Source organism: Leptodactylus fuscus, chromosome 1 (genome assembly GCF_031893055.1).
Source record: "Leptodactylus fuscus isolate aLepFus1 chromosome 1, aLepFus1.hap2, whole genome shotgun sequence".
NCBI classification, from domain to species: domain Eukaryota; kingdom Metazoa; phylum Chordata; class Amphibia; order Anura; family Leptodactylidae; genus Leptodactylus; species Leptodactylus fuscus.
In genome coordinates, this window is record NC_134265.1 from 141,227,511 (window position 1) to 141,293,585 (window position 66,075).

Sequence of the window (66,075 nt, forward strand, 5' to 3'; positions counted from 1 at the left end):
ATGGTACAACTCCACTTAAATCTGGCCACTGTTGGTAGACCTTCTGATAGTCTAGATACTTCCATCATATCTCACGTATGATGAATGTGCCTAGACTGGAGCACATCCAGGTGGGCACTATTCTAGCCAGACTGGATGTTTGCCCTTGAGCCTCTAGCGTCCAGCTCACATCTTTTGGACTGCTTTTTACCAGCTCAGGTAAATGGCAATAGGTACAGTCTGTGTCCATTACATCACAGTCCAGCAGCTAGTGCTTATCACTGTGAGTAGTTATTTCTTAATTCCTTATTAGGGTCCATTCATACAGAGTTTTTTGGCGAGGAAAAAACAGCAGCTTCAGGAATTAGGGAATGTTTTTTTTCTTCCAGCACAGTGTATGGACCTTGAAAAAAAAAAAAAACGCTAGCAGTTTTTCCACGCGGTTTTTGCCAATCCTACATGAATTTTCCGCCTCCCCTTGACTGCGCTGGTTTTTGCAGGCAGAATCCACCTGAAGGAAACTTTTTTCCACTAGCGGGGAAAAAAAAAAAAAAAAACGCACAGACCCCATAGAACTCTATGGAGAGGTGTTTTTTCAACGTGGATTCTGACACCGATTCAGCGCCAAAATCCTCGCCAAAAAACTGTGTGAACGGACTCTTGGATTCAGCGCCCAAAAAAATTGTGTACTGACCCTGCCTCAAAAAAAAAGCCTCCCAATAGAACTATTGGGAGGCTTTTTTTGGAGGCTGATTTGAGGCAGATTCAGCACAAAGAAACTCTGTGTGCACTGACCCTTACAAATACCATGAACCTATCTGGCCTCTGGTCCTGAGGTAGAGCAGAAGCTTCTGAGCCATATCCTACTTACCATCAGATGAGAAGCTGACCACGTCTCTTACCTTATCCACAAACATCACTCAGACTACACCATTTCATTCCCCCCCCCCACCCCATTTAGATATTTCAGAGTAAGGCTATGTTCACACAGAGTTTTTTTTCGCAGGTGGATTTTGACGCAGAATCCGCCTCAAATTTGGCCTGCAAAAAAACGCCTCCCATTCATTTAAATGGAAATTACTCTGTTTTTTGTCTGCTAGGGATTTAATTTAGCTAGTGGAACAAAAATGCGACATGCCCTATCTTCACGTGGATCACGTGGCTGCGTAATGTACCCTCCTCTTAGGCCCATTCATCCGGATATCCTAACTAGGTCCTCAAGGAACATCAGCATGGCTCAGCACCAAGATATGAGAGGTGTTACAGAAGTTTTCGGGGTTGGGGGTCGAGGGGAAATACTATAGATAGACCCAGATATTGGGACCTAGGATATTCCACTGGCATCACATAGAGAAGGGGAATGACGGTCTACTAGATTTAACTATACATATGAAAATCAATATCATGAAATGGAATACCACTGCCAGTAGATTTTGTATATCGAATGTGTATGAAACATATGAACTAAAAGGGTAGAGCCCTATATTAAAAACACCGCCTATATACATAGACTGTATTAAATCAGGTCAGAAAGACAACAGTGAATTATACTGTTCTGTGACATTGGTCAAAGAGTAGTCTCATCTTGGGTTACTTCTGCTTTAAAAGCGTAAAAGGGATCCCATCATTAAAAAAACAATTTTTTCTGCCTACCACATAGGAATAGCCTTAAAGACTATTCTTATCCTACCTTTAGATGTCTTCTCCGCGTCGTCCTTCTTTTAGAAATCCTGTTATTTGTCGGTATGCAAATGAGTTCTCTTGCAGTACTGGGGGCGGGCCCCAGCACTCAAACAGCACTGGGGGGCATCGCCAATACCGAGAGAACACTCTCCAGCGCCTGCGGCCACAAGTAAAATGGCCGCTTACACAGTAAGTAAGCGGCCATTTTCTTGTGGCCTGTGGGCTTTTGCAGTCGGTTGTGCCCGAGGCCTACAAGTTTGACCGCCTGCGACGGAAGAAGAACCGTGAACAGGACGTTTCTGAAGAAGATGGAGGCGGCGCTGGAGAGTTCTCTCTCAGTATTGGCGAAGCCCCCAGTGCTGTTTGAGCGCTGGGGCCTGCCTCCAGTGCTGTGAGAAAACTCATTTACATACAGACAAAAACCAGGATTTCTACAGAACGGCAGCGCGGAGAAGACATCTAAAGGTATGAGAAGAATAGCCTTTAAGGCTATTACTACGTGGTAGGCAGAAAAAAAACAAAAAAAAAAAACAACAGAAAACAGTGTTTTAATGATAGGATCCCTTTAAATCAGCAGATGCCATATATGACTGTGTACCACCACAGGCGGCTACCACTCAGTCTCAAAACACTTGGCCATAATTGTTTACACCCTATCCTCCATCAAAAAAAAAAAAAAAAAAAAAGTCACAAAAATCACCTTGCAACTTTAATTTCTTGCTTCAAAACTGCAGTGCAAATGGCATAAGATCTATTTTACACTTTTGGTATCAGCTTTTGTTCCATGAGTTACCATATATTCAGGTCCTATATCTTCTACATATTCGTACACTTTAACCTGGAAAACTATTGGTAATAGAACATTATGCCTCTATATGCCTTTAAACCCTACAGTCAAGTTTACTGTATAAATCTCATCCTCCATCTTCCAAACATGAAAGTGCAGTACTGTCACCAATGGCAAAGATCCTGTAGACAACCACCCTCTCCCATCCCCCACACAAATGTTTATTTTGACTTTGGTATAGTGCCATCATAAGATGCGGAACAAGTCAAACGTTTCACAAACTAAGTCAGAGCTGGGAAGTCTTCAGGATCATCTGGGTTCAAGTAAAATTCATGTACCTAAAGAAGAGGTACAAATATAAAAAAAAAAAAAGAACAAAAAATATATATGCCTTTGTACAAACATTTATAAATACAAACTGGGTTACTTATGAGGCATGCAGAAAAAAACATACAAAATTTGCAGCATGTGAATTCACCGCAAAAAAAAAAGAAAAAGAAATTGAATATCATGGGGTTGGATGGAGGTCTAGAGCCTGAAGGCACCAGGTTGCATCAATACTAGTTTTAAGTCACCACATCGTATCAACCTGGCTCAGATGTTTGATTCAAGTGACCCTAACCTAACTAAAATGCCTTCAACTTAAGAACTGATACCCCACTTGCCAAGAGATCACTCAAGGCAATTATGCAAATGAGCTCTTTGAAGCAATGAGGGTTATGCCGTTTACCTCTTTAGCACAACAAACTTATTAAGAGCTCATTTATATATCGGCAAGAAGTCATTTCTATACAATGGCGGCACCAATTCTCAAGGGCAAAACACCATTTGATTCAGCTGACCTTTAGCCTACCTATTAGTGTTCTGGTGACAGACTCCATTTAAAGCTATGCAACTTCGCTTCTAGTGATCAATAGCAAGTTACTTTTTATGCAACACAGTTTGTTCAGTCACCAAATTTGAGCCATTTAGTGACTAGACTAAATTAAAACTTGCTGCACAGGCCAATTGCCTTGTCACACCTTTTATACGTACATTATGGACTACATGGCGAAATCCGTCTTCTCTTCTGGGATTTCCACGTCCTCCACCTCTTCCACCACGTCCTGGACGAGGGAGGCTTCCAAAATTAATATCCAGCTGAGAAGTGATATCATTCACAGGCTTGCGAAAGCCATAATGAGAGTCTTCATTCTCCATTGAATTCTTTAAAAAAATATATAATTCATCATCATCATCATCATCATCATCATCATCATCATCATCATCATCATCATCATCATCATCAATGCCAGTCAAGTTGAAAAGAAAACATCTACACTGTAGACCATTACTCAGTGTTTTGCATTTATTATGGAGCTCCCCAAATCTCAAAACCAGCAGCAGCTAGGATTTTACATTTGGAACTTTTAGTACTCTACAATGCAAGCTGCTCATATTGACAAGTGGCAGACATTGCACTGAAAACCTGCAGCAAAGTACATAATGAAGAATCACATTGCCATGTGCAAGAAGTCTTCCTGCAATTACGTGGTTCTATTTATTTACTAGAACAAGTTTGCCACAGATTACATAATGTAAATCTTATGAAAAACTTGGATAATCCAAGTAGGTGTTCTGTTGTGAAGCCAAACTACAGCAAATATTGACGGGGCCTTCAAATCTATAGAATTAATAGTTGAGCTTTAGTCCAGCTCTAATTGGTATGGGATATAAAACTTTCTTCAAAATTATGGCCAATTCTTGATTTCAAATCTTAGTTTTCAAGGTTTTACTTAAAGTAGTTAAAGTTCAGAGAGCTAGCACAGGGAGAAGTCAGACTTTTATTGGAGTTGACTTCATGTTACCACCCAGCCACTGACTTCATAACATGAAACTATTGATCATATACAGTCATGGCCAAAAGTTTTGAGAATGACACAAATCTTCTATTTTCACATGATCTGCTGCCCTCTGGTTTTTATGTGTGTTTGTCAGATGTTTTTAATCACATACAGAAATATAATTGCAATCATATTATGAGTAACAAAAGCTTATATTGACAGTTAGAATGAGTTAATGCAGCAAGTCAATATTTGCAGTGTTGACCCTTCTTCAGGACCTCTGTAATTCTCCCTGGCATGCTCTCAATCAACTTCTGGACCAAATCCTGACTGATAGCAGTCCATTCTTGCACAATCATTTTGCATCTTGCATTTTGTCAGAATTTGTAGGTTTTTGTTTGTCCACCCGTCTCTTGATGATTGACCAAAAGTTCTCAATGGGATTAAGATCTGGGGAGTTTCCAGGCCATGGACCCAAAATCTCTATGTTTTTTTTCCCCTGAACCATTTAGTTATCACCTTTGCTTTATGGCAAGGTGCTCCATCATGCTGGAAAAGGCATTGTTGATCACCAAACTGCTCTTGGACGGTTGAGAGAAGTTGATCTTGGAGGACATTCTGGTACCATTCTTTATTCATGGCTGTGTTTTTAGGCAAGACTGTGAGAGAGCCGATTCCCTTGGCTGAGAAGCAACCCCACACATGAATGGTTTCAGGATGCTTTACAGTTGGCATGAGACAAGACTGGTGGTAGCGCTCACCTCGTCTTCTCCGAATAAGCTGTTTTCCAGATGTCCCAAACAATCGAAAAGGGGATTCATCAGAGAAAATGACTTTACCCCAGTCCTCAGCAGTCCACTCCCTGTACCTTTTGCAGAATATCAGTCTGTCCCTGATGTTTTTTCTGGAGAGAAGTGGCTTCTTTGCTGCCCTCCTTGAGACCAGGCCTTGCTCCAAGAGTCTCCGCCTCACAGTGCTGGCAGATGCACTCACACCTGCCTGCTGCCATTCCTGAGCAAGCTCTGCACTGTTGGTAGCCCGATCCCGCAGCTGAAACACTCGAGACGGTCCTGGCGCTTGCTGGTCTTTCTTGGGCGCCCTGGAGCCTTTTTGCCAACAATGGAACCTCTCTCCTTGAAGTTCTTGATGATGCGATAGATTGTTGACTGAGGTGCAATCTTTCTAGCTGCGATAGTCTTCCCTGTTAGGCCATTTTTGTGCAGTGCAATGATGACTGCACGTGTTTCTTTAGAGATAACCATGGTTAACAGAAGAGAAACAATGAAGCCAAGCACCAGCCTCCTTTTAAAATGTCCAGTGGTGTCACTCTTACTTAATCATGACAGATTGATCTCCAGCCCTGTCCTCATCAACACCCACACCTGTGTTAATGGAGCAATCACTGAAACGATGTTAGCTGGTCCTTTTAAGGCAGGGCTGCAATGATGTTGAAATGTGTTTTGGGGGATAAAGTTCATTTTCTAGGCAAATATTGACTTTGCAAGTAATTGCTGTTAAGCTGATCATTCTTTATAACATTCTGGAGTATATGCAAATTGCCATTAGGAAAACTGAAGCAGTAGACTTTGTAAAAATTAATATTTGTATCACTCAAAACTTTTGGCAATGACTGTATATTCCATGCAGGCTTTGTCCTTCCTTCAGCAAAACCATCAGACTCTGGGGCAGGCTTAACAGAGATCATGATTCTGGCGAAAATTAGAATCACAATTTTTCTAAATGGAAAATTGAATTCATTGGATCGATTGCACAGCCCTAATACCAGCACACAGTTAAATGTAACACTATAGCAGCCAAAAAAAAAAAACCTTACGTTTGCAAATTTTGACCTATGGATAACAATGGCTTTCGAAGGCACAGAAGACTCTGGTTTGCGTAGATTGAATTCAATCTTTGGTCTGCTTTGGTCCTGCATAGACTTCCATTCATCCAATGACATCTCTCTAGTAAGGTCCTCAATCTCCTCATACTCTCTGGATGGGGAAGAAAAAAAAAAAAAAAAAAAAAAAAAAAAACTCAATCCAGCAAGCACTGAAGAATGAATGTTACAGAGTCAGAATACAATCACACCAGCCAGTCTGAAGTATTACCCATCAAAGACTATATCCAGTAATCAGTTTTTAAGGGGTATATAGCAGAATAGCAATTTAACAAAAAAGGTAGAGAGTAGCTTTAGTTATTAACTATGGTTGCACAAACAGCCAAAATAATGATTTACTCATGGTGTTTAATGCAGTCAAACTCCAAGCCTGTAGGACAAATCCAGCACTTCATGTCATTGTCTGTGGACCACAAGTTCTGGACACAGAAGGACTGTCTCTCCACTATTTCAAGGAAGATACAGTGGCAGCATTCCGCTCTAGATTAGGCCCGAAGAATGGGCCTAATCGGGAAGGAGCCTCATGCTGCTGACACCGTGGCTGTCAGCTGTGGAATCCGTGGCAAGATCAGTCGCTTGCAGAAACTTACGACCCAAACTGGCATCAGCAGAGGTCACAGAATGGGTCTGGTGTAACTTAGTAAAAGTGGATGGAGACCCAAGTGGGAGCCTTACAGACCTGGGAAGCAGAAGCCTGATGTAACACGGCCCAGGGAGCTCCAACAGCTCTAGAAGAGAGAGTTGTCATACGAAAGTGCTCTTCAATCTCAGACCCAAGCCATCAAAAGAGATGGAAGCAAGATGGCCCTTATGAGGGCTCACAGCCTTAACAAGCAAAGCATTCAAACAACGGAAAGGATCAGTGAGGGAATAATAGACACAAAATGCCCAGACAACATCCAGGCAGGGAAGAGAACGCTCACGTGGTTGCTTGTGGTCCAGGCAGAAAGTATAAGACTAAGTCCTTGATGTGGAAGGAGGAAACCACCTTAGGCAAAAAAAGACTATGGTGGATGAATGACAACCTTAATCTTGTGGAAGACCAGAATCTATCAAATGCTCAAAGGGGTAGTTCAAAGCACTTCAAGGAGGTGGTTAAGATCCCACATTTCCAAGAGTGGATGTTAGGAGGGAGTGGGAAGGGGGAAAGCACAGTGCGCCACTCCCTGTAGATAGTCCTTTAAGGGAAGAAAACGAAGACCTCGATCCCGAATGGAATGGAGAAGATTGAATGAGAATCGTTACCCAACTGCAGACATAAGCCTTCCACGTGCAATAGTAGATCTTAGCTGACCGGGAGCTCTCAATGCTCCCGGCATGGAGTATGGTTTGAATATCAGGCTCCAAAAACCCACAGAGTCTCAAACCTCAGATTCAAAAGCCATGCCATTGAACACAGCTGAGGTGGAACAGCAGTCCTAGAGACAGAAGGTCGACCTGCAGATGAACGTGCCAAGGAGAGTCCACTAGCAGAAACATGAGATGTACTAGGCCCAGCCACCAGCATAGATAGAACCCCCTTGGTCAAAGATTCTTGAGGACCCAAGGGAGAAGAGGAAATAAAAGGCCGTAAACATGACTGCATAAGCGGCAATGACTAGAGGATCCAGGGACCTGGCAATGTAGCCTGTGGTTCAGATGGGAGGCGAAGAGATAGTTGTCTGGTGTGCCCTGGCGGGACCACAGCTGAAGAAAGATCTGCTGATGAAGCGACCACTCACCCGGAGCGATATTTTTTTTTTTTTGAATGTAGATTGTGAGCCCCACATAGAGCTCACAATGTACATTTTTTCCCTATCAGTATGTCTTTTTTTTTTGGAGTATGGGATGGAAATCCATGCAGACACGGGGAGAACATACAAACTCCTTGCAGATGGTTTTTTTGCCCTTGGCAGGATTCGAACCGAGGACTCCAGCGCTGCAAGGCTGCAGTGCTAACCACTGAGCCACCGTGTGGCCCCTGCCGGAGCGATATTTTGACTCAAGTAGTCTGCCGCCCCATTGTCCACACCTGGAACAAGGCACCCCTCCCAAGGAAGAAATCAGGAGACTTCTAGTAAAGATGCATAGCTCCTGGTATCCCAGGTTGTCCAGAATCGCCAAGTCCAGAAAATGAAAGTGTAAATCAGCGAAAAGGATGGCCCATTAATCCCTGGACCCACATGCAGAACTGAAGAGAACAAGGAGAATTCCTCCGAAGTAGGTGCATCAGACCTTAGGATCTTGGCTTCCGGGAGGAGAATCATCCTGTGGTGCATGTCGAGGAGCATATCCAGATTCTATGCACTTAGAAGGCAGGAGACAAGACCTTTCCTGATTGATGAGCCAGACAAACTAGCAAAGAAGGACCAATGAATCCACAGGCTGGTCAGATTGTCTGACTTGAGGGGGTCTTCACCAAGACGTCATCCAAGAATGGAATCACGGTGACAACTCTGGAGCGGAGGATAGCCATGAGAGAGACGCCATCACCTGGGTAAATACCCAGAGGGCAGAGACCAGCCTGAAGGGGAGAGAGACAAACTGGAAATGTCGAGAATCTGGTGCAAAACAAAGAAAACCATGGATGGCACATCACATTGAGGATGTGAAGATAGGCATTGCGGATGTCAAGGGACGAAAATTTGCCCATCTTCAGGGATGCCACCACAGACTGCAGAGACTCAGTAGGAATCTGCATACATGGACGAACACGTAGAACCCATTTCAGGTCCAGGATGGGACGAGGGGGAGCTTCTTTTTTTTTTGGAACGAACGCTAACTCCCTGCAGCTGGAGAGTGGAGAAAACCTGGTTACTATTATCTAAAATTTATAGTACAGCTGTAGGCAGTCCCAGTGATTCCTCGCACCACCCCAAAACAAGGACCTATAATTTTTTTTTCCCCTGGAGAGGCTGTGGAGAGCTGTCTCAGTAAGACGTGGCCATGTAAGAGACTCGGGAAGTTCTGATGTGGAGGAAGAGAGGGGCTAAAGTAAATTGAAGTAAATCTCACTCACATTATCTTCTAATCTCACCTAACTGGCAAATTTAGGCGTCACAGAGTCACCTCCTCGGTAGACCTCACACATGGAGTGAGGTCACTGGATTCCGTGCGCTGATGCGGTGAGTAGAGTGGGGACTTGGTATTAAATAAATAAAAAAAAAAAAACACCAGAGACCTGAGTCTGGTCGTGTGCCTCATACGGACATTAGGCTTAAATAGATTCATGTACAGTGACACTGGCACTGGAGGCTGGAGGCAGAGCCAACAGAGTTTCATTTTCTTAGGGGGAGTTCACTACGGCCGCAAACTAGCGCAGCGCATACGATCCCCGCTCCCATTGAAATCAATGGGAGCATGTACGGCCCGCAAAGGGTCCCGCAGCGTCGACGTGCCACATCACGCGGCACGTAACTCCGTGTGAACTCCCCCGTAGTGTGTCTCCTAGTGGTCAGCTCTATACCCATGGTGCTGTGTCCCCCAGTGACACAATGTTATTCTCCTATGCAAATGAGTACACCATAATCACTCCCATAACTCTCCTCCAGCGCTACTTTTTTCACACCCCCTGCATGCGCAGTCGACCCTACCACTTGCAGTTTAGGCAGAGTCGACTGCACTTGTTCCGTCAATCACTTTTCTTCAGTATGCTGGTGTAAGAAAGTAAGGAAAATGGCTGACTTATGTACCGGGAGACCCAGTACAAGCTACTTATCCACTGGTATCATACCCCAGCCTTGCTCCACTCCCTTAATCCTAACATCTCTCTAATGTACTCTATCATATTTTTTGGGACTGTCCAGGGATCTGTCCCTTCTGGCTGGAGGTCAAGTCCCTTACGGACGCTCTATTTATTCAAGGTGTCCCTTTAGACCCCCTCATCTATCTCCTCAATCTCCCCCCTGCTCATCTGGGTAAGCACACCTCTAAATTGTTTCTTTATCTCTGTACCGCAGCCAAAACTCTCATCGCTTTCCGATGGAAGTGTGTCTCTCCTCCCTCTGGCTCTGATCTTGTAGCCAGAGTTAAGGATGTCCGTAGCATGGAGAACTTGACAGCCACACTTAACCATACTGTTGAGGTGTTCCACGCCTCTTGGGACGCATACTGTATTTTGAATGGTCTCTGACTCCTTCCCTTCTTCCCCCACCCCCTCATTTCCACTCTCAGGATTTTGTGATGTGTATACATTCCCAGTCTATTTGATGGTATATGCATTGCTTCACGTTCATGTTTTTTTAAGTTTTCAATTCTTGTGTTGTATTGTATTTTACAAAAATCCTTTCAATAAAAATTACAGTTCAAAAAAAAAAAAAAGAAAATGGCTGACAGCGCACGCGCCAGCGGCTTTGCCCGAACCCGAAGTGGCAGTGCCAACTGCGCATGCTGTGTCGGCCATTTTTCTTTTATAGGTGAACAGAAAAAGATTCAGAGAACTTGAAAAAGCAGCTCTGGAGGCAGGTTGCGGGGATAATGGTATATTTAGAGCACAGGAGGGGGTGTTCCTTGTGCTTCGGGAGAATCATTTGCATATGAGAATAAAAGGGTTCTCCCCAATGAAAGACCCCCTTTAATGCTTTAATGTCCCCTTGCGGTCATCTGTCACAGTATAAGAGCCAACACATGCAGCACCATCTAATCTGCATTCGGGGGGGAAAGACACACACACGAAGAAAGCTACTACACATGAGTAAATGCAGACAACTGCAGATTTTTTTTATTACTTCATAATGGGACATGTTAATAGGAGGAACATTTGTATTAAGTTATGAAGTGTAGTTTTAGAATTGAAGGCATAGAATGAACTTACTGGGCATCTTGCTGCTCTTCCACTACATCAACGGTTTCTGTGACTTCTACATTTTCCAAAGGAGTCAGGGCAACCTCACTAGGAAAAAAAAATAAAAAATAGTCGTACTAGAAGGTAGAAGTTTTAGATGTTCTGGAGATGAACTGATAAAGAACACTGGTTTCTCATATGAGGCCAGCAATGTTCATCAGCATAGTTTTTTTGTTTTGTTTTGTTTTTTTTACACCCCCACTAATATGGCATAAAACATTTATACAGCAACATTTATACTGTGAGATGTAACATGAATTGTTCAAAAGTATACCAAATGCAGACTTCTATCTTTCAGTACAAAATTGTTTCAGATGATTGAAAACGCTATAAAACCTCATTCACATAACTATATTTTGCGGATCCATAACTGTCCACAATTGAAGATCTGCACAGTATTAAGGTTAAATTGCTATGTTGGTACTTTGCGATAAATTAGTGTGTTTTAGGTTGCAGTTTGGTCACTCAGTATCTAAAAGGTTTGCCATCACTGTCTTAGTGATTAGTCACTGATCTCCTAAACCATTTACCTATGGTGTAGTGGCTTTAGCTGCCAAGGGTTCAGAAAACAAAAAGGATTATAGCTCAATATACAAATCACAGATAGCAGGAAGACAAACTTAGAAAACCCAGAGATACATCAATACACACTTTGTAATCAGTCCATTTGGCTGTATAATGCTGTACCTGAAATCTTTAATTGCGCCCCAGTTGTGAGGTCCACCACCACCCCTCTTGTCTTCTGCTCTTATTCTACTACAGACAGAGAACACTGGTTTTACACCAAATGAAAACTAGATGTGGAAAAATGTTTACACAAGCCATCACAAGTTTTAGGGCTAGTTCACATGGGGGAAGTTGGCAGGGGATTTTGACACAGAATCCGCCTCAAAATCCACTGCTAAAAATGGCTCCCATTGACTTCAATGGGAGCCGCTCACATTTTTTTCTGCTACTAGCTAGCGGAAAAGAGAAGCGAGCTGCCCTATCTTGCCGCGGAATCTGCAGCTGAATCAGCCACAGCGTGAGGCTATGGCCCATTCATTTGGACCTAATCTGGAGTGAAAAGCCGTGATGAGATGCCAGTGCACACTGCACCGGTATCCCGTGGTAGCTAGCCGCGACGGAATGTTCACACGTGGACTTCATGTAACTCCGTGTGAACTAGCCCTTAGGCTGCTGTAGTAACACTTGATCATTGCTACATTTTTATAACTTGTATGTTCTGCAGCAAATTATTCACTTAAGTCATAAAAGTGATGTCTCCAAGATCTACAAACAGTCCCTACTGAACTATAAACACGTGAACATAAAGCTTTGCTTTCCGATTGTAGTCTCCAATGTTTATAAAAGGTTTGGTGTGATGAGAGCAGAAAGCGTAAGGGGGCGTTCACACTACCGTCTGTGTCCGACAGGTAGTGTCCGCTCCTAGTGTCCGCTCAAAACCTGGCACGGACATTTGGAGCGGACACTAGCTGTGTCCGTGACACCTGTCATTTATTTAAATGAGCATCGGGTGCGTTCTTTTGCACTCCGTGCCCTTCCTTCACTGTCCGCAAGTAAAGATGTCCGACTTTTCAAGCGGACAGAAAAACACTACATGTCGGGTTTTTCTGTCCGCTTGAAAAGTCGGACATCTTTACAAGCGAACAGTGAAGGAAGGGCACGGAGTGCAAAATAACGCACCCGATGCTCATTTAAATAAATGACAGGTGTCACAGACACAGCTAGTGTCCGCTCCTAATGTCCGTGCCAGATTTTGAGCAGACACTAGGAGCGGACACTACCTGTCGGACACCGACGGTCGTGTGAACGCTCCCTAAGAGCGACTGTGTGCGTGCGATTCAGCTGACTGTTCTTTATTCAACAGTGACTAGAGACACTAATTTTCAAAAAGGGAGTTTGTCACCAGAAGACTTGTTATTTTGTGGTGCTATATACAAAAAGAACCCGGAAAGTTAGTAGAAAATACAGGACAAGTGGTTTTTACAAGATATACATATTTGACTTTTAAAGAGTGCAACAAAACCCCCAGCAAAACCACATGCCGTTTTCCCTGTATCTCACCTGCAATATGTAAAGCGCCCCTGTACACATCAGCCAACCTGAACAAGCAGAGCTGCTGTCTAGTGCATGGAAACATGAGAAAGCTCTTCTCTAAACCTGGATTACCACTTTGAAGTTCACCATGATAGCCTTTTTTGCTTCTAGAGAACCTACTCGAGTATAAGCCGAATTTTTCAGCCCAGTTTTTGTGCCGAAACCCCCCCTCGGCTTATACTCGAGTCAGCAAAAAAAAAAAAAAAAAAAATTTTAAGGAAGGGGGGAGGGGGTCTATGACCAGCCACAATATTAATGTATAGAATCTCCCATAAAACAGTGCAAAAAAAAATTAAATAAATAAAAGTTCTAAATCACTCCTTTCCCTAAAATACATACAAAAGTAGAAGATGACTGAAACACATACACATTAGGTATCTGTGTGTCTGAAAGTGCCCGGTCTACTGAATATAGGGGATCTGCAGTGCTCCTGTTCTGTCATGAAGGGGTTAATAGGAGCACTGCAGATACCCAATATTCAGCCAGGCTGAATTCCAAGTGGGGGGAAAAAAAAAAACAAAGCTCAGTCCTCAAGCTCAGGGAAGGGGCAGACAGACAACCAAAACACCCCCTCCCCTTTCCCAGCAACTACTGCACCCAAAAACTCCGGCCATTTGAATTTTTGAAATTTTCCAGTAGCTGCTGAATTTCCCCCCCTCGGCTTATACTCGAGTCAATAAGTTTTCCCAGTTTTTTGTGGTAAATTTAGGGGCCTCCGCTTATATTCGGGTCAGCTTATACTCTAGTATATACGGTACTTACGCTTTGTCACTGCCACTGTGTCTTTCAAACTCCCGCTTGCCTCTTTGATTTTCATAATCCATATTTCTTGGAGAGCCACCTCTTCCTCTAGTTCGCATTCCTCCTCTCTGGTTAGCAATCCAGCTTCTCACTTGTGCTTCCTTATCAACACTTGAAATAAAGAAAATATTAGATCCCAACTTTTCTTTCAGGAGTAACTTTTTGCTTCAGTGTTTAACCCATTAGACATGTCCACGCTGTGCGATACTTTGGGACACCAATTTAACCAAGTGATTTTGAGACAGTTTTCGCCCAAAATAAAACCAAAGAGATGGTAAACTCTATGGTGAGATCATCTTTTAATCAAATTTATTTTGTACGTTAGAAATCTTACAGAGCGTAACAGCAGTTTTCCAAATTTACAATAGCAAAAAAAAATATAAAAAATTCTTATGCCAAACCACACAAATCTAACGCAAACAGTATTCAGTAAGTTTTCCAAGAATTTCACAGGAATTAAAGCAAAAGACAGGTGTAATTTAGACATTTCATTTCTTAATGCATTTAGCCCCAAAATGTACACATTCACAAGGGGTAAAAGGGAAAAAAAAATAAAAAGTAGTAAATTACTGTATGAGCACAAGGGGGGTGCTTGAAAAGGAAAGATTGCCATTTTGCTTTTGTAAGGCAAATTTTGCTGGAATAGTTTTCATGTGTCAGGGCTCATTTCAAGATCAACTAAAGTACTAATACACTTGATGCAAAATGTAAAACTATGCATCAGTGACTATTAGGTCATGGCCTGATAATCACTCAAAAAAGTCAGCTCCCCAATTGCTACACTCTAGGGCTTCATGTCAGGAAAATCAGCAAACAATCTTTTGCATGGAAAAACAAGAAGGCTCAAATAAAAGAATCATGCGCATTTGAGGCCTAATATGGTTATTTACACTGCATTAATGAGCAAAGAATTAAGGGGTATAGAGGTCATAGAAATGTCTAAAGATAGATTTATGCCATTTCAGTGCCCAATATGTTGTGCCCACTTTGCATCAAACTGCTAATGAAACATTTAAGGAAAAATTCTTAGTTTGAATTTAGATTCCAGAAATTACCGTATTTTTCAGACTATAAGACGCACTTTTTTTCCCCCCAAATTTGGGGGGAAAAGAAGGGTGCGTCTTATAGTCTGAATGTGGCGCCTGGCACCCGCCGTAATAGAGAGGCGGATGTCGGCAAGGGATAGATGCAGGTGCCGGGGCCTGAGACATCGCTGCGCTCCTCTGCCCTGCATGAAGCTGGCAGCGGCGATGCTATTCCGCTCCTCCGTCCCCCCTGCCGCTGGCTTCATGCAGGGCAGAGGAGCGCAGCGATGTCTCAGGCCCCGGCACCTGTGCCAGCGTCTATCCCTCGCCGGCATCCGCCTCTCTAGTACAGCGGATGCCGGGTCAGTATCGGTGGCCCCTTCTCCCCCGGGGCCGGTCCCCACCGGCCCCGTACCTGTGAAGTTGCAGGCCGGCTCCTGCGCGGCGATATCGCAGGAGCCGACCTGCTATATATTAGTATTGCGGCTGGGACTAGGACCAGCCGTAATACTAATAGACAGAATGTCCCATAGACGGCAATACAGTTGTATTGCCGTCTATGGGACTTGCAATCAAGTGACCGCAGGTTCAAGCCCCTGGGGGGGGGGAATAAAATAGTATAAAAAAAAAAAAAAAAAACACTTTAAAAATATGAAATAAATAAAAGTTCTAAATCACCTCCTGTCCCTAGAATATATATATATATATATATATATATATATATATATATATATATATATATATATATATATATATATAGAAAATCATCATAAACCACCGGGTTTTTTTTCAATACAAGGTGATCTAAGCAATAGATAGTCCCCAAAATGGTATAACTATAAAGTACTTCTGGCCCCGCAAAAAAAAAAAAAACACTATGCGTCCCCGTACAGCTGCAGGGTCACCTGTCAATGTGGCCTTGCAGCTGTTGCAAAACTACAACTCCCATATATTAAATATTTTACCATTTTTTGCTTCCAAATTATTTTCCCTATTTTCCTCCTCTAAAACCTGGGTGCATCTTATAGTCCGAAAAATACGGTAAATTATCAGCTCTGCATTTACTTCGCACTGATATTTTTCCAGAAATATGCAATTTCAGAGCCCAGTATGTGGTACCCATCTTGTGTCTGCAGAAAAACCAGTAAACTATTAAGTTGATGATACCCAGAACAACATATTGCATGCTTAAAATTACTAATGTCTGGGAAAATTTCAAATTTCTCATTCAGCTGTACATTTATTTATGGTAAATTAATCCAACACTTGGAGGGCAAGTGAGGTGCCATGTTAAATATATTTCAGGGGCTCTACAAAAGTGGTGCACAAAAGAAAAAAAAAAAAAAAAAAAAAAAAAAAAAAAAAGGGGGGGAGCAGGGTGCACCCATTCACTTTTGTATCCTGTTGTGTTTGTGTTCCAAGAGCAGTTTATACCCACATCTGACCAAAAAAATAAATATATCATAATAATCAATCATCATCATCATCATCATCATCATCATCATCTTTTGATTTTCTGGCAGAATTCGAGTCATTAATAAATTTTGGATTCTATGACATCCTGCCTCTAGTATTTCCCTTGCTTTGTTCTTGAAAGCTGTTCCTGACTCTCTTTGAATGTTACGGTGTAGGGAATATGGGCTTGAATTACGGGTCTGTGTAAAATGTATTGAAAATGAGGGCGGTGGAGGGTCACTGCAAACAGTTATATCTCAGACCTTATAAAAATGCAGACTTTTGGAATCATATGAAAGAGGAAATTTGCTTCATATGGCACTGCATCTGCAGGGATATCGAAGATATTTCCAGAGATGCCACTGGTTGAAAACAGTTGGTATTAAGATATTTATATACAGCTGCATAAAAATAGAATTAGTACTTACCAGTAATTCGGTTTCTAGTTAGCCCTCCATGACAGCACCACAGAAGGTTGTATCTCCACCCACTATTAAGGACAGGAAAAGCACACAAGAAGTTAGAGAGCCCCTCCCCTTCCTCCATCTTCAGTGTATTCAAAATGACCACCATAGTATATCCTACACTAAATATAGTCTAGATCAAGGGAGGGCAATCAGGGAGTTGTCAAGAAGGGCTAACTAGAAACCGAATTGCCAGTAAGTACTAATTCTATTTTCACAAATGCACTCCATGACAGCACCACAGGAGGAATGCCAGATAACTATTTTGAGGTAGGGACTATCGCCTGCAGCACCTTCCTTCCAAAAGAGCGGTCTGACACGAGAGAAAAGCCCAATCTGTAATGTTTAGTAAATATATGGACTGAAGACCAAAGAAGCTGCTCTACAAATTTGATCTAAGAAGCAATCAGTCCTTTCAGCCCAAGAGACTGACATTTTTCTGCTAGAATAAGCTTTAGGCTGAGGCCGCATGTTGAGAAAATGCAGGGTTTTTTGTTGCAGATTTTGTTGAGGTTTTTTGAACCAAAGCCAAGAATGGCTTCTATAGGAATGAGCAATATATAGGAAGTTCTTATGTTTCCATCTTCTACTCCGTGCATTCTTGGCTTTGGCTCAAAAAACTGCAACACAAAAAAAAAAAAAAAAAAAAAAAAATCAAAAAAAAAAATCAATCTTAGGCCCCACACTGCGGAAATGCAGCTTTTTTTGTTGCGTTTTTTGAGCCAAAGCCAAGAATAGCTACAAATGGAATTGGAAATATATAGGAAGTACTTCTGCTCAATCTAGTCCTGGTTTTGGCTCAAAAAACCGCAACAAAATCTGCAACAAAAAAAGCTGCGTTTCCGCAATGTGGGGACTCAGCCTTAATGGGGTTTTTGGGGGACATCAACCATGATATGGATTGAATAAAAATGCAATTTGTTAGGGCCACAAAATTGAATATAAACATGCTCATCCCTTCTCCAGTCAGAAGAGGTTTCAAGATGTGAACTATCCTTTCCTACATCTAACATATGAAATGATTCTTCCCTCCTATTAGACGGATGTTAAAAAAAAAAAAAAAAAAAAAAAAAAAGTTAGAAATCTAGACTGAATAGTATTCTGTCCTGACCCTAAGGTTTTAGGACAGATTCTCTAGTAGAGAGGGCCTAGATTTCATTAACTACTGGCAGATGTCATGGCAACAGAAAGCAGATTTCCAGGACACTTCCATATTAGCAATTTTCTAAAAAGGGCATAGAGTTTGGCCTTTAGGGACTATGTTGAGATTCCACTATCAAAGTAGAATCTTCATTCTTGGGAGAAGGCCTCAGGGAGAAAAAAAAAAAAAAAAAAAAAAAAAAAAAAAAATTGACCCAGTGAAGATTAGCCATTATTGGGTTAGAGAGTATATTTCTTCTTGAATTCACATGAATGAGAAATACTAATTTTTCCTTTGGTAGGGGTAGGCAACCTTTGACACTCCAGGTGTTGTAAAACTACAACTCCCAGCATGCATACTGTCTGTACTGTTCTTGGAACTCCCATGGAAGTGAATGGAGCATGTTGGGAGTTGAAGTTTCACAGCAGCTAGAGTGCCGAAGGTTGCTGATCCCGGTTCTAAGCCCTGCAAACATTTCATCATGAACCTTTGCTTCTACTGAAATTCTTCTATATTCAGTGTTTCTAACAGCAAAAAAAGTTCCTGAGTAAATTCAGAGGAGATGTATCCTCCTGCCTGAATATCTGAAGGGTCCCCAAGTAATTCCCCTTCCTCAAGGCAAACTTCAAACACAGATGGTACGTAATCATCCCTATTGTCCAAATCTGGTTCTGTAACTTACTCTTAGGTGCAGATTGTGATTCAGAAGAAGAAAAGGTATTGGAAAAGAAGCTAGGGAGGATTGGAATTCATGCCAAATTATTTCTTTAATTTCCTTCATTAATGACAGCTTTTCCTCCATTAATGGTGGCAGTTCCTTTGGTGTTTTTTTTTTCAATGCAAGACTGCCATAAGTTTGTTTTGTTTTTATTTTAAAGTGGAAGAAAGCTATTTTTCCCTCCCACAAATGGCACATTTAAGTACAACCAAATTCTTAAATTTAAAGATACATGTCTATAGCAGTGATGGCGAACCTATGGCAAGCGTGCCAGAGAGGGCACACAGAGACCTCTATGCTGGCATTTGTGCAGTCGCCCGTCTCACTAACGAGGAATCCAGTAAAGGATTCCCCGTTGATGAGCAATCGCTGCCTTCAGTTGTATGTGCAAATGCGAATCGCGCAACCACGGCCTACACTGACTGCAGAGTGTGACCTCTGCCCCAACGCAGGCACGTGATGACACGAGTAATCAGCACCCGCAGCTTTTCATGGGTGATTATAAGAGTGTGTGTCTGTCAGTCAGTCATACTGGAGAGCATATAATACTGTGTGTGTGTGTGTGTGGGGGGGTACTGAGGAGCATATAATATTGAGGGGTGTATTGTGGAGCTTATAATACTGTGTGTGGGTGCCACTGTGGAGCATATAATCCTGTGCAGGGGCTGCAATGGAGCGCAACTGTCCGCATTTGTGGATCTGCAGTGTATTAAGGTTAAATTGCAGTGTTGGCACTTCGCGACAATTTAGTGGGTTTTGGGTTACAGTTTGGGCACTCAGTCTCTAAAAGGTTCGCCATCACTGGTCTATAGCTTCTTTTTACCAAATGCATGACAATAAGGGGAAATGTGAACCTCAATAAACATATCATGTAACAACCCATTACCAGAATACTCACTGGGGTTGGGGGAACGCCATGCTCATATGCCACTCTAGAGAACTTATCTCCAGGTATTATGACAAACAGACACAGATGGTCGTATGTTGAGAAGAAAGCCTCTTGGTCTGGAAGGCTTTTTAAAACCACCTCCAATGACCTATATACTCCACTCCACCAATAAATAGGAAGGTTTCTGGTTCACCTGCTTCCTCATGACACCAAACTAAGTTTCCTCTTTTTGGCGCCTTTTCCCGAAATCAGAAGTACGTCATCAGAAATCGGAAGAGACGTCGGTGTACATCTCAGTGTAGAACGTAGGCTCTGCCAAGCAGGCAAGGGACACTACAGGCCAGGGAGTTTTCAAGGAAGGACAGAGGCCTGCACTACTCAACTCTACCTTACCAAGATCATCCAGAAGGAGACAGCACCGCCAAGACTCTGAGAAGAAATGGCGCACAACTGCAGTGACAGCTGAACTGGACCCCACTCTGCCAGCTAAGTAACACACAAAATCTGTTGTCTGCCCCTAACAGGGGGGGGGGCCGGGAGATGGAGGAAGGGGAGTGGCTATTTAACCTCTTGCGTGCTTTTCCTGTCGCTTATAGCGAGTGGAGATACAACCTCCTTTGGTGCTGTCATGGAGGGCATTTGAAAAATACCTGATGCAAGTATCCCAATCCAGACTGTTTTCTACCAGTGATATCTCAGGAAATTGTAGTGCCTTCTATATCATTTCCACTTTCATATAATACCAAAAGGAAGTTTGTACATTTTATAAAGAGTGAGATTTGAAGCAAACTTCCCCCACCAATTTTCAATACATATTAGATGGCCAGTATTCCATATACAGTGGCAACCAGTGAGGCAGAATAATAGCTCAACGCTGAAGTAAGCTGGAAGAACAAAGATAAAGGATTTCACAGAGACAATTTGCTAACAAAGTACCGTATTTTTCGGACTATAAGACGCACTGGACTATAAGACGCACCTAGGTTTTAGAGGAGGAAAATAGGGAAAAAAAATTTTGAAGCAAAAACTGGTAAAATATTTAATATATGGGAGTTGTAGTTTTGCAACAGCTGCAAGGCCACATTGACAGGTGACCCTGCAGCTGTACGGGGATGTATAGGGCGTTTTTTTTTTTTGCGGGGCCAGATGTACTTTTTAGTTATACCATTTTGGGGAATGTCTATTTCTTAGATCACCTTGTATTGAAAAAAAAAAAACAGGAGGCGATTTAGAACTTTTATTTTATATTATATTATATTTTTTTACTATTTTTTTTACTATTTTATTCCCCCCCGGGGGCTTGAACCTGCGGTCACTTGATTGCAAGTCCCATAGACGGCAATACAACTGTGATTGCCAGTGATTATCTTTTCCCTTTCTTCTTGACAACGGCACCAACAGGTAGAATGTCAGGCGAGTATCGGGGGGAGGGCCGGAATCACAGCAGACAGTAGTTATTTCAACAATTTATAACGTTTGTAGAATGTGCAAGTATTTGCCCAAATAGCTGCCTGACAAATCTGCACAATTGAAGCTAAGGCCCCCTCAGCCCAAGAGGAGGCTGATTGCAAAAGTAAAACAAGCCTTCAGACCAGAAAGGAGTGGAATCTGCTTCAAGTCATAGCAAGAAGAAATGGCTAGAAGTATCCATCGGGCAATCAAACCTTTACTAGCAGCAGCCCCTTTAATCTTTTCTTGGTACTGAACCAAAAGATGATCTGAGCACCTAAATCCCTCAGTATGCTGGAGGTAGAGCAAAACATCTTCTGACATCAAAGTTGTGAAACTTCTGTTCCTTACTAGATGAATAATTGACAGAATGATGGAAGGATCACCTCCTGAAGGAAATGAAACTACAAAGACTACCTTGGGAAGAAAAAGAAAGTGATGTTTAAGGATAATATGGTCATCCAAGATGGTAAAAAAAAAAAAAAAAAAAAAAGGGGGGGGGGGGCCTTACAGGAGAAGGCCTGAATATCCCCATCTCACCCACACACCTGGCTGTGGTGATAGCCAACAGGTAGTTTTAAAGGTAAAGCACCAGAAAGTAATGTCCGAGAGAGAGGTTCAAAGGGAGGACCAGATAAAACAAACACCAGATTGAGGTCCCAGGGAGGTACAGATGGACGAACAAAGATGTAACCTAGAAGCCCCTTTAATGAACCACGAACACCGGAAGCTGTGCCAATCTAGAATCCAAGTGGGCACGGAGACCAGAAATCTGAACCTTGATGGTTCAGATCTTCAGGCCTTTATCCAGACCTAACTGAAGAAAGTCCAGAATCAATGAGGCAGAGGGTGGGGAAAATATATTCTAAAGATATATGGGATCTGACAAGAAGGCATTCCAGGTCCTGAGATAAGTCTTAGTGTTATCGCCACTCTCCTCCTCTCTAGAAAGGCTGAAGCCAGAAGCCATGCCGTAAGGTGTAGATGACTGACTTCTGGATGCAGGACTGATCCCTGAGAGAGAACATTTCTCGCTTCTTCTTCCCAGATCCTCGCCAAAGTAGTGGGAAAGAGAGAATGGAGGGACATACACGAGGCCAAGGCTGAGTAATGGCATCCACCACTTTTCAAGAGTCTCTCCTGGAAAGGGAGAAAATCTGGCAGCTGACAGGCAAATGGGGCATGCCCTACCTAGACCCTACCAGCCTCTGGAAGATCTTGGAGTTCATTTTCCATTCGGAAGTCGGCCACGGTATTCTCGCTCTCTTTTACACGTACTGCCAAGAGAGAAGCCAGATTCTGTTCAGACAAACCAAGGATCCAGGAGGAGATCTGAGACAGGGAAATGCTTCCTCACCCCACCCCACCCCCACCTGTTCACATAGGCCACAGTTGTTGTGTTGACAGAGTGGATCCTAAAGTGGCAACCCTGCAAGAAGGGAGTTAAGGCTAGAACAGCCTCCAGGAATGCAACAGTTCCCTCAAGTTGGGAGATCGCTACCACCAACAGAGAAAGTTTGATTCTCTGGGGAAATCTCAGTTCCCTTGTCCAGGGAGGAGAGCAGCTTGTTCCACACAGATAGAAAGAACCTCTGCAGAATCCTTGTATGGGCCCAAGTCCATAGGACGGCCAGGATAGTGGCTGTTAAGGAACCCAGAAGATGCATTATTTCTCTTACGGAACTTGATTATGCCAAACGAAATGAGGAGATCCTTACTTGAAGGGTGTCCTTAGTCTCTTGGGGAAGAAATGACGTCTATTTGGGAATCCAGGAGAACACCCAAGAAGATCTTCTGCCTGCTGGGAACCAAGTGGACTTCTGTTTTATTACCCACTCTAGATCTGTAAAAGTTTGTCTTACCCAAACCAGATGAGCAAGTAGCTGGATCTCTGATTGAGTCATTATTAGTCCAGATGAGGGATAATCTGGATTCCCTCGATGCAGAAATGAGCATACTTCTACCATAATCTTTGGCCTGTCAGCAGCATGTTTTCACAAACTGAAGGGCTTGAAGCTGAAAATGGACCAGATGACCTTCTCTGGGAAAGAATCTGGAGGAACTTCTGTGAATCCGGAAAGGTCAGAACTAGAGATCAGCAAATAAGCTCGATCAAATACCTCGGCCGCATAGCTCCTGGTTCAAAAACACTTCCAGGGCTTTGAATTTTTACTGCCCCTCCCACCTTCCTTGCACCCGGGAGCTATGTGGCCGAGGAATTCGACAGTATATTCGCTCATCTCTAATCAGAACATAACATGCATCAGTCAAGTCGAGGGAAACCATCCAGCAGTCATTGGTAAGGAGATTTATCACGGATCGAATGGTTTCCATTTTGAACCTCTTGTATTCCAGGTAACGCTTGAGAGATTTTAAATTCAGAATTGCTGTGAAGGAGCAATTTGGTTTCTGGACCAGAAATACAGGAGAATAACACACACACACACACACACACACACACACACAATCCCGACCTAGGATGAGTGGACTGGAATAATGACCCCCCTTCCTCTGAAGTAAGTCTTATAATGCAAAATCTTGTTGAAGGCTGGCATCACTGGCTGGACTTGCAGTCAGAAGCCTCTTCCCTTTACCTCTTTGTTGCTGGTTTCTACCACCACTTCCTCTTTAGGACTCCTTCTCTGGTTCCGAAAGCAACACCTCTGATGGTAAAATCTGGACTCTGAAGAAAACCCTTTCTTGTTGTCCAAAGCTTTTTTTCAGAATGTTGTCTAGACCACAATCAGACTATCACCTTCACCTGGAATTTGACAAAGCTTGCTCTTTGATCCTACATCGTCTGACCAAGATCTCAAATCAAAGACAGTCCCTCTTGTAGCATTAGCCAGTGTAGCAGACCTGGCCACCAGTCTAAATGTCCGCTGAGGATTCAGCCAAAAAAATGTAAGGTTGGTAGAACTCTAAAAACTCTTCCCATGGGGTTCAAGAAGCCAAGTGCACCTGAAGCTGATCTAGCCAAATGCCCAAGGATTGGGCAGTACAAGTGACAGCGATGCTCTGTCTTCACATGAAGGCTGAGGAGTCTCAAGCTGTCTTGAGAAACCCCTCCGCCTTCTTGTCCATGGGATCACGCAACAACCCCTTGTCTTCAAAAGGTAGGGTGGGTTTCTTAGAAATCTTGGCCACTGGGGCATCCACTTTAGGAACGCTATTCCAGAGTGCAGTGTCCTCCTTCGAAAAGGGATACTTCCTCTTAAACATCTTGGAAGAGGTGGTCCTCTTGTCTGGTTCCCCCTATTCCTCGTCAATGATTCGTTTACCAATGTCATGGACCAGAAACAGACCCTGAAACATCTGGTCAAAGATGGACAGGAGTTCTTTTCCTGCAGATCCATGGTGGAGTGGACAGCCTTAAGGAGGGAATCCGTATCCTCAGCAAGACAGAGAGGATGCCCTGCTGTATTATGAGAGGAGTCAGAGTCCTTCAATTTCGCCTCTTCTTCATCACTAACCGACATTTGAGCAGGAGGATAAGGATGAGCAGCTGAAGTAGAGGGAAATACCCAGCCAAATGTCCCCAGGGTCTTCAGACGCCAGTCCACAGCGGCATTAACTTTGTTCCCGAATATAGTTTTAAGGGAATCCAACAGAGAGACTATTCTTCCCCCACAATTTTATCTGTGCATTTTTGGCAAACTTGTCTCTTACCTGAAAGTGGCAGACTTTTGACACAAAGCACACTTCCATGCAGGAGGCCTGGCTGGTTCTTTAGCCTATACACAACAAGAATCATTGTTATAAGGAGGGGTCCCAACCAAAACCTAAAAAGACATTGGAAAAGGCCCTGGAGGAACCTACCGGGGTAGAGGTTACATCTTGGGCTTACGAGGCTCAGGAAAATCTGGAGGGGCTGACATGATGAGAGTCAGCAATATAACAATATAACCAGCCCTTCTACACAGCAGAGGCAAGCAGTAACGGTAAAAAAAAAAAAAAAAAAAATTAGATGGCTACAGCTATCCCAGGATGAAGCCAGGGCCAAAGGACACTGCAGCTATAAAAAAAAAAAAAAAAAAAAAAAAAAACCACACCGCAAACTGGAAGTCCCGCCCCAGACATGCCGAAACCGGAAGTGAGGGAAGACGGCCGAAGAATGCTTCTGTGGCTGCTTTGACTCCTGTCTACACGTGGAGGAACAGAAGGCTCCCAACCCCCAGGGAGCCTCCAACAGAGAAAACAAGCACCCACAGAAGCTCTACAAAGGGAGACAGCCCAGGGTAGCCACACCTACGGGCTTACAACTAGGGATAGGTAGGACTGCAGACAGCAGCCCAGACCACCTGTCCCCTATGCAGTTCTTCCACCATCCAGGGGCAGTAAACAACTGGAGTGTGAGTGAAGGAAGAACCTTTTAAAATGATTACTTCCTGTTTCCTGTCCCTGGGGGCATGGAAATCCTCTTGTCAGTGCCATTGTGGAGGAGAAAGGGAAAAAGTAGCATTTTACAGTCACAACAAAGTGGATGGGATTCGCTAGAATCTCATCCCCACTTTGCAGTAAAATACATACATCAGATACGCTGTAGTTTCCAAAACAGTTGAAGTTTATACCTGCGGAAAGGTCAGTGGTTTCCCTATAGTTATAAATGAAGCAGAAAGTCCGCAGAGGAAACCTCTGCAAACTTTATGTGCAAAGCTCTGCAGGAAGAACTGCAATGCACTGCCACCGCAGTTATTTGCAGCACAATTGCAGAGCCCTAAGGTAAAGTGAAATCAACTGGCAAGTGACCCCCATTTTGAAAACCAAACTGCTCTAAGAATTTATCAAGGGTCATAGTGAAAGTTTTCCCATATGTGAGCAGTGTGTGAAGAGAATATGTAATCTGTGCCGAGGGTTAGGGAAGGAGGTCACAATCCGAGGATCAGTTTTGACATCTTTTCCCTCTCACCAAGCCTGTGCTGTTCCCTGATGTACACTCCCACAGCTTATATATTTCCTTTTTTTAAATCTGGTCACTTATCCTGCAAGCAAACGACCTCATATGGCAGAGATACACTTTTGAAAATTGTGTCATTTTCAATGTATCTATTAATTATTAATTTTGAGCAACAAAATATAAATAAAATATTTCTAGTGTTTATGTTGAATGGCATTTAAAATATTTAAAATGTTAATTACATTATTCTATGGATTGGTATGATGATTTAAAAATTTTTGTTGATTAGATCAAAAACCTACAACCAGCTCAATATATGCTTTGTATTGATATAGTGTTGAGGGATATGCAATTTCTGATTACCTCTTATTTCATATTTTGTAAGAAGAGAAGGAGAGGAAAGAAAAAACAAAAAAACCAAAACATTTTTGTTTTCTTTTTAGGTTCACAACATGTATCATGAGGATTAAGTAATGTTTTAGTGTCATAGCATGGGCTGTTACATATAGAAAAGGGTATGTTACTAACTTTTAAACTTTTTGGCCTATTAGAGAACTTGACCTAACAATCTTTTGAGAGATTTTACTGCAACGCTTTTTTTTTTGACCGCCATAAGCCTATCAAGGCAAGGTATTAAAGACTGGGATGAGGGGATCTCAGTCAATTTTGATTAAAATCCCCAAATCATCCGTACCACTACCAAGAATGTTGGAAAGAAGTTACAGAAAGCATTTTCTCCTTTACCTCCCTTCACTAAAACATACAGCCCCGGCTTGTCTCCTGCCTTCCACTTTCCCCTTCCATAGCCAAGTCAAGGGGGAGATGAAGGGGAAGGGGGGGGGGGGGGGAATTTAGTGACTGACAGGCCATCATGTACGACTGTACATAGCAAGGTTGCAATCAGTAACTGAGCCACCTAAGACCACCATGACACAGAGTCGGCACACATCTCTGAAGAAAAATATAAGCAAATATAGATGCAAAGAGTACATACTTGTCAACCCTGTACTCTTTGGACTTGTCTATAAAATTTGGGCGGAACTCTCTGAAGGCAGTTCGGCGTTCTGATCTTTCCACGTTCATTTCTGTGCTGCTATTTTCATCCTCAGTCAGTTTTTGCATAGACTGTTTTGGAGCTCGCTTCAGGCCTAAAAACAAAAAATAAATAAAATATATATATATATATATATATATATATATATATATATATATATATATATATATATATATATATATATATATTTATATTTATTTATATATATATTTTAATAATACATATAATATTATTACCACCCATATTCCTGGAACAGTCATGTGCTCCAGGGACACATTCTGATAATCCGGTGACGTACGTACCGTTTCACCGCTTCTGAAACGGAACGTCACCATTACTCTCCCCCCCCCCCCCCATCCTCATCAATACTTACCAAGCCTTCCTGCGAACGGGTCCTCCCCTCCTCTTCCTCTCTGCTAGGAATGTGCGGAATAGGTTAGCTAGAGAGATGGGGGGGAGGGGCTAGTAATGGATAGGATAGCTAGGCTAATTTGCATACCGAGCAAAACTGGAGGCAAACGGCGGCAAGGAGAAGATGACGAAAGGTATGAGACGAATAGCCTTTCTTAAGGCTATTCCGACGTGGTACTTAGAAAAAAAAAAATCGTGCCTGAGTGATAGGATCCCTTTAAAAGTGAAAATTCCATGAAACTATGCATTTTTATACAATATTAAAGTGCCTGTCTTTAAAATAAAGTTATACATAGGTTGATAATTTATACCAATAGAACTCCATCCAAAATAGAGTAGTGCTGTGTAGTCAGAATTTAGACCACTCAGAACCAGCTGGAACAAAAGACAAAGACACACACTACAGCAGCTTGCAAAAGTATTCATACCACTTGAACTTTGTCACCTTACAACCACAAACAAGTGTATTTCATTGGGATTTTAAGAGGGAGACCTACACAAAGTAGCAGATAATTGTGAAGTGGAAATAAAATGATACATGGTTTTCATAATTTTACTCTAATACAAATATGAAAAGAGCGACATGCAAAAGTATTCATCCCCCTATATCACTACTTTGTAGAGCCACTTTTCGCTGCAATTCTAGCTGCAAGTCTTTTGGGTTATGTCTCTACCATCTTTGAAAACCTAGAGGCAGATTTTTGCCCATTCTTTGCAAAATAACTCAAGCTCAGTCAGACTGGAAGGAGAGCGTCTGAACAGCAATTTAAGTTGTGTCACTCAATGGCGTAACTAGGAATGGCGGGGCCCCGTAGCGAACCTTTCACATGCCCCCCCCTCCCCCCGACCGAAGCTGAAGACCTCGACCAACTGACATCAACTGCCACCAACCCCCCCCCCATTTCTGCGCACACCATAATACCCCATATTGGCCCAGTACACATTATTATGTCCCATAGTGGCCCCTACACACAGTATTATGTCCCATTATGGATACACATGAACAATTATACTCTGGGGTCTTTTCAGACCCCAGAGTATAATAATCAAAGACCCAGAGGGATACAAACAAACTTCTGTTACTTACCAATCTCCCGACTCCTCTGCATTCTCAGTCGCTGTCGGCCATCTTCCGGGACGTTATGTGACCGGGGCCCTGCATCGCGGGTCATATGACATCACGCAAGTCAAGCCTGCCCGGAGCCTGGAGAGGCAAGTAACAATATTTTTATGTTCCCTTACCTCTCCCGGGCCTCCGATCATTATACTCGGGGGTCCGAAAAGACCCAACCCCGCCCCCAGATATAATAGTGCTTGTGGGGCCCGTGCAGTCACTTACGGATCCTGGCCCCTGCCAGGATCGGTAAATATATAGGGCCCGTTACCGGCTGGAGTAACTCCAGCCGGTAACGGCCTATAGAGGAAAAAAAACAAAAAAAACCCGCAGCGGTAGTGGCTGTCACCGGGCTCCCTAATGTCCCGAGCCCTGTGGCAGCAGTAGTTACGCCACTGTTGTCACTGATACTCAATGGGATTTAAGTCTGGACTGTGACTAGGCTATTCTAACACATGAATATTCTTTGATCTAAACCATTCCACTGTAGCTCTGGCTGTAAGTTTAGGGTCATTGTGTTGCTAGAAGGTAAATCACCTTCCCAGTCTCAAGTCTTTTGCAGCCTCCAACAGGTTTTCTTCCAGGATTGCCCTGTATTTAGCTTCATCTATCAACTCCGACCAGCTTCCCTGTCCCTGCTGTAGAAAAGCCTCCCCACAGTATGATGCTGCCACCATCATGTTTTATAGTGGGGAGGTGTTCATGGTGATGAGCTGTGTTAGTTTTCCACCACACAGAGCACTTTACATAAGGTCACAAAAGTTCAACTTCCGTCTCATCTGACCAGAGCACCTATTTCCACAGGTTTGCTGTGTTGCCTATATGGCTTGTGGCAAACAGCACTTCTTATGTCTTTCCTTCAACAATGGTTTTCCTCTCACCACTCTTTCATAAAAGGCAACATTTGTGGAGTGCCCAACTTATATAGTTGTCCTGTGGACAGATTCTCTGGAGGAGCTGCAGAAATCTACAGCTCAGGAGAGAGTGACCATGGGCCTCTTGGCTGCTTCTCTGACCTGTGATTTCCTTGTTCATAACTTCTCCATAACTTTATCTCTGACCTGTCTGGTGAGTTCCTTGGTCTCTCTCTTCAAATATGGGAGGAGGAGAGTCTTATAGTCTGAATGCATTGTCCCACTACTGTTGCCAGCTTTCTGCAACGGCAGGTGTGGGGCGATGCTGCAGGCCATGAACTACAAGGACAGGGTGTCCTGGCAGCACAAACCCATCCCGCCATCCGCCGTGCAATTACAGCGTATCCTGGATCTGTAGAGATATTGGCGGCCGCTCTGCTGCAGAGAGGTCACCATAATTACCAAGTCTTTGCTGTAATGTACAGCAGAGACACAGAGAGAATGCCTGCGATCAAGAGTCCACTCTGATTGTGGCATTACTATCTGTAAGCACCCCCAATTTGCCCCCTAGCCAGTGGGTAGCTCTCAAGTTGCAGGTTGGCTCCTGCGCAACGAGATCGCAGGAGCTGACCTGTTTCTGTCACAGGCCTGGGAAACTTCATTAGGCCATCATAGGAATATTACTATTGTACAGAATATCCCATAGACTGCAATACAGTTGTAACTACTTTATTAGCAATACATCACTAATAAAATTGTTAAATATATATGTGTATTTTATTTTTTCATTTTTGTTTGCATAAGCATCATATGATCATGTGTATCTCAGAATGGATATCATTGAAAAACTTGCCATCTGTTGTTACTTTGAGTAAGGCTCTGCTACATCTCTACAAACACACACACACACCTCTGCCACATCTATACATATGCACAGCATACTCAGTTCTGCTACATCTCTGTATACGTACAGCAGGGGTGCTCACACTTTTTCAGCATGTGAGCTACTCATAAAATGACCAAATCAAAAGATCTACTACCCACTTCTTGTGGGCGGGGCCTGGGCCACAGCATCGTCAGATTGACATTGGATCCCAGAGACGTAAGTAACATTGCTTATTATGTTCTCTCACCTCCCCTGGGGCTCCGATTATTATACTTGGGGGTCTGAAAAGACCCCCGAATATAATAATAGCGGTAGTGGAATCGTGGCCTGGCCCGGGCCTACTCACTACCGCCCGCCGCGGCCTATAGTACAAGGGGAAGCGGGTGCGGCAGTGAACAGGTCCGGGGAGGTAGGTAAATAGGCCGTTACCTGCTGGGATTACTCCAGCAGGTAGCGGCCTATTATAAAACAAAGTTCTCATACTTACCGACCTCGATGCTGCTGCTGCTCCCGCATCCTTTTCTCCTGGTAGACGTCTGTGTATCAGCGTAGGTGGTGTGATGACGCCGCCTACGCTGAAATGTAGATGTCTGAACCAGGGCAAAGAGAGCGGCAGCTTTCCTGCACTGATTCAAGTAAAAAAATAAATAAAAAAATGTCACGCAATCGACCCATACGTCCTTTGCGATCGACCAGTAAAACGCGTTCGACGTTTTGGGCACCACTGATGTACAGGATACCCCGCTCTGTTACATCTTTGCATACGCACAGCCTACACAGCTCTGCTACATCTCTGCATACCAACATGGCCTTGCTACGGGTGTAGTGTATAAAAATGGTGGGGTTGTTATGGAAACCTGGAGTATAGCTGTGTGTAGCAGTTGGCGCGCCATGCCTGTGATTGTTCTGGCAACTAGCTGGGACACAATATAATGAGCGTGTTTTTGGCGTCGATGATCCGTCTGCTCCGGCGTTTAGTCAGCTCTAAGAGCTGCTTGACTCCTAGCTTACTCAATACTCCTCAGTTCTGCTTAAGGAAAACGCTGTTGACTTCTGGCTACCTTGATAGCTCTAGTTTATCGCAAATGTTGCGACACAAAATTTTCATTTTCCCGGCATATTTAGAATTGGGAGACTGGCAATTTGGATGAAAGGGGTTTTCCCAGGTCAGTGTCTGAACAGGCTGCCTTGAGTGTCTGCTCCTCTCTTCCTGTATTTGTCTCCCCGCTACTCCCTCTGGCTGAACAGGACACAGAAGACTACTGCAGTTCAGAGAATGAGTAGCGTTATCTTTGTGTTTACATAGAGATAGAGCAGGCTTTATCAGCACAAAGTGCAAATAGCCAAAATCTCCGATAGATAGATAGATTTTACTAGCAGGAGGACCCAGCTTCACACGGGTATATTTCATTTTTTGTATGTGTAGTGGCCCTATAGGAATTGCCCAGTATTGCACTCATGTATTTTATACGTCATTTGTGTGCGTGTCTCTGCCCGTGACTTCGTCTGCGTGTTCTTGGCGTCGATGATCCGCCTATATTCAGCAAATTGCTGCCATTGATGGTTTGCCTGCTTCGGCATTCCAGCAGCTCTTAAACTGTCCTGCTGCTGAACTTGTTCCTTACGCTGTGCTTGTGATCCGACATCTCAGCAGCTCGCTGGGATGCCATATAATGAGCGTGTTGTTGGCATTGATGATCCCAAAAAAAAAAAAAATGAATATGATCTACTTACGCATCGTGCACGCTGGGCGGGCATTCAGGGTGCGCTGTCTTCTTCATCTACGCCTCCTCTTCCTGCGATGTCCTCCGGTCCCGTCCTCTGCTCGCAAACTGACTGATAAAAATGCCCTGGGCGCATGCGCAGTAGCCATAGTAGAAGCCGCATGCTACTGCGCATGCGCCCAGGACATTTTTTTTTTTTTTTTTTTTTTTTTTTATCAATGTCAGTTCGCGAGCGCCGGAGGAGGACATCGAAGGAAGAAGAGGCGTGGATGAAGAAGAAGACACACCCTGAATGCCCGCCCAGCGTGCACGATGCGTAAGTAGATCACATTCTTTTTTAGGGTATTATTTTAAAACTGGGGGGTAGTTTACTATAACTTTTACGGTGCCCGAATAGCCTTTTTAAAGGCTATTCACGCATATGTGGGGCTCTATCAGCATGATTTTGCTGATAGAGCCCCTTTAAAGGTGTTCTCCCATGCAGAGTGTCAGCCTGTTGCCTGGAGCTAATCAGATAATATGCAAATACATGTACAGAATGGGCTGAGGGTTAGCTGTGTGTTTACATAAGAGATAACAGACCTAGCTTTATCAGAACATAAGTTGATAAAGCCAGAGAGATAAGCTGCTGCCAAGCGCAGTTTAATATAGTATGTCAACATAAATTCATAACAGTCGTGTAGCCATGTCATTTACCTGGATAAAAAGTAGCCTATGATTTAATCGATGTTACAAATTATGTGCCAAATTTCATTCAAATCCGTTAACGCTGGGTTCACACCTGCGTCTGGGGTCTCCGTTCTGTGGTTTCCGTCTTCTGCATGCCAGAAGACGGAAACCACAGACCGGGTCCGGCCGTGCGCGGCGGTGAGCCTTTTGCGCTCTCCGCCGCGAAACCGGATTTTTTTTTTATCTGGACACAGAGTACTGCATGTCCAACTCTGTGTCCGGATTATAAAACCCGGTTTCACGGCGGAGAGCGCAAAACGCTCACCGCCGCGCACGGCCGGACAGCTTTCTCACCCATTCAAATGAATGGGTGAGAAAGTCTCCTGCAGGTTTCCGTATCCTGCCTGTGTTTTAGGCAGGAAACGGAAACCTAAGTACGGAGACCGGGCCGCAGATGTGAACGAGCCCTAAGTCATTTTTGCGTAATTGAGGAACGAACACACATTTATAATATTAGTAGGATAGGAAGGATCCTATTAATATTATAAATGTGAAAGTTTGTGGGTTTGTGAGTTTGGATGTTCGGATGTTTGTTCCTCAATCACGGAAAAACCGCTCCACCGATTTGGCTGAAATTTTCCACAAACATAGTTAATACACCCGATTGCGCAATAGGCTACTTTTCGTCACAATAGCGCACATACGTTTGTGCCAGGAAGCCCACAAAACCCAAACTCACACCACTATCTCTGCAATCTCACACACTTTGGACCATAGCAAGCCACAAAATTCATATTGCCCTCTACAGCCTCGCCCCTAACCCCACACAATCACATATACATATACTTTACCACTTTGCCCCACACCTTAATTATACTCCAGGAGGCGCTCTATAACGCTCCGGAGCAGCCATGTTTGCCGACCCCCACCGCTCTGACAATCCGCGACACCGCCCACCCATGTCAATACCCCTAGGCGGTCTAATAAATGCAAAAAAAAAAGTTTAAGTAAAAAAAAAAAAAAAACAAATAAAAAGGATTAAAAATTCAAAATCACCCCCCTTTCCCTAGAACACATATAAAAGTAGTTAAAAACTGTGAAAACACACACATGTTAGGTATCCCCACGTCCAAAATCGTCCGCTCTACAAAGCCATACAAATATTTTTCCTGTTCGGTAAACGCCGTAGCGGGAAAAATGGTCAAAAGTGCCAAACCGCCGTTTTTTCACTGTTTTGATTCTGATAAAAATTTTAATAAAAAGTGATCAAAGCAATAACATTTCCCGAAAATGGTAGAACTAAAAAGTACACCCAGTCCCGAAAAAAAAGATGCCCTATACATCCCCGTACATGCACGTATAAAAAAGTTACGGCTGTCGGAATATGGCGACTTTTCAAAAAAAACATTTTTAACATAGTTTTGGATTTTTTAAAGGGGTCAAAATGTAAATAAAACCATATAAATTTGATATCCCCGGAATCGTAACGAAACACAGAATACAGGGGACATGTCAATTTGGTTGCACAGTGAACGCCGTAAAACCAAAGCCCGTAAGAAAGACGCAGAAATGCATTTTTTCTTCAAATCCACCCCATTCAGAATTTTTTCCCTGCTTCCCAGTACATTATATAGAATAATTAATGGTGGCATCATGAAGAAAATTTGTCCCAGAAAAATTAAGACCTCAAATGGCTCCGGGAGCAGAGAAATAAAAAAGTTATGGGGTTTAGAAGGAGGGGAGTCAAAAACGAAAAACCAAAATCAAAAAATGCCATCGGCGGGAAAGGGTTAACTTCAAATACCTCTGTCCCAAAGTCACTATGTAAAGTTTCTCACAACACCGTATAGCGGCTCAAATACAAATTAACTTCAACACAAAAGTCTCACGTATTCTCTGAATTACAGCAAAAACAAGATACAAACTTACATTTCATATCCCATACCTTATACACACTACGAAAACCTTACCCATGCCTGTATATACCCACTTCTACAATCACCGCAGACTAAGTCGCGGGTACCAGCTAGTAGGATATATATTTGTTCTAAGTCACCCCTTTTCCCTAGAATACATATAAAAGCAAGTAGAAAATTATTCTGAAACAAACATTATACACATTAGGCAGCCCTGTGTCCAAACTACAAACTTATAATAATATTTTTTCCCATAAGGTGAAAGTCGTAGCAGGAAAAAAAAAAAATAAAAAAAAAAATGAGGCACAGCAGCGCAGCACAGTGATTTACCGCAGCCTGCCACACTTCTGCTTCGTCCCTGTTTTACCGTATATTCAGCTGAGTATACGGTAAAACAGGCACGAAGCAGAAGAGTGGCAGGCTGCAGTAAATCCATAGGAATCAATGGACGCAGCCGGCACGCCGGGGGTTAGATGGCCGGCAGCTTCCATTCATTCCTATGGGTGCCAAGCTTTTCCCACAATGACTGGCCAGTAGCCAAGCATTGTGGGAAATAAGCCCCAATCTTGATCCCGCACGAAAAGATTGGGACCGGAACTCCAATCGCGATATTTTCTCGATTGCCGATCGGAATCCGATTTTTCCAATCCCGATTGCTCAACCTTACACACTACCCCTTGAGTCACTCTTCCATCTAATGTTTGAATGGATGGGGTATAAACCACAAGTGTATACAGTTCCAGTCACTTTGAAAAGCTTTCAGTATACTACTCTTCACATGAGTCAGCCTTATACTAACCTGGGGCCTCAGTGTTTGCAACAATGGTTTTTCTGTCCTTTTGGGATTCTTTTTTGTTGCTCCTTTGGCTGCCAGCTTTTTTGGCTGCAGTCTCCTCTTTTTTCTTACTACGATTAAGTTCAACTGAAGTCTGATGTAGAAAATCTAAGGGATCAGACTCATCATCCAGAAGTTGGAAAAAGCGGTTTTTCACCACACAACCAAAAGCTTCCTGCATAGTGGAAGAAACAAGGCTTTCATATACTGACTTCACGCCTCCTGCAAAGAAAACACACAATATAAGTGTTAAAGTCTTTCAACAACACCAAGGAGAAGGGCTGAATAATTATGACAAACTCTTGCAGTCTTTGGCCACTGCAGGCTACAGGTGACCCAGCTGCCCTACGGGCCTGTGCTTTCATCATTGAGAATGGTAACCAAAGAAAGATTATGTGTAGGTCGCTTCCACTCACTGTACCAAATTATGGCTACAGCCTATGGCTGGGAAATTAGGACCCAAAGCAAAAAAAAAGTCTCCAGAGCAACCCTCTGTTTTTTGAGCTTCTGCCTGTAGTCAGGGCAGATTGAGCCTCAGCAGTCAGTGTCACAGAGGAGTTGCAATACAACTGTATAACAGTCTATGGGAGACTTTCAGCCTCATAAGCCTCCCAGCTGTCATGGATACTGGATGTCTCACGTGTTCTTGTCATGCAAGAGCTGTACCAGAAAAAGGTGGTAGGGGGCAAAGAAATGTGCGTTTGGGAGCCGGTTAAAAAAGTTAAGCGCCCACGATCGTCACAGACTCTGATTGGAAACATTACTGCCGAGTCTCTGGCAGCCACCATACTTAGAGTTCAGAAATGCTAGAAGTACAGCTTGACATAAGTATCTACAATTTTATAAACAAATAACCACATTTGCATGAGTAAATAGAATGAAGTGTGTGTTTGTGTCTTGCGTAAGGAAGGGGGGGGGGGGGGGAGACAAGGAATAATGGAATTCCCTGCATCACCCACAAAGCCACCCCTAAGGATCATAACTCAAGTCGAAGGCTGCCCACACAGTAAAGACGGAGTGCCAGCTTCAACACGTCATCACTCCAGCCCTATTGCGCTGGCAGACATCTTGAAGAGGAAGAGCATGCCCCCCACAAGGAAGTGATGTCCCCATATGACACCTCACATTATGTCCAGATATTTCTTGCTCTTTTCTCATAAGTCATAATTAAAAAAACATGAAATGATAAAAGCAGTGATATTCATCTCTGTAAGAGCTGCCATGTTTCTTTATCTTCTCAAACACAAAAAATATCTATATGGATCTGCATTAAGGATTTTTTATTTTTGTGGGACCAGCTGCACTTTTTATTTATATAATTTTGGGGAATGTCTAAAGTTTTAATTGCTTTTTATTCAAATTTAAGTGTGACAACTGCAAAAAAAAAAAAAAAAAAAAATCAGTCCTCTATGCAGGATTTCTTTCCTCTCCTCCAATCTTAGCTGGACACACTCACTAAGAGTACAGTCACTTGCAAGGGGGTTTATTATTAGTAGACATGAGCTATTGTGTTGGCATTTTTTTTTTTGTAACAGTCATGACAAGAACAATAACTGCAGTGAATGGTCTATTCACAGGGCAGGCAGTTTTCCACAGACATCAAAAAACTGACCTGCTTCATCCTTGTCTATCCAAGCTGACAGAGCCATGCACATAACCCAGTAGACAGCCATGGACTTTAATACCAACATGTGAATAAGCCCCACAGGAAAACTTTCTGTACTCCAATTTCAAAACTGTAGAGCAGGTCACAGGGAAGGGACAGTCCCCTAACTAGGGTGTAACTACGTGCCTGTAATAGAAGGAAGGAGTCTCACAGGTGAGAGGAACCCGCTAGTATCACACGAACACCGCGCCGCCTCACGCGTACAAAGCACCGCTGCCCAGGACAAGCGCATCCATCCAGCATGGAACACAGCAGCCCGCCAACTACACCACAACCAACCGTTACATGCAGCTACGACTCCGCCGAGACGAGCAAACAGCCCGCACTCATCTGCAGCCTAAATACACTCCGAGACACCAGGTTAACCGCTTCCTCACCGAGGTCACTCTTGCGCCCTCGCCCCACCCACAGACACCTCCTACGGATTACCCACCCCACTGCCGCTAGCACAGGCTTGTCATTGCACAGCCAATAGGATTGCAGTCAGGGACTGAGCGCTCTTACATGGCCAATCACAGGCAGTGTGACAGCGTGTTTGTGACGTTCCCTATCACTGTGACTCCGCCTTCCTAGTAACTATCTGTCCAATGAGATGCCGGATCCAGCCTTGTTCACTATTAATGAGGGGTGGGCGTTACCCGCTGACTGAGCACATGGCTCGGAGTTGTGATTGTTGAAGAGAGTTGCTCCGCTTATCGTTGTAGCTTCTAGAGCCACGTACAGTTTGCCTGCCGCAGTGAGTGATACAATAGGACACGCTGCTGGTTGTTGTACGGTTCCAGGTGATGCAGGTAGAGACAGGACATAAGGAGAGTCCAGAAGAAGGAATACAGGACGAAACCTACTGATACACACACTCTAGGGGTACGTATAACCCCCTTCATCACTCCTCAAATTAATAAAGACTACACTTCAGACCTAGTAAATACATTCAGACTGCAATAGAACCCAATACTTCCTAAATAATGTGTACGCCATATCATATAAACTACAGACCCCCTAAATACACGCTCATTTCAGACTACAAGTCATATGCCTAAGACCTAGCCCCACAAAAAAACCACACCCCATAGAAAATAGCCCAGAGCAGGATGTGACTGAGGATCACGTGAGCAGAGCCAGTACCAGCACCAGGTTAATCTCCTGGTATTACCTGTACTATTGGGGGCTGGCAAACTAGATAGTAAAGCTAGCCGCCATAGTGCAGGTTATACCTGTGATTATGGGAAAGGAGGCCAATCAACATGGATGCTAGTCACATGACACTGAGTTGGAGCCAGACTGGAAACCCCAGGTAGAGTCCTGGAGGAAGTGAATTGGATAAGTTACAGAGGAGGCCAGGAAAGGTGAAACATTAAAAAAAAAAAAATCAAACTCGGACTAGTTCACAGTATTTGCTTAAAAATTGCTGGAGGAAAGAGTTCTGCATGGAGGACCCCATTATAGAGCATTCCGTGTGTTACCACTATATTAGCGGCACGTCCCACGTGCTTCAGTGGTCACCACTACTGTCCATTCAGGTGCATGCCGTGTGTTCACCGCCAGATGTCCTGCAGCGCATGTGCCTCAGCGTCACCAGGTCCTTTCTAGGCACCCAGTTTATGCCTACAACTTTCTTCTACCTGGGATAATCCATTTAACCCCTTTCCAGCCTGCTGAGCAAATAGTTAATGCTCAGCACTGTAATGCCAGGGACACAGAAGTTGTTCCTGCAACAGTTCTTCCTGCCAGAGACATACCTAGTATAGAGATATGTAACAGCTCTACAGACCATTTAGGTGAATACAATGCAGTAATATTTAGTGACTTAAAGAGGACCTTTCACCATTTTTCACAATGGTGACAGTTGCTGACCGTGCGCTGAGTTCAGCAACTGTCGGCTTTCCCGATCTGTGCCCGGTGTGAAGAGCTTACGGTCCGGTACTGTAGCTCTTCTATGGTCAGAAGGGCGTTTCTGACTGTTAGCCAGAGACGTCCTTCTGCCTCGCGGCGCCAATCGCACTGAGCTGTGGAGTGGGGAGGAACGCCCCCTCCCTCCCTGATAATGCTCGTCTATGGACAAGCTGTGTGAGCAGAAGGAGGGGGCGTTCCTCCCGGCTCTCACAGCACAGCGCGATTGGCGCCGCGAGGCAGAAGGACGTCTCTGGCTAACAGTCAGAAACGCCCTTCTGACCATAGAAGAGCTACGGTACTGGGACCGTAAGCTCTTCACACCGGGCACAGATCGGGAAAGCCAACAGTGTGCTGAACTCAGCGCACGGTCAGCTTTCCGGCAGTATATACAGTCCTATGAAAAAGTTTGGGCACCCCTATTAATCTTAATCATTTTTAGTTCTAAATGTTTTGGTGTTTGCAACAGCCATTTCAGTTTGATATATCTAATAACTGATGGACACAGTAATATTTCAGGATTGAAATGAGGTTTATTGTACTAACAGAAAATGCGCAATATGCATTAAACCAAAATTTGACCGGTGCAAAAATATGGGCACCTCAACAGAAAAGTGACATTAATATTTAGTACATCCTCCTTTTGCAAAGATAACAGCCTCTAGTCGCTTCCTGTAGCTTTTAATCAGTTCCTGGATCCTGGATGAAGGTATTTTGGACCATTTCTTTCTACAAAACAATTCAAGTTCAGTTAAGTTTGATGGTCGCCGAACATGGACAGCCCGCTCTCAAATGATCTGAAAACAAAGATTGTTCAACATAGTTGTTCAGGGGAAGGATACAAAACGTTGTCTCAGAGATTTAACCTGTCAGTTTCCACTGTGAGGAACATAGTAAGGAAATGGAAGACCACAGGGACAGTTCTTGTTAAGCCCAGAAGTGGCAGGCCAAGAAAAATATCAGAAAGGCAGAGAAGAAGAATGGTGAGAACAGTCAAGGACAATCCACAGACCACCTCCAAAGAGCTGCAGCATCATCTTGCTGCAGATGGTGTCACTGTGCATCAGTCAACTATACAGCGCACTTTGCACAAATAGAAGCTGTATGGGAGAGTGATGAGAAAGAAGCCGTTTCTGCACGTATGCCACAAATAGAGTTGCCTGAGGTATGAAAAAGCACATTTGGACAAGGCAGCTTCATTTTGGAAACAAAAATTGAGTTGTTTGGTTATAAAAAAAGGCGTTATGCATGGCGTCCAAAAAGAAACAGCATTCCAAGAAAAACACATGCTACCCACTGTAAAATTTGGTGGAGGTTCCATCATGCTTTGGGGCTGTGTGGCCAATGCCGGCATCGGGAATCTTGTTAAAGTTGAGAGTCGCATGGATTCCACTCAGTATCAGCAGATTCTTGAGAATAATGTTCAAGAATCAGTGACGAAGTTGAAGTTACGCCGGGGATGGATATTTCAGCAAGACAATGATCCAAAACACCGCTCCAAATCCTCAGGCATTCATGCAGAGGAACAATTACAATGTTCTGGAATGGCCATCCCAGTCCCCAGACCTGAATATCATTGAACATCTGTGGGATGATTTGAAGCGGGCTGTCCATGCTCGGCGACCATCTAACTTAACTGAACTTGAATTGTTTGTCCAAAATACCTTTATCCAGGAACTGATTAAAAGCTACAGGAAGCGACTAGAGGCTGTTATCTTTGCAAAAGGAGGATCTACTAAATATTAATGTCACTTTTCTGTTGAGGTGCCCATACTTTTGCACCGGTCAAATTTTGGTTTAATGCATATTGCGCATTTTCTGTTAGTACAATAAACCTCATTTCAATCCTGAAATATTACTGTGTCCATCAGTTATTAGATATATCAAACTGAAATGGCTGTTGCAAATACCAAAATATTTAGAACTAAAAATGATTAAGATTAATAGGGGTGCCCAAACTTTTTCATAGGACTGTAGAACTGCCTGTGTGAAAAATGGTGAAAGGTCCTCTTTAAAGTTGAGGTCTCTTTCATCTGGACGGCCGTGAACACTTCTTCCTGTCTCTGTAAAGTTGGCGGCACAGACATCTTTGGCTCCTTACTTTGCCAGGCACCTGACCCACATTGTCCTTACCTGCACACCCACCCTAATGCTACCCCCAATTATAAAATATATAATATAACCCCCCCCCCCCAATGAATAATACCCCCAAGTACATCTTCAAATGAATAACTTCCCTGCGTCCCCCTATTAAATAGTGGCCCTCCATAGATTGTAAAGTCTTACAAGCAGGGCCCTCATTCCCATTGTGTGAATTGACTATTTCTTTGTAATTTACCCTATCTTTTTGTCTGTACTTGAACCCTACAACACTACAAGTGCTGCAGAATATGTTGGCACTATATAAAGTGTATAATTATTATTATTATTATTAACCCCTTCCCGACATGCGCCGTAATGGTATGGCGCACGTCGGGTCTGTAACTATGGCGACCGCCCGGGAACCGGGCGGCCGCCATAGCCGCCAGGTGTCCACTGCTTTAAGGCATTAACGGAGGCATTAACCCCTCCGGCGCCACGGTCAAAGGTGCCGGAGGCGCCATTTTCCCGGCGGCGCATGGGCGCCACCATTTTGCAGGTGATCGCCCGCTCCTGGAACATGCTCCATGGCCGACGTCACGTTGGCATGACAGCCGGGAGCCTTTACAAGGCTCCCAGGCTTGTCTGCAAATCCTCTCTTTTGCAGGCTGTTCTATGCAGCCTGCAAAAGAAAGGATGATTTTTTGCAATGCATTAGCATTGTAATGCATTGCATTAGTGATCAGACCCCCTGGGGTTCAACACCCCTAGGGCGTCTAATAAATGCAAAAAAAATGTTTTTAAAAAAAAAGTAAAAAAAATATAAAAAAAAAAATAAAAAGTATTAAAAATTCAAATCACCCTCCTTTCCCTAGAACACATATAGAAGTAGTTAAAAACTGTGAAACACATACATGTTAGGTATCCCCGCGTCCGAAATCACCCGCTCTACAAAGCTATACAAATATTTTTCCTGTTCGGTAAACGCCGTAGCGGAAAAAATAGTCAAAAGTGCCAAACCGCCAGTCTTTCACTGTTTTGATTCTGATAAAAATTTGAATAAAAAGTGATCAAAGCAATAGCATTTCCCGAAAATGGTAGAACTAAAAAGTACACCCGGCCCCGCAAAAAACGACGCCCTATGCATCCCCATACACTGACGTATAAAAAAGTTACGGCTGTCGGAATATGGCGACTTTTAGAAAAAAAAATTTTAACACAGTTTTGGATTTGTTTTAAGGGGTCAAAATGTAAATAAAAGCATATAAATGTGGTATCCCTGGAACTGTACCGAAACACAGAATACAGGGGACATGTCATTTTGGTTGCACAGTGAACGCCGTAAAACCAAAACCCGTAAGAAAGTCGCAGAAATGCATTTTTTCTTCAAATCCACCCCATTCTGAATTTTTTTCCTGCTTCCCAGTACATTATATAGAATAAATAATGGTGGCATCATGAAGAAAAATTTGTCCCGCAAAAATTAAGACCTCAGATGGCTCTGGGAGCGGAGAAATAAAAAAGTTATGGGGTTTAGAAGGAGGGGAGTCAAAAACGAAAATCAAAAAATGCCATCGGCGGGAAAGGGTTAATAATAATAATGCCCCAGGTGTTTTCTAAATAAAAGGTAAAAAAAAGAATGATTGGGTTTCCAATACCCTAGACCAGGGGTCTCAAACTCGCGGCCCGCGGCCCGCATGCGGCCCCCCGAACAATTTTGTGCGGCCCGCACAAGCCTAGGGACGCCGGATCCGCGTTGAATACATTGCGAGATGATTATATCCACTAGCGGCTAGTGGATATAATCATCTCGCAATGTATTCAACGCGGATCCGGCGTCCCTAGCATGACTAGCCGCTACGTTCCGGCTAGTGGACATATAGGCGCAATGTGATGACGTCACATCATCACATCGCGCCTACAGGTCTATTAGTGAAACTGCAGAGCGTGGCGGGGGAGCGTTGGATGGTGAGTATAAGTGTTTTTTTTGTGTGTTAAAGAGGACCTTTCACCATTTTGCCCACAGGCAGTTCTATATACTGCCGGAAAGCTGACAGTGCGCTGAATTCAGCACACTGTCGGCTTTCCCGATGTGGGCCCAGTGTGAAGAGCTTACGGTCCCGGTACAGTAGCTCTTCTATGGTCAGAAGGGAGTTTCTGCCACTCAGTCAGAGACGTCCTTCTTCACAGCACAACCAATCGCGCTGTGCTGTGAGAGCCGGGAGGATCTCCCCCCTCCTTCCCTGATAATGCTGGTCTATGGACGAGTACTGCGAGCAGAGGGAGGGGGAGTATTACATTTCCCTTTATTTAGCAGCATTACAAGGCTTCATCAGATTCTATTTGCAGGTATAATCTGCTACGTGTGACAGCGCCTATAGAGAGCCAACACCATCTATAAGAGCCCTCCTAATAAATCCTCAGGGCTTATTCACATTGCGTTTTTGGCCTCCCTGCGCGCCGCGGCAAATTTAGCCCCACCCACCGTTATGTTGACTCCACCCATTCTCATTAATTTTTCATGTGCCCGCACACAGTATAATCCTCCTACAGTCACCCGTACATTATATGTCCCCCCTCTATCTCTCCCCCAGCTTCATATACACCCTTCATCTGCACCCAGTTTCATGTCTCCCACCCAATCTCTGCCCCCAGATTCATGTCTGCCCATCCATTTCTGCCCCCAGTTTCATGTCCCCCCATTTCTGCCCCCAGTTTCATGTTCCCCCCCTCCATCTCTGCTCCCAGTTTCATGTCCCCTCCATCTCTACCCCAAGATTCATGCCCTCCATCTCTGCCCCCATATTCATGTCCCCTCCATCTCTGCCCCCATATTCATGTCCCCTCCATCTCTGTCCCCATATTCATGTCCCCTCCATCTCTGTCCCCATATTCATGTCCCCTCCATCTCTGCCCCCATATTCACGTCCCTCCATCTCTGCCCCCATTGTCATGCCGTCCTCTCCATCTCTGCCCCCATATTCATGTCCCCTCCATCTCTGCCCCATATTCATGTCCCTCCATCTCTGCCCCCATTGTCATGTCGTCCTCTCCATCTCTGCCCCCATATTCATGTCCCTTCCATCTCTGCCCCCATTGTCATGTCCCCTCCATCTCTGCCCTCATATTCATGCCCCCTCCATCTCTTCCCTCATATTCATGTCCCCTCCATCTCTGCCCCATATTCATGTCCCTCCATCTCTGCCCCCATTGTCATGTCGTCCTCTCCATCTCTGCCCCCATATTCATGTCCCTTCCATCTCTGCCCCCATATTCATGTCTCCTCCATCTCTGCCCTCATATTCATGCCCCCTCCATCTCTGCCCTCATATTCATGCCCCCTCCATCTCTGCCCCCATATTCATGTCCCCTCCATCTCTGCCCCCATATTCATGTCCCTTCATCTCTGCCCCCATTGTCATGCCGTCCTCTCCATCTCTGCCCCCATATTCATGTCCCCTCCATCTCTGCCCCCATTGTCATGTCGTCCTCTCCATCTCTGCCCCCATATTCATGTCCCCTCCATCTCTGCCCCCATTGTCATGTCGTCCTCTCCATCTCTGCCCCCATATTCATGTCCTCTCCATCTCTTCCCCCAGTGTCATGCCGTCCTCTCTCTGCCCCCAGTTTCACGTTCCACATTACACTGACTGACTTACCTTCTCCTTCGTTCCCTCGTAGCTCTCTGCGCGCCTCTCTCTCACTGGCGCACAGTTAGCGGAGGCGGCGAAGCGAGGAGCTGACACAGGTCAGCTCCTCGCTTCAGCCGCATATGTGACAGCGAAAGAGAGGCGCGCAGCGGCGAAGCAAGGAGCTGACCTGTGTCAGCTCCTCGCTTCGCCGCCGGCTACTGGCTTGTAGACGCGATGGCTGAAGCGAGGAGCTGACCTGTGTCAGCTCCTCGCTTCACCGCTGCCGCCGGCTACTGGCTTTTAGACGCGATGTGATCACATCGCGTCTACAAGCCAGTAGCAGCGGCGGCGAAGCGAGGAGCTGACACATGTCAGCTCCTCGCTTCAGCTGCATATGTGTCAGGGAGAGAGGCACGCAGCGGCGAAGCGAGAAGCTGACCTGTGTCAGCTCCTTGCTTCAGCCGCGTATGACTTCAACTCAGATCTGCGTCCTCTGGATGCAGATCTGAGTTGAAATAGGACATACACAATGACTGCTACGGGCGCCAGGGGGCCGGCACACGGTGGCGGGCCAAAACCGGGCCCCTGACGCCAGTACCAGTAGTACTGCCCTATCGGCGGCCCTGTTCAATACCCCTAGGGGGTCTAATAAATGCAAAAAAATATATATATATAAAAAAAATATAAAAAGTATTAAAAATTCAAATCACCCCCCTTTCCCTAGAACACATATAAAAGTAGTTAAATACTGTGAAACACATACATGTTAGGTATCCCCGCGTCCGAAATCACCTGCTCTACAAATCTATAAAAATATTTTTCCTATTCGGTAAACGCTGTAGCGGGAAAAATAGTCAAAAGTGCCAAACCGCAGTTTTTTCACTGTTTTGATTCTGATAAAAATTTGAATAAAAAGTGATCAAAGCAATAGCATTTCCCAAAAATGGTAGAACTAAAAAGAACACCCGGCCCCGCAAAAAAAGACGCCCTATGCATCCCCGTTCACGGACGTATAAAAAAGTTACGGCTGTCGGAATATGGCGACTTTTAGAAAAAAAAATTTTTAAGACAGTTTTGGATTTTTTTTAAGGGGTCAAAATATAAATAAAACCATATAAATTATCCCCGGTATCCCCGGAATCGTACCAAAACATAGAATACACGTGACATGTCATTTTGGCTGCACAGTGAACGCCGTAAAACCAAAGCCCGTAAGAAAGTCGCAGAAATGCATTTTTTCTTCAAATCCACCCCCATTATGAATTTTTTTCCAGCTTCCCAGTACATTATACAGAATAATTAATGGTGGCATCATGAAGAAAAATTTGTCCCGCAAAAATTAAAACCTCATATGGCTCTGGGAGCGGAGAAATAACAAAGTTATGGGGTTTAGAAGGAGGGGGGAGTCAAAAACGAAAAAAGAAAATCAAAAAATGCCATCAGCGGGAAAGGGATAACAATTGTGGGGAAAATTCTAAATCCTTATGAAATCGTGACATCACAGATCGTCTAAGCCCTCATTCACATCTGCTTTTGTATTCCATTCGGAGACAGTCTGCATGGAGACCCCCCGACCGGAATCCAAACGTAAGTGCAAGCGCTGGTGCAGTAAAAGCACACGGACCCCATAGACTATAATGGGGTCCGTGTGCTTGCCGCACGCTGCCCGCACGAATCATGCGGACAGGAAAGTAGATGGTGAACTACTTTCCTGTCCGCACGATGCCTGTGGAGATCTGGCGGTAAACACACAGACCCCATTATAGTCTATGGAGTCTGTGTGCTTTTATCGCACCAGCGCTTGCACTTGCGTTTGGTATTCCGTTCGGGGGGGTCCTCATGCGGACTTCCAGGGACAGAATCCCAATGCTGATGTGAACGAGGGGTAAAACAAAATAAGATTAGGAACACACACACACACAGCATACAAACTATAGTGTGTCTGCCCACAGATTTCCAATAGACACAGATTTTTATACCTTACTGGTCATATGAATCTATGGGTTATTTTTTTACACTATACGGAAACATATGCTGACATCATATAACATATAGCAAAAAAGGAGACAGACAAAACCTTAACCCCTTCCCGCCGATGGCATTTTTTGATTTTCGTTTTTGACTCCCCTCCTTCTAAACCCCATAACTTTTTTATTTCTCCGCTCACAGATCCATATGAGGTCTTAATTTTTGCGGGACAAATTTTTCTTCATGATGCTACCATTAATTATTCTATATAATGTACTGGGAAGCAGGAAAAAAATTCATAATGGGGTGGATTTGAAGAAAAAATGCATTTCTGCGACTTTCTTACGGGCTTTGGTTTTACGGCGTTCACTGTGCAGCCAAAGTGACATGTCCCCTATATTCTGTGTTTTGGTACGGTTCCAGGGATACCAAATTTATATGGTTTTATTTACATTTTGACCCCTAAAAAAATTTCCAAAACTGTGTTAAAAAATTTTTTTTCTAAAAGTTGACATATTCCGACGGCCGTAACTTTTTTATACGTGAGTGTACGGGGATGCATAGGGCGTCTTTTTTTGCGGGGTCGGGTGTACTTTTTAGTTCTACCATTTTCGGGAAATGCTATTGCTTTGATCACTTTTTATTCAAATTTTTATCGGAATCAAAACAGTGAAAAAACGGCGGTTTGGCACTTAGACTATTTTTCCCGCTACGGAGTTTACCGAACAGGAAAAATATTTTTATAGATTTGTAGAGCGGGCGATTTCGGACGCGGGGATACCTAACATGTATATGTTTCACAGTTTTTAACTACTTTTATATGTGTTCTAGGGAAAGGGGGGTGATTTGAACTTTTAATACTTTTTATATTTTTTTATATTTTTTTTACTTTTTTTTTTTTTATTTTATTTTTTGCATTTATTAGACCCCCTAGGGGTGTTGAACCCCAGGGGGTCTGATCACTAATGCAATGCATTACAATGCTAATGCATTGCAAAAAATCATCCTTTCTTTTGCAGGCTGCATAGAACAGCCTGCAAAAGAGAGGATTTGCAGACAAGCCTGGGAGCCTTGTACAGGCTCCCGGCTGTCATGGCAACGGGACGTTGGCCCTGGAGCATGCTCCAGGAGCCGGCGATCCCGGGCAAAATGGCGGCGCCCATGCGCCGCCGGGAAAATGGCGCCTCCGGCGCCTTTGACCGCGGCGCCGGAGGGGTTAATGCCTCCGATCGGTCCGGGGACCGATCGGAGGCATTAGAGCCGGTTGTCTACTGCTTAAAGCAGTAGACACCCGGCGGCTATGGCGGCCGCCTGGCTTCCGGGCGGTCGCCATAGTTACAGACCCAACATGCGCCGTACTATTACGGCGCATTTCGGGAAGGGGTTAAAGATGACTAGAGTAATTTATTCATTGGTTATCTTTTATAAACAATAACTATAACTATGTGTTCAGTATATAAATCATGCAACTAAGTCTACAGACATGAGGGGAGTCTTCCATCCTCTGTCAGACTGATTAATTACTGTCTCATTCTAATTCTTAATACAAATACTTATATTGATATAATGTAAAACCCTTTTTTTTCTGCTGATTTCCCTAGTAACTTTTACTTTAGCCCCAGATACCAGAGTAATGCAGCCTCCTAATCTATACTGCAGTGCTGATTTATGTCATCTAGGATCACTGCGCTGGATGTGGAGACGCATCATGATGGCTCCCATAGCTGTGTACCCAGTGCTCATATACACATCCTTACAGGACTAAGTGTGGACCACCTGAAATTATAAAGTTATTGGGTGAATCTAGTGGTTAAAGGGGTTGTCCAGGATAAACTGAAAATTAAAGCCTAAACTCACTCCCCCACCTAACTTCTAATTTATTTAAATTAGAAAATATATACTTACCCATATCCCTGGAGCGGTCATGTGACTGCTCCAGGGATACTTTCTGATAATCCGGTGATGTTCTGTTTCACTGCTTCCGAAACGGAACATCACCATAAGGGTAAGTTCAACTGGGTTTTTTGGTCAGCATTTTGAGGCCGTATCCACCTCAAAATCCTGACCAAAAAGACGGCTCCCTTTGAAATCAAAGAAGATGCTCATTCTTTCAGGCGGATTCCGCCTGAAGACACTCCCTCCCGACTAGGCCCATTCATTTGGGTCTAATCTGGAGCGAAGTGCGCGGCTGGATGCCGGTACACTGTATCGGCATCCAGTCGCAGCTACCCGTATTTTGGTCCGGAACCTGAGGCAGCCTCTGCCTCAGGTTCCGGACCAAAAGACCCCATGTGAACTTACCCTTACTCTTCCCCCTCCCCTATCCTCATTAATACTTACCAAGCCTTCCTGTGTCCGGGGAACGGCTCCTCCCCCTCTTTGTATCTTCTAGCACTGGGCAGAATGGGTTAGCTAAGGAGATGTGGGGGGAGGGGATAGTAATTGGCGGGATCGTTAGACTAAAGAGACACAGGGGAGGGTTTTGTAACAGAGTGAGAGCGAACTAGTGTAGCAGCTACACAGTTAATCTACAGCTGCCAGAGACACTCAGAAATCACTCCAAACGCTACTAAGGCTAAGTGCATACTGAGTTTTTTGGATTGGAACCTGAGGCGGAGGCTGCCTCAGGTTCTGATCCATAAAACATGTTGCGTAACTGAAAGCCAGCGCACGGCACCGGCTTCCAGCCGCACACCCTCCTCCGGATCAGGCTCAATGAATGAGTCTAATCCGGAGGAGGGATTTCTTCAGGCCGAGTCGCAAGGCGCCTCGGCCTGAAAAATGGACACGTCCGTTCTTTTTTCCGTGAGCCACCTAAACCGGCTCCCGGAAAAGCCTCCTGAGCGGCTCCCATTATTTTCAATGGGAGCCGTCTTTTTAGTCCGGGTTTTGAGGCGTTTACGGCCTCAAAACCCTGACCAAAAAACTCAGTGTGAACTAAGGCTCTGTTCACACGGAGTTTATGCGCGCGCATTCTGACACGTGTACACGTATCAGAGTGTGAGCGCTCAAAACAGATCCCATTCATTTCAATGTGTCGGCTTACGGGCGCTACACATTGAAATCAATGGGAGGCTTTTTTTCCCTATTGCTTTAAATGTGATACGCGCGTATCACATTGTTCCCCAGAGAGGCACATACACAAGTCTATGTTTACACATACATTATGTGATCAAAAGTATCCGGACACCTGGCTGAAAATCACTTACAAGTTCATGGCGCCCTCCATCGGTAATGCTGGAATTCAATATGGTGTCGGCTCTTCCTTAGCCTTGATGACAGCTTCCACTCTCGCAGGCATACATTCAATCAGGTGCTGGAAGGTTTCTTGGGGAATGGCAGCCCATTCTTCACGGAGTGCTGCACTGAGGAGAGGTATCGATGTAGGTCGGTGACGCCTAGCATGAAGTCGGCGTTCCAAAACATCCCAAAGGTGTTCTATAGGATTCAAGTCAGGACTCTGTGCAGGCCAGTCCATTACAGAGATGTTATTGTCGTGTAACCACTCCGCCACAGGCCGTGCAGTATGAGCAGGTGCTCGATCGTGTTGAAAGATGCAATCGCCATCCCCGAATTGCTCTTCAACAGTGGGAAGCAAGAAGGTGTTTAAAACATCAATGTAGGCCTGTGCTGTGATAGTGCCACGCAAAACAACAAGGGGTGCAAGCCCCCTCCATGAAAAACATGACCACACTATAACACCACAGCCTCTGAATTTTACTGTAGGCACTACACACACTGGCAGATGATGTTCACCGGGCATTCGCCATACCCACACACTGCCATCGGATCACCACATTGTGTACCGTGATTCGTCAGTCCACACAATGTTTTTCCATTGTGCAATCGTCTAATGTTTACGCTCCTTACACCAAGCGAGGCGTTGTTTGGCATTGACCTGCGTGATGTGTGGCACCCAATCACCTGACCACGTTCGAAGTCTGTGAGTTCCACGGAGCGCCCCATTCTGCTCTCTCACGATATCTAATGTCTACTGAGGTCGCTGATATGGAGTACCTGGCAGTAGGTGGCAGCACAATGCACCGAATATGAAAAACGTATGTTTTGGGGGGTGTCTGGATACTTTTGATCACATAGTGTATGTGCTAATCTCGCTATCACAGCAAGGAGACCTGCTAGCGTAGAAGAAGACTTTGTGACTGGGGCCACAGTACAAAGGAATAAGGTTTTATTTGCCTAGGAGAACATGCTACAGTCACCCCAATAAATTCCTCAGCTGCACCAGCCGAAGGCGTACGTTTCCAGTCCAAATATGCGCAGTTGGCCCTGCCTTAACCCGAAGAGGTAGAGCCGAATGTGAGATTTCACAAGGCAGAAGATGAAGAGGAGTGTGAACAGAATTAACTAAGGAGCGGCGAGAGGTTTTGTCGCGGGTGTGCTTGGAGCACAGCGGGAATGCCCCCTTTCTCTCTAAGCATAATGTGCATATCGCAATAAACAGATTTTTACAGAAAAGGCGGGGAGAAGAGAATGGATAGGTTATTCCAACATGCCATTAGTTCTGAAGGTGATTTTCTAATGATGGACTCCCTTTAACACTCTGGAAAACCCCTTCCATTATAATGATTTTTGTGTCTGCCTTATAAAAATGGAGATTTTTTTTTTAGTCAGAAAATACAAGAGCTGTGGAGAACTTGATGGACTGGGGTATTCCTAAAATTTGTCTGACATAATGATTTCCCTTTACAAATATGTGTGTATGTGGCTGAGCTAGATGAATCACATTTGTACGTGTGGTAAGGTATCAGGTATGACATAAACATTAGCACATATTTGGGGGCGCACAATGCCTCTATTGTGCAGTGCTCGCGCTTCAATCTTAAACCATAAACGCGGGAATGTCTTGGAGAAATCTGGCGCCAGTAGTCACTTTCGGAAACCACCGACTAACAGCGTCCCCCTCATTGGCGCTTATGCCTGCCATTCATGTGTGCATTGCCGCCCACTGTCACCTCCCATACTCTTACTGGCTGACAGGCTTTACAGGCGTAGGTAGGGGTGACGTATTGCTTTCATTCAAGGATGAGAATGTGTCAAAATAGAGGGAAGAAAATGTTACACCGCCACCACCAATCAGAGCGCAGGCTTGCTTTAGTCACACGGTGGAAGAGAGCCAATAGAATCTATCGATACTCGGGAACACCTTTGTTACGTAAACTACGATTGGCTGAAAGATCCGCCCGTCCTGAAGTACTCGGGATCGCGCCTAGAGGAAGAAAAATGATTGGCTTTCATCAGGCGCGAAATCTAACGCGGGAAAAAGAGAAGAGAAGGACTCAGCAGCCGCCTCCTCTCATCCATCACCCCCGGGTGTGCGCTCCGTGACAGCGGACAGTTGTCGTCTTTAGCGGAGGACATTTCGGATGGGTAGTGAAGTCCGGTCCTCCGAGGGCAGAGAAGAAGCCTCAGCGTCTCCTCACAATGATGTCTGATTTGTGCCCATCTCCTGTCCTGCAGTGTCCCTCATCTCAAGACGCGTCTCCTCCCCGCCGGGTCCTGGTGTCCGTAATCAAGGCGGTATCTCCGTCCTCCGCCCACACACCGCTCAAGCCACGCTGCCCGCCCTTTTCTGCCGGGACACCGGGAGCAGCTCAGCTTAGCCCAGTCCCGACCAGCCCCGGTTTTAGTGATTTCATGGTCTACCCGTGGCGATGGGGAGAGAACGCGCACAACGTTACCCTGAGTCCCGGGCCACCTGCACGGCATCAGCCGCCTCCTCCCGAGCCCGGGCATGGCGGCCGCGATAAAATCCATGATGTAGTCCGGACTGGAGCAGCTGGGAGCGGCAATGGCGCAGGGGAAGACTCTTCACTGAGAGTGAGTGGTAAACTGTCTATATGTGTGTATGTGTACCAGTATGACACAGGGCAGTGACTGATGTGTCCTGTCATCTGTTACTAGAGGCTTCCACCATAGCTGACACTCCCATAGGGGGGCTGCTTACCCCATTATAAGGTCTGTCTGCGGGGTAAGGTAGGTTATAGCCGCTTTAGTAGAGACCACTGCTTAGCAGAAATCTGGTTTCCCGGGATTCAGCTATATAACTGTTTTCCAACCTCTTCAGACAAGACCAAATCATATCCTAAGGACCTGGGTAATGTTTCATGAAGGAATGCGGTCAACTTCCCAACCGGTGTGTCACAGCCCCTTGGTGGGCTTCTGCAGCACCCCACTTGGGATTCACTATGTAGCCGTACAGCAAATTAGTTTGGCATGTCCATATTAAATGGATAAGGCTAGGTTCACATCTGCGCAGGAGACCCTGCCACAGATTCTGTCTAAAATCAGCCGAGAAAAAAAATTTCTGCACAGAGGACACTTCTCTCCGCTGATGTCACTATAAAAGACCGAAATCTGGCAGACCTCATTATAGTTTGTGGGGTCTGCAGGTAACTTTTTTATTATTACGAATGGGTTCTTCATCTTTTGGATCCTGATGTGGAACTGAACAACTGAGACGAGCAGTAGTGTGAACCTAGCATAAGTCCACTTCTCCACAGTTACTTTCTAGACACCCCCTTGACTCTTTCTTGGGTCAGTGGGGTTTTTTGTCTATGTTTTTGTATTCACACTGTATGTATGACTACTAAGGTCCTGTTCACATGGGACAAGAGGGGCCGGATTTGGGTGCTGAATCCACGTCATAATCCGACCCCTCACAATAGGAGTCTGTGTAGACCGCTAGCGCTCACGGAAAAAAGAAGCAAGCTGCCCTTTCATCAGGCGGCTTCCGTGGCTGATTCAGCCGCGGCATCTGCCTCGCGACAGCAACCTCTGGACTAGGTCCATTCATTTGGGCCTACTCCGGAGCAGGAAGCCGCAACGGAATATACACTGCAGAATCTCCGTGTGGACTAGCCCTAAACTTTTTAGTGCAGAGATATTATAGAACAACATATTTCTAACATTTAGTGGTTATGTAACGAGCACATACATTGTTTTGTTTTTTTGTTGCATGTGTCTAAAGACTGCCATTGAAAAGGGTCAAAAATATGCAAATCTATTCTCCAGGATGTAATTAGGAGAACAGCGCACTCTGTACCAGCTCTCTAGAGGGCAGCATCCTGAACATCATGCATGACTCGGTTACAAAGTCTTTTTAATCATGATGTGGATTTAATTGCCAAATTAGTATTTCTATCCCAAAAGGGACAGATTCCCAGCTATGGACAGCGCTGTTTCGGCCTATTGGGCCATCCTCAGCATAGCGTAGGGATACTGATTTGGCAAAGTGAGAGACTATAGACCAGGGTCGGGGGACACTCGTCCACATCAGGGAGAGTGTGTGCCTACATAGGCAGTACGGAGACTTACGTAATACTCCTATTGGGGTATTAATTGAGGCATTCTGTAGATATACTGTGAATGTATAAAATGGGAAAACACTTGTAAAGGGATTTTCCTTATGTGTTATCTTACACATCAATATTAAGAACAGATCTGTCTTGTCCTGGTCGTAGGTGAAAGGACTTTGCCTATCTTTCCACTAAAATGAATTGGGGTTATAGAATTTGCTTAAAATGGGTTACCCATATATTAAAATGGCCTACTTACAAGATACACTATCTACTTTATAAATTGGCAGTCGTTCAACAATTCGGTCCCCCACACCTCAGTTGTCTCCAGGTGCCATGCCTCTCCATCACTGCACTTCTAATAGCACTGGTACTGTAATGGTGTCTCATGTTTATAGGACTCCTCTACAGTAGCAATAACTAAAAATATGGCAAGTAAGCAGCGCCCAGCATGTAAACTAGGCTGAGACCCGCATGCTCCAGGAAACCGCTAATATTCAGCGGTCCCAACTGTCTCTGCATAGAGGAAAGGTGCTTGACAATATTTTTGGATTAACATCATTGTGTAATGGGAGGCTTTTTAACACATTGATTTCAATGTGTTCCGCGTGGAAGATGGAACCCATGGAAGTCTTATCAGCGCTGATTCTGCCGCGAGTTATCGTGGCAGAATCAGTGCCACTTTACTCTGTGTGAATGCCCCCTAACATTTGGATTACCTAACAGGTGACAGGAGGTTAGTGATGGAGCTGTTAGAATCTGTGTCTGTCTTAACTCTTATTGCTGTCACATATAGGAACCCACCAATTTGAAAGTGGATACTGCTTGTGGTGCTTTGTGGTGACATAACCTTGTGCTTTACACTGTTCCATGTTTTTCTTGTAGACTCTAAAATGCTGATGTTTCTGTAGAACTTGGTAATGGTGCAATCTCCTCTGTAATGTATTTCCTGTTTCTCTTGGATATAGATCAGAAGCAAACCAGGTAGCTTTGTTAGGTAGACTAGCTTACAAGTCTTTGTCAAGGCTTGTTGTAGTGTCTGTAGTACACTAGATGGCGTACTTGTGATGTTACTATCCTTTATTTCATTGTAGCATTTACGCTGGGTTCACACCAGCGTTCGGCAGTCCATTCTGAGCATGCAGAAGACTGAAACCTGTCATGCCGAGTCCGGCCGTGAGCGCCGGTGAGCGTTTTATTCTCTCCGCGGCAAATTTTTTTTTTTTTAAACCAGACACAGAGTACTGCATGTCCGACTCTGTGTCCATTTTAAAAAAAACAAAAAAAAACACGGTTTCTCTGCGGAGAGCATAAAATGCTCACCGGCTCTCACGGATGGACACCTTTCAAACCCATTCAAATGAATGGGTTTGAAAGAGTCCTGGAGCTTTCAGTCTCCTGCTCTGTTTTGTGCAGGAAACAGAAACCTGCAAAACGGACTCCTGGGCACAGATGTGAACGAGCTCTTACATAGTATGTTTTTCCAAGATGACCTGGTGTCTGAAAGTAGAATGTACCAGAACTGCCCTTTAACTTGACCTGTTTTTAAGTGTTCAGTTAAGGCTTGCGTAACTTATTAAAGTTACAGCTTAAAAGTTGACGTCTGATGTAATAACTGTCAAGGGCAGAGGTCCCTTTTTTTTTTTTTATGGCAGAATAAAAATACCTCTTATTTTTGAAGGCTGTTTATAGACAAGGTGTTTGTAGTAATGGAAATGAAGGCTATGTAGGCAAAGTAATACTAGGAAATTTAACTTGCTATCTTAAGATCGCTTGTCCCATGAACTGCAATACAACTATATGGCAGAATCTGCATATATTTGAGGCAAGCCTCAATAGTCATATTCCTATCACTGGCCTGGTGTGTAAGCTATTACAGAATCTGTTTACCTGTTTCCTGCTAATGTTAGAGAACAGAATAACAAATGCTGTAACCAATTAACCTCACTAAAATTAAGCCCAAGTGTTGTGTGTATTAATATGCATGATGTACTGTGTCTTCCACTGTCTGTTTTGTATACATATTTTGGCTGTGCCGTGTGCTTTTTGGGCAGTTTTAAACCTTTTTCATTGTAAATGTTGAAAGCCAGGTTAGGGGGCGTTTACACTACCATTGGTGTCCGTGGCTATTGCCCATACAAGATTTTGGTAATGGGCACTAGCTGGTCCGTTTGCAATTACCTTTCATTTCAATGGGATTTTATCTTGTGTCCTTTAGTGTCCGTTTACAACCATGTCTGTTTTTTTTTATCAAGTGGACAAAAAAATCCTACATGCAGGACTTTTCTGTCCGTTTGAAAAAACGGACAGCAAGTGTCTTTTTTTTTTTTTTTTTTCTTTTTTTTTTCCTTTAGGAGACAAAGTTGGTAAAAACAGCTGTTTGGCCACTTTGATTATTTTTTTTTGTCTGCCGCTATTCCGTTTGCCATATTGGATAAATATTTTAATAGTTTTTGGAGTGAAGGGATATCTAAAGTGTTTACTTTTGTTTATTTTTATGTGTGATGTGGGGGGGAGTGCAGAGGCCAAGGCTCTTGATGAAGCTATTAGAGATGAGCGAGTACTGTTCGGATCAGCTGATCCGAACAGCACGCACGCATTGAAATGAATGGAAGCACCTGGTACTTCCGCTTTGATGCCAGCCGCTTAACCCCCTGCGTGCCGGCTACGTCCATTCATTTCAATGCGTGCGTGCTGTTCGGATCGGCTGATCCGAACAGTACTCGCTCATCTCTAGAAGCTATCTTAGGCGAAATGCGTGTCAGGTGGTCAGCAGTTTACCCCCATTGGTGCTGTGCAGTGGACTCCGTTGCTCACTATCTTACTATGTCTCTGGGTATGTAATTTTTGATAGATGATGTTGCTATTTAACTGGCTAGCTGCTATGTTCTGTGGGTGGAGTGTTATATGCACATACTTAGTCTCAGAAACGCTCTAGTATATACCTATGACTAGGAGCTGCATTGCACTTTGCTGAGTGGGTTGATTTAAGTGTCTGCTGACTATTTTTAGTGAGTTATTTTTGTATGTCTCCCTGTGTTTTTTTTTTTGTGTTTTTTTTTGTTTTTTTTGTTTTTTTTATAGGTTATCAAGAAATATTTTTCATTCTTTTTATATATATTTTTGCATGTCTCATGTTTCCTTTGGTTATGTCTATTCTATAGTGGGACCTTATTTGGTAGGGTGCATTTTTTGTTTTTTGCTGACAAGAATTAGTGCCTGAAAGATACCATGAATTTGCCATATGAATAGAGCAGTGGTCACTTCTCAATTTCTCTGTGGGGCTGCCGGGAGGGTGATCTTTTGCAGTCCTGTAGACGTATATGAAGCTGTGGCTGAGCATGCACCGCACTGTTCTGTTCACATGCAGCAGTTGGAGAGCTTCAAGTTCCTCTCTCAACTAATGGTAAATTTCGGTGTACAGGGGTAAAGGCCACGTAAGCTAAGGATAGGTTATCAAGAATAGTCATCAATATCAGAATGGTGGAGTCTGTGCACTTAAACTCCCACTGATCATCTGGTCGGGTATGTGGTAGAGAGCAGCTGTGATTTACAGCCATTACAAGTTGTAAGGGGCTGTGCCTGCCTCCAGAGCACTATATAATTTTCAGCTGGTTAATTGTGGGAGATGCCGGGGTTAAATTCACACTGATCTGACTTAAAGGGGCTCTATCACTGGGAAAAGTCATTTTTAACTAATCACATCCTTGCACAGCCTTTAGAAAGGCTATTTCACACCTACCTTTAGTATGTAGATTGCCTCAGTGGTTTCTGAATAAGTCTGTTTTTATTCATATGCTAATGAGCTTCCAGCCAGCACAGGAAGTTCCCAGCAGCCTCCTCTCTCCTATTCTCCTATGTGTGTGTGTCAAACAGGAAGCTGAGTCATCATCAGCAGCAGCCTCCCATAGAAAACAGAGAGAGGTGTGCACGATGTATCGTGCACCAGTCTAATTAGCATATGAATAAAAACGGACTTATTCAGAAACCACTGAGGCAATCTACATACCATAGGTAGGTGTGAAATAGACTTTCTAAAGGCTATGCAAAGATGTGATTAGTTAAAAATGACTTTTCCTAGTGATAGAGCCTCTTTACGGCGAGAACATCAATATTAAAATTCTGTAAATAAAGTATTGTAGCAATTGAAAGGGGGGGGGAGTACTTGGTAGAAATACAAGTAGTGAATTTGTAAATGTAACTAGATTAAAGCAATTAAATGGTCTTATTGGTGATGGTAAACAATACAACACTGTTCCCTCTTATGTAACATGTTTTTCAACTCCTTTTTTTTTCTTCTTTTTTTCCCCACACTTTTAGGATGGCATTAGACGTGGACGACCCAGGGCTGAAACTGTTCGAGACTTAATAAATGAGGGCGAGCACTCTTCCAGCAGAATTCGGTGCAATATTTGCAATAGAGTGTTTCCACGGGAGAAGTCTTTGCAGGCTCATAAAAGGACTCATACAGGTGAGAACAACCTCAAATGCTAATTGTTTGGAGTCTCTAATTTATTCTTGCATGTAGCCATATTATTTCACTTTGGGATCTTCTATAATAGCTAGCCACTGATAATGCCTCAAACTCGGGTCATGTATTACCATGTGAAGAAAAAAAAATTCAGCCCTAATAAAGTAACAGGAAACCCACGATTACAAAAGAACATAATGCATCTTAATTGAGCATCTATTACGTTAAAAACATACAAATATCTGAAGGAAAAAATTTCTGAGAACTGCCCATGAAATAGGGCGTCTAGGAATCAGAACACGTTAGCATCTATAGTACGTGCACCAAAACAGAGAACTCAAGACAAAACCTAGACATAAAATACATGTTTATTAAGGGAAAAAAATAAAACTTATGTTAATGAGTAAGAGGAGGAAATTTCCAGAATGCAACCACACACAAATGACTCCATACATGGTCATAAATTGTAATTGTCAGTATATAATTCAAAAGGAAAGGAGTCTGAATGTGCAGCTTTGGAATTATAGCTAGTATATACTTACCAAACAGGCATGCATTATAAACAGATGACTAAAGCATACTGAATAAGGTGAGACTGTTCCATTGCAGTACATTGCTGGATCTGTCACAGAACTGAAACAGCCTCCATGGTATTTGACTCTCCCCCCCGACTGTTTTCATGCAGTATGCAATGTTGATGGTCTACTTCAGTGTAGATGTGAATCTAGCTATCAATTAAATTGTTCAGTATTGTACATTTAAATATAAATCATTTTAGAAAAGCTGATAAGTTTGTGAATAAGCATTGTGCTGAGCTAGAAAACGTACAGTTATCTGCAGTAGGTTATCTGTTTTTCTGCTTCTTTAACTTGGCCTCTTAAAAACTAGGTATATCTGGCTTTATGTGCTCCCAATTCTCCGGAGCGCGAGTTTAGATTTGAGCTATAATGTATCCTAGTTTCTGACATAAATTATAATTGTGCTGGGATGTACAATCTGAGAAGCCAACTTCTCAAAGTGTTGGGCTGCTACAAATTAGCGAAAAGTCTCAATTTTGCTACAGCGTCAGAGTAACAACAATGTTGAACTTTTTATTTTTTATAATTTCCACCCATATCTGTAAACGAACATTAAGCATTCATGTTAAATGCCACCAATGAAAACAGTGTGACATTGGTAACTTGATATATTTTCAATGTACTTTATGCTTCCACCCTTCTTATATACAGCTGAGATTTCTTTCAAAGTACTTGAACACCAAGATATTCATCATTATTGCATTGCTTTAAGGTGAACGGCCTTATCTTTGTGACTATCCTGATTGTGGGAAAGCCTTTGTTCAGAGTGGACAGCTGAAGACACACCAGCGTCTTCACACAGGAGAAAAGCCATTTGTGTGCTCAGAAAATGGTAAGTGCATAATATTCAGTCCATCTTGGATGCATTGAGCCCAGTTTGAAGAGTTGCTTTCCTATACACTGCATGAGAAGTTTGTGGAGAAGGGGCTATTTCCACTATCGATCATGGCATGATTAGGCAGCTGGAGTTGAGCTCTAATTTAAGTATAAATTTCAGTCGAACCCTGCAGTGATATAGTCCCACAGTGCAGTGTCAGAAGTACTTTTTATAGCCCCAAACAAAAATGAGTAAAGGGCAGGGGATAAATAAGGTCACTTTCCTGTCCTTTACCCTGCTCTTCTAGCAAAAGTTCTCTAGTTTTTAGCACTTAAAGGGGTTGGCCACTTTCAGACCAATATTGACAAACAAATGTACAATAAAAAGATAAAAATTTTCCAATATACTTTCTGTATCAATTCCTCACGGTTTTCTAGATCTCTGCTTGCTGTCATTCATTCTGTAACTTCTAGTGGATAAAAGTCTGACCATGTGTGCTCATCACATGACCATGGACCGTAAGTCACATGACCATGGTCACACTTTTATCCACTAGAAGTAACAGAATGAATGACAGCAAGCAGAGATCTAGAAAACTGTGAGGAATTGGTGCAGAAAGTATATTGGAAAATTGTATCTTTTTATTGTACATTCGTTTGTCAATATTGGTCTGAAAGTGACCAACCCTTTAAGCTTTTCAGTCTCCCCAAATGTGGCTGCACCAGCTAATACTGGCCTCAGCAGTCTTGTATGTGGTAGATTGATACATCTTTGCTACGTATTGATGTACTCGCTTTCACAGATTCTCCTCTGCTCTTCTTTTGATACTTTCCAAATGCCTCAATTCCTGGTTCCGTCTTGAGTCTCTGGAAATGCTCAGATGGTCACTGACTGAGGACTGGCAATTACTGTACAAAAGAACTGAAGATGGGACTGTGTATGGCATAGAATTAGAAAGATTTAAAAGGGTTCTCTTGGAGTTAAATTAATTGTACAATCTGGGATGACGGGTGCTGGTTCTGATCACTCTATGCCTCCATTGCTGGTAAAAAAAAAAAAAAAAATCAATTTATTTCCCAAGATGCAAGGACAGTGTGGAGCACCAAGGGTGACTCCATTGTTCCAAGCTATTGTGCCCCATGCTCTGATACATTGGCTGTCGAGGTTTCAGCATAACAACCTAGTACAATCACAGACTGTCCCTTTTAATGTAATTTCACTGTATTAAAGATTTAGTGGTGTTACATTTAAACCATCCTTAATTCTCTCCTTATCTCTCTATATATTTGTAACCTTATTCTGTTGTACTTTAAACCAGGTTGCATGAGCAGGTTTACTCATGCAAATCGGCATTGCTCAAAGCATCCATATGCAAGACTAAGAAGAGAAGAACCAGGCCACAAAGGAAGCAAGAATCAAGTTGCCAATAACAAAGATACAGAGTGGTTGGCAAAGTAAGCTTTACTGATATTTTCACTCCATTATTGGTTTTAGTGGGCACTGTGCGTGTATGTGTGTGTGTATATGTATATATATATATATATATATATATATATATATATATATATATATATATATATATATATGCAATTACACACACGTATGTATTTATAACTATCAAGAATTCATTTTTATAATATAGAGAGATGCAATGTATAATTTGCGTGTGTAGATCCTCTCCAAAAGACTACTCCTTTAAGCCCCTTACTCCATACTAACCAAAAAGCCATTCCTCTTCAGTTTCCACTGTGTATGTATGTATGTACATACTTGCACACTGGATTTCATATTTTATAGTTTAGAGGTTGTAAAATGTAGTGGATAAAGGGTTTTTCTAAGACTGACACCCAGAGCTTCTGCTGATCAGCTTTTAGAAGAGGCCAATGCTGCCAGCTCCTTTTAAGCCAGTGACATCAAACAGCCATTTTGCAGCTCAATTCAAGGGAATAAAATTGAGCTGCAATACCAAACAGTGTCTATACTATGAAGAAACCACAGCCTCCTTACTGCATATCAAATACAGTTTTGAACAAACAGTTGTGTTGTCCTGTTTCTCACTAATCTGTTATAGAAGAGCTATCCTTAAAATAGGTTATCAATGTCATGATGTCTGAAAACCCCTTAGATGATGATGATTTTGGTAATGTTTTGTGTTGTCCAAACTTTCTTTCCAAATAGTGTATTATAGATTGAGGTCATAGTTATCGAAGTTAATTTGCATTGTTTCCTATGCAGACACTGGGAGAGACGAGAACAGCTGGCACCGACGTTAAAGATGAAATCTCTACAGAAAGCAGACCAGGAGCAGCAGGATCCTTTAGAATATCTTCAATCTGATGAAGATGAGGAAGATGAAAAGAATGGTCCTCATTCTTCTGCCCGTCGTCGTTTGCAGGAGCAGCGAGAACGTATGCATGGGGCTCTGGCTCTGATTGAACTAGCCAACTTGGCTAGTTCACAGTTGCACCAGTAACTGTAATTGAGACGTACGAAATGTCCTACCCAAGTAGTATAAACGCCTTATTTCTTTAAGGGAGCACCTTCAAAGTGTGGTCTCTTACTGAAGCAAAAGGTTATTAAATACAGCTCTGGGTTATAAGCTAAGCACCTTATTTGCTTAACATAGGCTGCTATCCTGTAGATTTTTATGAAGAATGTCGTTGCTTCCTAACTCTGGAAGTAAGAGAATTGCACTTTTTATGGTAAAGTTAGTTGTAAAGTGTTTTTTATATAAAATATTTTGTAAATACAGAACAGAAAAAAAGCAAAGATGGTTTCTGCATCTGTGTGTAATGCTGGATTTGACAAGCTTAGGCCACACATGGAGAAAATTGCTGAATGTCAGCAGAGACGTTCAGCAGTATTTTCTACTGCAATAATTGTCTGGCAAAAAAAAAAAAGCTCAATCTGTTGGGTTTTGCCTGTGGTTCACCTGGAGATTTCTCTGCGTTCCCCCCTTCAGCTTTCAACCTTCGCATTGCAAAGGGCTAAATACATGTGTGAAAGGCCCCAGTGTGCAAGTCACTTTGCACAACAGGTTTTTTTATGCAGCATGTGGATGGGACTTATTTAGTCTATTCATTATGCTCTGACTGTAAATCGCCTTGGGATAGCAGCTGGCTAACTTGTGGCGATTTTACTCAGTGTGATCCTGACCTATAGGTTTTCTGGGCTTATATGTTGGCTTTATTGAAGAGGCTCGCCTATATTATAAGGCAAAGCAGTACAGATATACTGCAGTGTCCGGATAAACTGTGAGCACAGCTCTTGGCCATTGTGGGGGTACCATGTGTCAGACCTCAATAATTAACATGTTAATGGCCTGTCCAAAGTGTAAGAAATCAATGTGTATACCCTTAGAAATTCTCTTTAACATACCATATTTTATATTTCCCCCATACTTTTTCTAGCACACTATCTAATAGAAAAACATTCTTCTCAACAAGTAGCAGAAAACTGAGGCTGTTGGGTTTTAATTTCCATTCCATACTTGTCTGTAGATAAAATTCAGTATTGATAAAAATGGAATAAAAATTAAGCTTGTAAAATAGGAAGTTGCCCATGAAATGGACACTATGATGTAAGAAGGCACTTGTTTTATTATGTGGTTGGGTGTTGCCGAGGTATTGACTTTGTAGTAAACTATTTTTAGATGATCTGCAAACACTAAATCCTAATATTCGAGCTTTTAGTTTTCGTTTAAATATATATTTTTGCGAACTGCCAGGCTATGTTGCCATTTGCATATTGCCTTAAAGCCACTTTATTGCTTTAACATGCCTTGGTGTGTGTGTGATATCCATGACTCTTAGCAAAAACACATGTATTGGCTAATTACCAGAATGTTCGCAGTACAATGAGCAATAACTTTCCCAGTATATTTGAAGCCAGTCAAGTTCTTGTTCCAGTCTCTGGTGTTTAAAGTGAGCACAATTTTCTTCTTTTATCTGGATTTGTGTTGCTCACTGTACTAATATTTCTACTGGAGCTATAGGTGGATTTTGTTTTTGTTTTTTGTTTTTTTTTATAGTATTTATTTCCTTCAACTATGTCCTACATCAAAGGATGGGTGTCAAGTGCTTTACTTTCACTTGTCATTAGTACAATGTCTCTAGATGTCTCCAATAATGTATATCATGTAATGTCCAGGATATCAACATTATTAATAATGGTGAGCTATTAACAGCAAAGGTTATCAGTATCAGATGAAGCAGCCTTGCTCCTATTCAAGTAAATATGAGCAGGTTTGTAGTTCCAGACACCACATCACCATACACTGTAGCGGTGGCGTTTGGAACTGCATCCCAACTCCCATTCACTTGAATAGGCGCAGAGCTGTTTCCTGCCATATACTTGGTATGACTTTTGGCAGTTATATCAGCTGATGGGTTCGGGTTGTCAGACCCTGACCGATCTGATACTTATGTGCTATGCTGTAAATAGGTAGTCAACATCAAAAATGTTCAGATCCTGTATAACCCTTTTTAAGCGTTGACTTCAGCACTTGAAACCAGTATTTAAATCTGTTACAGTCACACTTTCCATTTTGGGTATGTGATTGTCTTGTACAAAGTTGCTTGGACTAGACCTACAATGTACAAGCTACAATGTATGACCTTAATATGCACTTATTTCCCCAAAAAGTTATAGAAAATATATTGATGTAACTTTTGTCGTCCTACATATACTGCCAAGGTGCTAAGTTGGCATGAGTTTTTAGCAAAAGTATATTCAATGCTTTGAATAAACTGTAAAATGCTAAATATTCTGTGGTGGTGATTCATTTGTGTTTGGTTTATATCAGTATAGGGGCTGACTTATCCAAAGCAGTGTTTTTCATGCTGGTCCCTATAATCCCTGCCCCACCAGTGCTGTGGATTTGGTATGCCATATCGCTGATTCCTTTACGTTGTCACAGACCAACTCAAACTCCTGATCTGGCTTCTTCATAAATGGTCAGCCAGAAGCCGATCCTTTTAACTGATTAAACTAGTGATTGAATTCCTATAATGTAAATATGCAACAAATTAGAATCTTATTTTGAAGGTGGGTAAGTTCAATAACTTTTTCTTTCAACTTGGACTCCATCCAAAATTGGTCCCAACTCCGCAGCTATGCACATGCAGTCATAAATTAGACTTGACCTCTGGGGTTGGTGTGGCTAAATGGATATATACACCAGAAAACTGGCATAAATGATCAATTTGCTTTATCAAGGTTTCCGTTTCCTGCACAAAACTGATCAGGAGACAGAAACCTGCAGGACTCTTTCATAGCTATTCATTTGAATGGGTTTGAAAGATGTCTGGCCGTGAGCGCCGGTGAGCGTTTTATGCTCTCCACCGCAAAACCATTTTTTAAAAATCTGACACAGTCGGACATGCAGTACTCTGTGTCTGGTTTAAAAAAAAAAAAAAAAACTGTTTTGCGCGGCAGAGAGCATAAAACGCTCACTGGTGCTCACAGCCAGACCTGGTCTGACAGCTGAGAACTGACTCTGGGCACTAGTGTGAACCTAGCATAAGGTTTTTTTTGGGGTGGCCAGTAAAGTAAAGCAGTCTTGTTACAACATCCACCCTCTTGCTATATTGGAGCGTAGGGATGTAATTTGGGCTTTATACTTCTACAAGGAAAATAATCCTTTTGGGGCACTTGCTGGTCCATAAATGCCAATTTTATTTTTTCCTGGGAAAAGTGGATTGTTGGATATACAAAATAGTTTCTACAAAACATAAGTATTCAGAGTAAAAACATGAGAATAAATTGAAATTTTGCCTTCAATAAAAACTCTACATCGGTAAACTTGTTGTATCACCATTGGTGTGACCGCGCTAGCAGAAATCTGAGAACACAAACTCCTCAGCAAACTGCATGGATAGAACAATTAGACTTGCAGGAATGCTGTTTAAACAAGTTTTTCACTATATGAAATTTCCCTTCTTATTGACTTTTGTTCACTGCCAAAGAACAGGAAATGAGAAGTCCCATAAGTAAATCTGTTTTTAGCCTACATCTTTGTATGTGATTTATCCATTCCTTTCTTGCCCTTACTACCCAGCATATTACAGAGACAACCCACAACGGACTTCTCTTCAGTGACCTTAAAGAAATTTGGTTCTCTTTTTACCAGCCTGACAGAAGAGCTGTGGGTATTACTATATAAAGTTGTGTGTTCCACCAGGATGCTCAGTTGCAACTTACGGTATATTGAGCACATGTTTTCAGAAAAACCTACTGGATATGCTTATTTTCACTTTGCTTC

General features: G+C 43.3%; 2 protein-coding genes across 2 annotated transcripts; one reads left to right on the top strand and one right to left on the bottom strand.

Annotated features, from left to right (window-relative positions):
* Positions 1 to 2,730: 2,730 nt before the first annotated feature.
* On the bottom strand, positions 2,731 to 35,577 carry HABP4 (hyaluronan binding protein 4). Its single transcript, XM_075276681.1, has 10 exons — positions 35,361 to 35,577; positions 26,928 to 27,081; positions 21,761 to 21,766; positions 13,857 to 14,006; positions 11,682 to 11,750; positions 10,965 to 11,042; positions 10,720 to 10,722; positions 6,107 to 6,266; positions 3,485 to 3,655; positions 2,731 to 2,787 (listed from the first exon to the last, which is right to left on the bottom strand). The coding sequence occupies exons 1-10, from the start codon at positions 35,575 to 35,577 to the stop codon at positions 2,731 to 2,733; spliced, it is 1,065 nt and encodes a 354-aa protein (XP_075132782.1).
* Positions 35,578 to 51,861: 16,284 nt separating this feature from the next.
* Positions 51,862 to 62,302, top strand: ZNF367 (zinc finger protein 367). The gene is made up of 5 exons (XM_075263412.1): positions 51,862 to 52,469; positions 58,268 to 58,418; positions 59,709 to 59,828; positions 61,132 to 61,267; positions 62,049 to 62,302. Exons 1-5 carry the CDS (start codon positions 52,074 to 52,076, stop codon positions 62,284 to 62,286), a joined length of 1,041 nt encoding a protein of 346 aa, XP_075119513.1. The 5' UTR covers positions 51,862 to 52,073; the 3' UTR covers positions 62,287 to 62,302.
* Positions 62,303 to 66,075: the final 3,773 nt, after the last annotated feature.

What these genes read in the sequence shown, in the direction of transcription:
- HABP4 (XM_075276681.1), bottom strand. Translation starts at nt 35,577, where the DNA reads ATGCAGGAAGCTTTTGGTTGTGTGGTGAAAAACCGCTTTTTCCAACTT. An exon ending in CACAGTGGCAGTGACAAAGC is followed by an intron (nt 11,751 to 13,856) that starts GTAAGTACCGTA and finishes CTCTGTCTGTAG; the next exon opens with TAGAATAAGAGCAGAAGACA. An exon ending in TTCGCCATGTAGTCCATAAT is followed by an intron (nt 2,788 to 3,484) that starts GTACGTATAAAA and finishes CCTCTTCTTTAG; the next exon opens with GTACATGAATTTTACTTGAA.
- ZNF367 (XM_075263412.1), top strand. Translation starts at nt 52,074, where the DNA reads ATGATGTCTGATTTGTGCCCATCTCCTGTCCTGCAGTGTCCCTCATCT. An exon ending in GGGAAGACTCTTCACTGAGA is followed by an intron (nt 52,470 to 58,267) that starts GTGAGTGGTAAA and finishes CCACACTTTTAG; the next exon opens with GATGGCATTAGACGTGGACG. An exon ending in TCATAAAAGGACTCATACAG is followed by an intron (nt 58,419 to 59,708) that starts GTGAGAACAACC and finishes CATTGCTTTAAG; the next exon opens with GTGAACGGCCTTATCTTTGT.